Raw genomic sequence first — 61,074 nt, 5'->3', positions numbered from 1 at the left:
ATAGTATTTCCTTAGATAGGAGCTTCGTGCTCAACTCAATACAGTATTTGTTATATACTAGTAACGTGTTACTTGAAGCCTTTGTGTCTGATCCCCTGCCTCCTCTGATAAGTAAACCTTTACGCAAGAGAACCTCTGTGTCTTCTATCGTTTAGAAGTCAGCGTTACACTCTCACAGACAGAGCGCGGGTTAGGACAAGCCGTGAGCATGGAATATTAAGAATGCGTATTATATTTGTATATGGCATACGCCTATTCGTGCGAGATGAGGCTATAAACTCAATAACCTCTTGAACTTGCTCATCGGATAGGATAAGTGGCCTACCCGAACGCTTCTTCGGAGTTGGAGGGCCCTGGCAAGCATACCAAGCCTGCCGTTCCGTGCAGCCAATATAGGCTGCAATTTTTTGGAACTCCCAATCTAGGGAGCGTAGTAGTGCGCAACGAAGCCGCTCATCGCAAGTAAGATGAGGCATTGTAGTTATTGAAAGAGTATGAATTTCCTACATATAAAATACAATAGTAGGAATTTTGACGTGTTAAAAAGGTACAAACAAGCCTACGCGTACCCATGCTCCAACCCATGCCCAACCCCCGGTCATCTCATGACCCACTCACAAAACTTATGAACAACACCTCCGTAGTTGTAGCTTGTGTTCTGTTTGTGTTTGCGGCCGTAGGCGTGCTGTATAGGTGCTTGCGATGTGAGTTCTTCGCCCCCTATTTGGTGTACGCATTGCCATGCCTTCCGCGATCCCTCCCTATTTCGTACTAATCGGCTCAGAAGACGCTACAGGACATGTTCTACATGCGCATCTACCCGTACTTCTTGCCATACCTAACGGAGGGTTTCTGTTGAAGGAGGAGGTTGCTCAGACTGATTGGTTGGGCGTGTGGCTCGCCAACCGAATCGGGTTGCGGACCACCCACAAATAGTTCCGTAGATAGCTTCACTCAGAAAAACAATACAACACATATTACAGTGAACTGTTGTTCAACTCAACTTGATGACTTATACTACCGCTGCAAGTGATATCATACACTTCAACAGGTTATGAGCCCGGCTATCGCAAAGCCAAAAGTTATCATATTCAGAGAAGTGCTCATTACAGCACATACAATCTGAATTCGTGGACAAGCGCTAAACATACAGCACATACACTCCACGAAAACCTCAAGACGAACTTAGAGCCTCTAGCAGATGATCGATTCAACTCAGCAAGAAGAGGAAGAAGAAGATCAATTCTACAATCTAGGAAGCCCCAGATTGAATTCATCATCCATCATCCATCTCTCACAAACTCGAAATTCCTTACAAGACCTTTCACAATGGGTGAAGGCAATGGAGGTCGGAATAACCTCCCAGAGAACATGAAACTCCGAGGAGAGGAGAATTACATACAATGGAAAACTGCGATGGAGGACCTCGCGGATGCCAACGACCTTGTCCATTTCGTACATCCAAAAGGCAAAGCTCCTCCACAAGTAGATGAGTTCGATGAGAAGGTGGACATTGAGAAACTCGCCACATGGAAATCATGGAAAGCAGGAGACGCATCAATGAAACTCATCATCCAAACTAATGTGAAGAAAACACCATCACAGCTGCTTGCAGGTTGCAAGCCAGCACGCGAAATGTGGGTGATCTTACAGTCTCAATATGAAGGAACTGGCACAGTTCTCAACTTCAATGCAATTGAAACATACACCAAGATCAAGTACGAAGACTACGCAAACCTTGAACAATTCATCATTGGGTTCAAGAAAGCAATTGAGAAGCTCGCCAACCTCGAGATCTCTCCACCAGATGCGTGGCACCCAATCCTCTTCATCATGGCACTTTCAGATGCATGGCCAATCTGGGCAGAACGCCAGTGCTCGAATACACGCAGTGAAGCCACAAAACTCACACTGTCTGCACTCATTGAAGATATCACAGATGAGGCTCGCAAGAAGGACAAGAAAGCAGATGGAAGCGCACACTACAGTGGAAAGCCAAATCAGAAGGGCAAGCCAAATTCGAAACCCAAAGATAGTGCAAAGGGCAAAGGGGGCAAGATGTGCAAGAATTGTGATAATCCAAATGCGAGGCATGAACCTGAAAACTGCTTCATCACAAACAAGAAGCTCCGTCACGAATGGGAACAACGGACTGGAAAGAAGTTCATGCCATTTAAGCCGTCAAACTCAAGTAGCAAATCAAACAAGCTAAAGAAGGCAAAGAATGACAACTCATCAGATGAAGAAGATGAAGATCGTCAATTTGGCAAGAACGCCACCACATACATTTGTGTTCAACTCAACCACTCAAGGTCGCCAATTCAAAATGGCACATTATTTGACACTGGAGCAGAGACACATATCGCCAGCTCAATTGAGGAATTCAACAGTGGCACATACAAAACCTCATTGACTCTTCCATCCATTGACACAGCAAGTGGCATCACCGAGCCACTTGGCCAAGGCGAAAGAACATTGCAATGCGCAACAGATGATGGAGGCATTCACACCCTACACCTCACCAAAGTTCAATATCTTCCAAACTGCAGAATGAACATCTTTGGAGCTCGAAAGCTCTTAGGAAGGGGTGAATTGCATATTACGGACAAGAACTTGGTTGTAAACAAGAAAGGTATTCCAATGTTCCGTTTCGATGAGAATATGATGATAATTGTAGCATCACCTCGAGCCTATGCATTCACAGCAACTACTCACAAAAATGAGAAGAATCCTCCACACTCAATTCGACTCTGGCATCGCAGATTTGGACATCTTGGCCTCGCGAATGTACAGAAGACCTCAAAAATGGTAAGAGGCATGGCGATCTCTAATGAGGAAGACCTTACACCACAAGAACAAGAAGATGAAGATCTCCAATTGTGCGATCCATGCGAGAGAGGAAAGGCGAAGAAACACATTCGCAAACAAGCTGTAACTCAAAACTTGCAACCGTTCGATGAAGTTCACATTGATGTGGTCATGATCACGCCAGAAGGAATTGGAAAGAAGAAATATGCAACTATCTTTACAGAAAAGGCAACAACTGTTCGATGGGCATACTTTCATCGCTCGAAGAATGAGGCATATGATGCACTCATTAAATATCAGAAGATGGTTAACACACAATTTGGCAAGATCATCAAGAAATGAAGAATGGATGGAGGAAAGGAATACAGTCCAAAGAAGCTCACTGAACTTGCAGAAGAACTTGGGCAAATCGTCGAAATGACAACTCCTTACAACCCAGAGCAGGATGGCACATCAGAGCGGTCAATTGGCATTATCTGCGAGCGTACGCGGACTGCGATGATCGACATGGCTATTCCACAGTTCCTCTGGCCTCTCATACTTGAGTCAATTGTACTTATTACCAACCGCACAGCAACTTCAAAGTTGAAAGGCAAGACACCATACGAAGCTCTTACAGACAACCTTCATCCTGGACAAGACAACCACCCATCTGTAGCACATTTTCGAGTGCTTGGATGCAAGACTTATGTACAAATCCCAAAGGAAAAGAGGGTCACAAGTGCAAAGGTTACAGAACGGGCAGAAGTTGGAATTCTTGTTGGATATGAAGGCACACATATCTTTAAAATCTATGTGCCTACACGCAGAGGATCACTCGAAAATTGCATAGTGCGATCCTCAAATGTCCGATTCGACGAAGGAGGACTCATTACGAAGCCATTCCCAGATGAGGACGAAATTGAAAGCGATAACGAAGATGCATCTATCACACTGCCTCATAGAGCCAGGGGTGAGGCAAATTATGACAGAGATCTAATTCAACGAGTCTCTAAAACACAGCATGAAGAGCATCACTCAGAAATCGAAAATGAGAGCGAGATCTCAGAATCTGAAAACTCACCTCAGGAACTAGAACTTCATGAGTTGGATCAATACTCAGAAGTCGATGATGAGGATATAGAGCTGATGCCCACTATCACAGCGAGGAGAACTCGAAAGGTTTATATCCCAAAACCTGAGTTCAACAGGGTCACCCGCAACCAAGCGACCACAACAGCCACCGCAAGCTATGAAGCTCACTCGACAGTCACAGAACCAGAATTCGAGCTCAGCATTCATTGCAGCATTCACAGCTGGAGCACATACATCTATCTACGATGATCCAAATACAATTGAAGAAGCAAAGCAGCAAGCAGACTGGCCAGAATGGCAAGCCGCCATCCAAAAGGAATACCGAAACCTCAAACACAAGGGCACTTGGAAGCTTATGCAGCGAACTCAACTACCATCACATGCGAAAGTGCTACCTAATCCTCAAAACCAAGAGAGACAAGAATGGCTCTATCATGAAGCGCAAAGCGAGATGGGTTGCAAAAGGTTTTAGACAAAAACAGGGAACTGATTTTGATCAGACATATGCTGGAGTGTGCAAGACAACAACATGGAAACTCGCAATCGCAATCGCAGCATTTTTCGGACTTGAAATTGAGCAAGTGGATGTGGTTGGAGCCTTCCTCAATTCTGATACGGACACAGAAATCTTTATGGATGTTCCACCAGACTGGGAAGTCAATGGCAGCATACTGGAAAATGCGCCAAATTGGATGTGCCATCTACAGAAAGCACTTTACGGATTGAAGCAAGCGCCTCGACTTTGGCAAAGAGAGCTTGCAAAGGCACTTCATGGACTTGGATTCACTACATGCGCAAGCGATTACAGCGTTTATTGCAATCAGAAGACTGGAATCCTCATCGTCACATATGTGGATGATATGCTGATCATTGGCAAACAAATCACAACAATCCAAGGGCTGAAGAAGGAGCTGATGCAAAAATTCGAAATTGAAGACCTTGGGCCAGCATCATACTCTGTAGGGGTGAGGATCACACGCAACAGAGAGGCAGGAACAATTTCCCTCTGTCAAGATGCATACATCACAAAGATTCTGCACCGCTATGGCATGGAGAATTGCAAGGCAGTGGACACACCTGTGGCTACAGGAGCTGCAGAAGTCATGATCCCATTTGAAGGCAAGGCTTCACACGCAGAAATTAAACTCTATGGATCGAAGATTGGATCGCTCATGTACCTCGCTGTCCAGACTCGACCAGATATCTCATATGGAGTCTCTGTTCTGTCCAGATTCCTCACCAATCCTTCGCCAGCTCACATGAAAGCAGGAGATCGAATCCTTCACTACTTAAAAGGCAAAGATGCTTGGAATCGAATATGGCATGCAAGGCGATACGCATCTCTATGGATACTGTGACTCAGACTATGCAAGCGATAAAGCAAACCGTAAATCGGTCCTTGGAAATGCCTTCTTCTTCGCCGGAGGTGTGATTTCACACACTTCAAAGCGACAGCAGACCGTGGCACAATCGACCACAGAAGCAGAGTACTATGCACTCGCAAAGGCAGTGTCAGAAGCACTATGGCTACAACAGATCATGAAGCAGATGATGTACACAGGAAATGACATTCAAGCTACGAAGATCTATGGAGACAACCAAGGCTCATTGAGCTTGGCCGAAAACCCCAAATTCCACCAGAGAACCAAGCATATCGATGTCAAGCACCACTTCATTCGGGAGCACATTGAAAACGGGTCAATTGACCTCTGGTATGTGGAAACAGCCAACATGGCAGCAGATGGATTGACCAAGCCGCTACCCGCCACACAACATGAGAAGTTAATACAGCAGCTTCAGATGAAGGTGATCACAGCCTAGGAAATGGGAATGGCCTCAATTCAGTCATGCAAAGGGGTGTGTTGAAGGAGGAGGTTGCTCAGACTGATTGGTTGGGCGTGTGGCTCGCCAACCGAATCGGGTTGCAGACCACCCACAAATAATTCCATAGATAGCTTCACTCAGAAAAACAATACAACATATATTACAGTGAACTGTTGTTCAACTCAACTTGATGACTTATACTACCACTGCAAGTGATATCATACACTTCAACAGTTTCGCCACATGTTATAGCGCCTGTTATGGGTACTATACAGCCTCCTACGGACATTCTGTTACAGACGCTATTCAACCGCAACTACAAAGACGTTGCCGTAGTCGGCCTCTATGCAGCTACAACCTATATTACCACACCCTATGTAGTCTACGGTTATTAAGGACCCTGTTACAGTCTGTTACTCTTAAGCTGCCTAGCTTTCTCTCTTCCTTTATACAGGCAGCTCCACATGACCTTAGCCGGCCTAATCATGAGTGTGAATATTACGCTGCCCTACATTAGATAGAAGAGGCCACATAGGATAAGTGTATAGTTGAACCTAGATAAGGATATCCTTAGTATAAGGATGGGTAGTCTAGTCCTGTAGTTTTTTAGCTGTAAGATAAGGATTATCTCTGTATAAAGATGATCCTTAAATCCGTGGTCCTAAAATTATTTTTATACTAAACAATCTTATAACTCGTGTTCACCACCTCCACCATAGAGGCCAGGGTTAGAAAATCAATTATAATCATGATTATTTAATGTGGTTGTACACCGAGTCGATCATGGAGTCGATCACTTTTCCCCTCCCCACTAACTTCAAAATATAATTAAATAACCAGAATATGTATTAAAACTAAAACTACTCGGAATCTGATAAACCAAGTACTTCTACATCCTCCTGACAGGTTCTTGTATTATGACCAGCTTTTCCACAAGTGCCACAGTGCCGACCAGACAATTTCCCCTCCCTCCTACCACTCCCCTTCGCATGCAAGTCACATTGCACCTGCTTGTAAGGACACAGGGCACCCAGCTCACAGTAATAGCATATGAGAGTGCGAGTTGGAGGCTAAACGGATGCTATCCTATAAGGATACAAAAAAGATGAAGGGGAACCCCGTTAAGTCTGTTTCCTTAAATACCCGAAACGGGCCCGACTCTGTTATCTCAACCCTAGACCTGAACCTTCCACCGCAACAGGTCTGCATCAACCCCGAACCCTACACCCTTACTGTTCCCCACTGTAGTGTAACTCGCTATGTGCTCCTCAACTGGTCCGAAACAGCACGAAGTCAGTTTTCATGCCCGTGGTGACTGTAACAGCTCTGAGGCGGGTCCTTCGAGTATCTAGGTAAGGAGGCATCCTTACACTACCCCCGTCCTGAGAGAGTGCTTTGTCCTCAAAGTCGCTGAATGTTATCTTGTACGTGGAGGGTTTGCTGCGAGGTGAGTTGTGGTGGGTGGTCGTGTCCGGAACAGCTCCGCTTAGAATTGAAGTCTACATTTTGCTTTGTGATATCGGTTCGTTATTTTTGGGGGTCCGAATGGGTACCGGAAGGCATCCGTTAGGTAATTGTAGTCGAAATTTGTAGCATGAAAGGGGAAGTGGCTGCACTAACCCGATTCAGAGTTCATTGTTGTAAGCCAGTATGTGAGTACGCATCTTCGCCCACTTCCTCTTGTTTCAATTTCAACAACAACAACAACACCGCGAGCGACCACCATCCGAGGACTGTAAGTCCGCGGAAGCTTTTGCATTTTCAGGGGTAATTGACTGCTTGTATGCAGCGTGGAATGCTAGAAAGAACTCGGCCTTGGTAATGTGGTTTATACAGGCTTTGATAAAGGTTTCGATTTGCCGTCCGTTTAAGAACACTAAAACAGCCAACGTCAAGTGGCTGGGTTAAGTGAGAAGAGTGAGGGGGGAGACAGAGACTGATAATGTTGTTCTTCTTGCAATGGTCCTGGAATTTAGCTGATTCATGACTCCCATGCCCACCTAGTACTAGCATCTGATATGGCCCTTTTGCAGAGCCACGAGTATGTGTATCAAAGTGCTGTAGCCATTCTAGACCTGTCTCATTGTTGGTCCATCCATTGCTAATAGCTTTGATTGCCCAATTGTCAGGAAGGCCACCTTCAGTGTACCAACTTGCAAGGTAACACTTCCCTTGTACTACCAAAAATGGAGGGATACTCCTGCCTTCAGCATTTATGCAAACAATTGCTGTAGCCCATTCCCGATTGCCAGGCTGAACTGCCTTGCCTCTGCCACGTCGATTGGCGCGTGTAACAACCAAAGATGAGCTAATAACGCCCATCATAAAGCCTGTCTCGTCGAAGTTATAGAAATCACAGTCTTGGATGCTGTACTTTGCTCTCATGTTCTGGACAAGTTGAACCACGCTCCAATAAGCTCAGGATCTTCACACAAGGCTCTTTGGAAGTCATAAATGTGATTAAAACGCGTCTTTAGCTCTGGGCGGCGTTGTATGAATCGATATGCCCATCGTGTCCCAACACGCTTCCCCCCCGTGTTTCAAGGATATAATTTGCTATATCTTCTACACCAGCAGGCCGAGGCGCAAACCCTCTTGCATCCATATCCAATATATTTCGAATAATCACTTCCTCTTCTAACTCACTCAATTTATGACAATTGGCTTTGGTTTCAGCGCGAGGTGTTTGGCCGGCCATTCTATTGGATAGTGTCGCATACGGGACTTTGTAGATTTTGGCAGCAGAGCGACGACCAAGTTTTTTTGATGAACGAATAGCTTCCATAGCTAGAACGATTCGAGCTTCTTGGGTTTGAATTTCCATTTGTGGTTGTGGAGAAAACGCGTGTTAAAGTCAAAAGGTAGTGGGGTGGGAAAAGTGATCGATTCGGTGTCATGATCGACTCGGTGTCATGATCGACTCAGTGTACAACCACGTTATTATAAGTTACATTATTTATGTGGTAGTATTCTGTATGTACCCTATTTCTGTACTGTACATGAAGCACAGAGTCTAGTCGAGTAGAGAGCGGGTCTGCGGCGATACTAACGTAAGGAGGCTTTTGGGTATATCGCCGTTAACCAGTTCGCCATTATTCTGAAAAATACTTTGGTACAGACATGAGCGGATACACCTCTTGCGACTTCTAATAATTCATAATACCTCATAATTAATAGTCCGTTATGGCGGTCGGGGCTTGCAATGGGTTTGGGAAGAAACATGCCGTGCCAATATCAACACCTGTCAACCTGTAAGGATCTTCAATGAACAGGGCAGTACGAGGTCACGTTCTTCAATCGTATACGCGTATATAGATCCCTTGATTACGGAGACTGAACGCTGACCTTCCTCCGAAGGTCCGCGTTCCTATTATATACTACGGCTACACGTGTTCTTCGGCCTGACGATCCTCCGCCTTGGCACCGTAGCTCACGTGTTATGACTCCGCACGTGATGCGTTCGTGACACAACCACCACCACCTTCAGCCTTGCAGGTCACGTGCCCAAAATAATTTCCAGCCCACCTATAAGGATCTTCAAATGAACAGGGAGTACGAGGTCACGTTCTCAATCACGTACGCATAGTAGATCCTGTAGATTACGAAGGTCACGTTCTCAATCACATACGCATAGTAAATCCTGTAGATTACGAAGACTGAACTATATACTACAGCCTGACGTGTTCTTCGGCATGACGATTTTCCGTCTTGGCACCGTAGCTCACGTGCTATACCTCCGCATGTGATACGCTCGTGACACCAGCCCAGCCTCGTCAAAGATACGACCAATATTCAGAACCGTGGCGAACATCAGACAGAAACAGTATACGAGCACAACCTGCACTCCATTTCTAGTCTGATACTCACGGCCTGAACTGCAACACGAATCTATGCATCCCCGCCCACCGCGATGAATCTCTCTCTAATCGACCCTTTCGTCCTCTCCCTCGACTACCCGGACACTACCACCGCCTCACTCCGCAGCGGCCACAGCACGTGCGCGCGCTTCAACCGGGCAGGCGACCTACTTGCATCGGGGCGCGTAGATGGTGTGGTGACAGTTATCGATGTGGAGACGCAGGGCATAGCGCGCAAGCTGAGAGGGCACACAAGGCAGATCCAGAGTCTGAGCTGGAGTAAGGATGGGCGGTATTTGTTGAGCGCGGGGCAGGATTGGAAGGTTATACTGTGGGATTTGGAGACGGGGGGTGTGGAGGGGGAGTGGAGGTGTGGTGGGATGGTGTATTTGGCCGATTTGTCGTCGGCGGATGAGTACATGCTATCCTTCTGGTGGAGTGACGCGGGGGAGATGCTGTGGATGAAGCTAACAAGCAAATAGTCATCTGGCTGTACTGAGTCTATTCGACAACCAACCCCTATTAGTCGACCTACGCAACGATACCAGCTACAAGTTCTCATCGGTGCCCAAGCGCACACGCGAAGAAAGCGAGAAGCTGAGCGAGAAGCAGGTGGCGCAGGATGCGAAGCAGACGACAACTGTAGCTATCTTTACGGCGTCTGGCTCGCATATACTCGCGGGCACATCGAAAGGCTGGCTTAACATAATCGAAACCGCGACACGAAGGACAATCTACTCAACCAAGATCAGTGCTGGCGTGGTCATCTACCTGCGCCTCACCTCATCAGGGCGCGACATGGTAGTCAACGCACAGGACCGTGTGATCCGCACAATCCACCTCCCACCACTTGACAATGCGACTTTAGACGCTGACCAGATCCACCTTGAGGTCGAGCACAAGTTCCAGGACGTGGTCAACCGGCTCAGCTGGAACCACGTCGCGTTCAGCGGGTCGGGAGAGTACGTCATGGCGAGTACATACAACAACCACGACATCTACATCTGGGAGCGCAACCATGGTAGTCTGGTCAAGATCCTCGAGGGCCCCAAGGAGGAGCACGGCGTGGTGGAGTGGCACCCGAGCAGGCCGCTGATCGCGGCGTGCGGACTCGAGAGCGGGCGTATCCACATCTGGAGCATCATCAGTCCGCAACGATGGTCGGCGCTCGCACCGGACTTTGCGGAGGTGGAGGAGAATGTAGAGTATGAAGAGGCAGAGGATGAGTTCGATATCCACCCCGAGGAGGAGCGGCGGCAGCAGATGCTGGATGGGGAGAACGAAGCCGTGGATGTGCGGACGGTGGATAGGAAAGTGCTGGGCGAGGAGTGGTGGCGCATGCCTGTGTTGCTTGATCTGGGAGATGCGGAGAGCGAGGATGAGTTTGTGATGGTGGGGACGGGGACGATGAGGAGGAAGAGCCCGGGAGCTGGGGGCAAGAGGGAAGAGGCGCCGCTAACACCGAGGGAGGAAGAATTGCTAGAGAGAGAGAATCTGGCGCTGGCTAAGAAGGTCAAGACCGGGCGAGCAAAGAAGGTTGTGAAGGGTTCGGCTTAGAGGGATGATGGGTATATGGGGATATTATGGGTGATATTAGGGGAGTTAATGGCGTGTCAGGATGCACAATGGATAATGTAATAAAAGTCGATGGCATGTATATATTTCCGCCTTTTAAGTATTCATTCATCAACAGTGATAATCCTTTAGTGAAAGTGAAAAGTCGAGCCACGTGACAACCCATCACGTGCGAAGTTTGCCATCAGTGACTTCTCTTCCCTGCCGTTCACCAGCGATCGAAGGGAGCCCACAACGCAAAACATCAACCGTTGAATCTGCATACGGCCATCAAGGTATCCGTATACGACTACTTTTGCCAGAACCCTACTACCGTGCATACCGCACCAGAACCGCGCATCGCGCATTCCCCCCGAGGCAACGCCCGGCGTGGGCCCATAGAGGCAAAAATGGTGTACGATTGGGAGAACAAAGAGGAGCTCTGCTACCGCCTCTATATTGAGGAAAAGAAGAGCCTCGAGGAGATTATGGAGTTTATGAAGGAGCACCATAAGTTTGCGCCGAGGTGTGTACCTGCTCCCCCCCCATGGGCGTTACAGCTGCCATACCCCGAGGACAAGCTGTGTTGCCTGTTCTTGTGGTCTGAATGTACGGTGGACTGACTTTGTATGTGTGGCTACAGTAAACGGGCGTTCCAAACACAATTCAAGCGGTGGGAGTTCCCTTCGAAACAAAACCCAGCGCACAAAAACGTCGAGCTAGTGGCGCGGGTGAAGGAGCTCTGGGAGCGCAACGTATCGCAGCGCGAGATGCTGCGCGTGCTGAACGAGGAGGACGGCTTCGACATCAAAGAGCGCGAGCTGATGCGCGTGCGCGCCAAGAATCGCTGGCTGCTGCGCGTGCCGAACGGGATGAAGGCCAAGAAGCGCGAGTCGGAGGAGGATGTGATGGACCAGCTGCAGCAGGCGCTGTTTGATGACGGCTCGGGCAGCCAGCAGCAGATCGAGGGCGATGTAGAGGAGGGCGAGGGGGGGCCCGCGAAGAAGGATGGGGATAGGGCTGTTAGTCCGGAACTGAGCCCGGAGGTGCTGGCGAAGAGGATGGAGAGGCTGCAGAAGCTGCAGGCGGAGAGCGCCATTAGGTGGTTGAGCAGGAAGAGGAGGAGGAGGACGAGGGGTTGGGCGGGGCTACCTGCTGATCCGCCTGGGCCGCCAAGGTTCCCGTCGGAGACGACGATCGATGAGAGTAAGGCGTTCTTGAGCCTCGACAGCGCTCTGTACCGCGATGTTAGAGCGCGGTTCCAGAGAATCTGTGAGGAAGCGGATGTTATTAAGAAGACTCTGGCGGGACCGGAACGTTGGGAGGCTGTGAAGGCCCGGCTTGTACAGGAGAGCCCGCATCTGCAGCAAGTCTTCTGGCAGGAGACTGATAATCAAGAGCAGAAGAAGCTTGCTCTGGATGTCGTTTGCACAGACGTCACGAAGCGAATGCGTACGCTGGAGCGCAGGATGACGATCGCCGAAGCAAAGAATGCCCTCGGTATTAACCCCGAGGAATCGCGGCAAATACGCAACGCCTTCTACCAGACTCTCAAGGCAGACCATTTTACAAGCAAGTTGGAGGCAGGAGACCACCATTGGCGCGAACTCAAGCAACAATGGATTGACGAATCTGAGCTCCTAACGAACATTCTCGCACCTGGCGAAGCTGACCCGCAGCGCCAGGAAAAACTCAAGGCCATGGAAGTCCTTTGCAGAGATGTCATGAAGCGCCTCCGCGACGACCAAACCAAGCGTGACCCTACGAGGAAGAAGAAATTCGACTCGAACTTCACAGCTGGGGTTCCGCAAAACATGGAGAGCTTCACCAATGACCGCGAGGAAGATATCCCACAGTACCCAATGCCGGGTCCTCACGATGCCCTGGTACAGGCCGCTGCCCATGCCCAAGCGCAAGCTCAGGCTCAGGTACAAGCCCAGGCGCAAGCACAGGCACACCACATGCAAGCGCAGGCCCAGGCATTGGCCCGGCATAACCAGTCTCATCTTCTCATGCCAGACCACGATGACATGCGGATTGACCCCTCGCTACTGCTTGCCACTGCCAACGACCCATCGCTCATGGATTCCCACCACGACCACCACGGCTATGCTGAGCAACAGTACGCGGACCAGCAGTACACAGCGCAGGCGGCGCAAGCGGCTTTCCCGAACCCAGCGAACTCGATTGCTGTCTACTTCCGCCTTCACCCCGCTTCTGATATTCAGCCGAACTCGAGACTTTGGGTGAGCACGCTGAGCAGCGTGTCGGTGGATGAGCTGAGGCAGCTGGCGACGAGCAAATACCCCGGCACCATCCCGGTGCGCCTAGAGGGGATTGTTAAGGAGAGTAATGGGCAGGAGATGAACCTGCAGATCGACCATGACGAGGAGCTTGATGCGTACCTAGCGGCTATTAACGGGGTGAAACCCATTTTTACTGTGCAGTTGATGCAGGGCTGGAAGAACGAGTAAGGGATTGAGGGGACGGTGTTTGGGTCTTCGTGTTACACTTGAGCATAATAAGACAAACGATGGATATCTTTGTCATGGTGGGTTAATGAATCAAGGAGTTTGGTTTAAGAGCGCGGTTTTGATGACCAAGGTTAGATGTACAATTGCTCTCGTGTTAGCTTAGAGATGTTAGAGTGGGTTGGCGGCGGAGTTGGTTTTGTATTTGCTAACTGGGCCATGTCGGGGCAAGGAGTCGAGATCCTAGCTATATCATCGATTTGCCATATCTTTAACAATAGACACTTAGGGAGGAAATCCTTTCACAGCTAGGTCAAGGATGTACTGACTAAGGACTGATTCCTCTAGGTCGGTCAATTTCCGCAAATTGGCTTGAATATCGCGTTGTGGTTGCATACCATGCATACGGCGACTAAGCTTCTGGTGATCAACAGAATAGATTTTTCCAGCCGCTCGGGCGCTTAGCTTTGCGTTATTTTGCATATCTTGGAGGGCTAGAACAATATTTCTTTCATCATTTTTCTAGGATATCCTTTCTGGTTATGTGTTTCGTTGGTATTGTTGTAGTCGCGTCAGAGTGTATCATTCGCTTGGTTGCATCATTCTCTTGTGATACGTTATCTCAAGTTAAACGTGAAATCATATCTGTAATTACCTTAAAGGATTACAGCCAATTAAATAAGGGTAGCTCACCCGGCAAAAGGGGGTGGCTTACTAGTGGGCAAGAATGGTCATAGCGCCCCGGTTTCAAGAAAAACGGTTCAGGTGGAGTTTAACAGGCGCTCTTGAATAGCGGTTACAGTAAAGCACCGTTATAACGATGTATTTGCTGCCAGCAGAATATATCGTTATAATGATAATATCGCTATATTGATTCTTATGTAATCCAACTATCTAACGTACTCTGCACCCGTGACTCTTGATCTAATGCCTCAAGAGCGAATTCTAAATGCTCGAGGCCTCGTAAATAGTCTGATTGAAGAGCCTCTTGTTCTTCAGTAAACTCAATCAGAACCTGGAGTGCTTGACGAGCGCTCTTCACAGAATGTAAAGAGCGCTCTTGCAACTCTTCTTCATCATCATCTTGAGTTTGCTGAAGACCTAGATGCTCATCAATAACCTCTTGTAGAATCTCGTCCTCGCTTGGTGTCCCATCTTGTATATCCCTTTCTTCGTCGCTTGGGTTTAGAAAGTTAGAAATTGCCATAATGTCATGAATATTGCCAGCTCATGTAACTTGTTCATAGAGTTTGTTGATACCTGGAGGAGTAATTGGAATCGGAAGAGCAATCGGAATGCTGACAAGTGTAGATTTTCGAAAACACTTGTAGATTGTTGTATTTGTGACAAAATGATTCCAGCTCTGTAGAATCCATGGGACCGCAAAGTGTAGATTCATCGATTCGAGTGGGTTTCAATCTGAGGTAAAAGCATCAAGCATAAAAGAGAGCCACTGTCGTCGATAATGGCATTTGAATGATTGAATGATGCCTTGATCAAGGGGCTGGAATCGACTAGTACTGTTAGCAGGAAGCCAACAAATACGTATGTTTGTTGGAGGAGGACAAAGCTCAAGAGCAGTGTTATGAGCTGAGAAGTTATCCATTGTAAGAAGAACTTGTTGAGTCGTTCCAATATGTCGATAGAAAGCGTGAAGCCATTCGCTCATAATTGTTGTATTCATCCAAGCCTTCTGGCTCGCACGCCATTGCCCTCCCATTGATGGTATATCGATATTTCGAAGTGCGCACGGCTGTTTATATTGTCCAATCATCCACACAGGTAGGCGATCAGTTCCAGAAGCATTAACACAAAAGACGAGGCTCATTCGAGTTTTCTCCTTCTTTAATCCTGGAAGCGTTTGTGTTGCAAGCCCTCGAGACGGCATCATCTTCCAGTATAGGCCTGTCTTGTCCATATTATAAACGTCCTCCTCTTGAAATTCACCAGCGATAGTTCGTAGAGCCTTCATTTCCTCCTCTGCTGTTTCTGGACAAGAGCCTTCTTCGCCGTGTTTTGTATGGACCTTGATATGATATCGTGCTTTAAATCGATGGAGCCAGCCAGTTGAGAAGTCTGGGCATTGTAGATTATCGTCGTTCAGTAGTTGTTGCCAAATCTCTCGAGCCTTTTCTTGTAGTATATTACCGCTTGTAAAGCCTCCACGCGATTGAATTCGTTGCTGCCATATAATAAGGAGTCGCTCTACTTCTGGCCACTGCCCAACTTGTAGTCGTGATCCCGTAGGTTGTATAGCTTTGTCTAGATCTTCGAAATGTGAGCTTAAAGACTCAGAAACTGTCGACTGACTGAGTTTATGGCCGTAGTTCTGAGAGAACCATTCGATACATTGCTTTTGAGAAGGCTTCGGGTGTTGTTGACTTGCGTAGAGCCCGGCGTTGCTCAATAGTTATTGAAAATCGTTTCGTCATTTCAAGGTCTGAATAGGAACACCATAGCACGGATAAAGCGATATTCAGGAAGGGAGCTGCGTATCGTGATAATCGGTAATTGTATGGTGGTGTTGTCGGGACCAGGAAAAATATCGCAATAATGAAGTTATCGCTTAATCGATAATCGTTATAACGGTGCTTTACTGTACATAGATACAGTCAAATGCCGCTAAGACGATGTATTCAGTGCCAACAAATCATATCGTACTATAGGATATATCGCTATACTGAATTTTGCATAATCCACCCTGCTATCCTGATCTAAAGCATCAAGAATAGACTCTAGACGCTCCAACCCTCGTAAATGCAGCATCTTGACCAGGCTGCTCTAGCTGCTCCTCCTCTTCGTCATCATCTTGGGTACTGCCTTGGCTGAGATGCTCCTCTAAGACCTCATTTAAAACCTCTTCTGGTCCCAATTCCTCCATCCCATCTTGTATATCCTTTGTAATTGTGGGTGCACCAGATGTGAGAATCTAGCCACCCAAGGAAGGGATGATTTTACTAAGACAACACACTGCCTTATGTGGGTCGTAGCTTAGACTATTCCACAACGCAGCAATCAGGTGTATGATGTAGTGGAGTGGTTTAGACAAGTTGTAACAAATGTTGAGTCTGAGAACTCAGGGATAAGTCAGAGGTTAGCACCTCACTGACTTTTCAGAAACAAGGAGTAACACGACAGGGGTAAGGGGATCGCCAAACCAGACGTCGCATCAGGAACAAATGTCACATGGAACACATGGAACCAGCACAAAGTGAGGGAATATGACTTGTCTGACATCGTAGTCTCAATAAAAACCGAGTTTAAATGGTATAGCCTGTTTATTATCATGACGCGTTGCTACAATATGAGAAGAGCTAGAGCTATGTAGCCCAATTCAGACGGGGAACTCTCCAATCCCCGGTTCAATCCCCGATACCAAACAGAACTCACGCACGCACCAGCCGCCCTTTTGTTCAAAATATCAACTAACTTTTAAGCCACCTGTCCAACTAGCAGAGTGTCGAATACCAGGCCCTCAAAAGTTCCCTGCTCAACAACGGCGCCAAACCTAGATCGGAGTTAATTCAGTAACCAATCCTTCCTCTATCACCATTGCTAGAGTGGAGTACGATCAACTTACCCATGGCAGCTAACTTCCTTCAGCAGCTTCTCTGTCAGCGTCCGAAGCCTCTCCACCTCAAGGCCCTTGGGCCCTAGGCGCCGTCGGATGTAATTCCATGCTTGAACCGGCGTGACCTCGCCGTATAGTACTAAACCCTGGGATAGGCTCAAGAGCCGTTCAAGCCCAGAAGCGGGTGCCTCCCAGGGCGTGGTCGTGCAGATGTGGGGACCCGTAGCTATGCTGGGAGCTCGGTAGAGGAGCGGCGCAGAGACTGTAAGAACGTGTCCACTGGGAGCTTCTGGCTCATCGGGATTTCCTTGCATATGACCGAGACACGGACTCTCGAGGCTGTAGTCTAGTATATTAGATACACATACTGACCAAGGATCTCCACCTGAAGGGATTATGGGGGAACTCACGTTAATACAAATTCTACCCCGATGCTCTCCATGTCGAGGTCGGCCGTACTCTCGGGGCTTGTCACAGACTGTGCTGATTCGTAGGCATTGGGAGATGATAACACCTCTCCAGAGGCAGCTGAGTAGCAAAGTGAGTGAGAAGACGTAAACAGAGCGCCCTCTAACTTACGGGATTGAAGACTGCTAGTAACATCCGATGTCTGGCTATCTTCTTTATGAAAAATACGCTGAGCCCCGCCTGTATGAAGATTCGCGGATAAATGAAACCCGTCATTGCGGTGCCTTGTATCTGCTGCTGAATGACCCACGTGTATCTGTGGTCCTATGCTGCCTTGCCGAATACTCACCACCGAGTTGGAGGGAAATGCGGTAGATTCATACTCTGCCAGGCCCGATGCACCCAAGATTGGTAACTGGACACCAAGTTCTGTGAGGAGGTTTTTAAGTTGGCTAACCTCTGCATACAGGCTCCGCGTTTCTTGTAGCAAGTTGGCTTCGTTGGTGCGTAGCTGTAGTACCTCCGTTTCTAGCGACTTGATGTATTTTTCTTTGCGCTCGCGATGTGTCCTGTAATTGATCGGATTTCAGCTCTATTGGGCACCACAATAGTAACCCTCTCGATTACCGTCAAGCACGCGAATCACAATCCATGTGAAGCCCGGCCGCTACGGCCATGGAGTGATGACATGTGGGGACATACCGTTGAGCTTTACGAACTTGCTCTCTCCGCTTCGACGAAACAGCTTGCTTGTCACTTGATGATGACCCTTGCTCCCCTCCTGTATCTGAAGTGATATTCTCAGTATGTTTGCCGCCCGATGATACATATATTCCCCGTTCACACATAGGAGTTAGATTCTCGGATTAAACACCGAGAAGGTATTAAACCAGAAGGGGCTGAAAGGCAAGGAATTGAGGCAGCCACATATGGAATCCTCCCTCATGTCTGCCAAGACCGTGGTGTACGAAAGTGAGTAGCGTACCTTTTGACGGCCGAAACGAGCGGAATGAAAACTTCTTCATGTTGAATCTAGATTGCGGGCTATCAATTTGAAAACAAAAAGGTACCAATTCTTTCCTTGGCCTTTGTTACGAACGAAAGACAATGTGGCTGCTCTGCTTACGTTCTAGGAGGAGCCGAGTATGGAGGCTTAGTAAGCTTGAATAAGGGCGATTTAAGTCGCGGAGTTCACCGAAAGATCGCCTGTTGTAAATATAATCGACGAAAGAACTACTGGAAGAAGTTATTGGTGTTACCTTTGCGTAAATTAACGATTTAAACATTATTTATATTTTGCAGCGCGGCAGCGTTGCCCTGGCATCCGGGGCTGAAAGGGCTAAAGATTCCAAGAGCAGTGGATGTGGACCTGGCCAACGCCATATTGAATTATATCTCTGCCTACTATGAACGATATTTCCCCATGTCTTCCCTATCAAAAATCCCTCCGAAGTATATCATCTCTCGAGCCTATACCCCCGTTGGGGCCACCATGCACCTCGATCCTCTCGACCATATCAAACCGATTCACTTCATCCCCTACTCTCTTCACGCATAGCTCCTCGCAAAATCCGCCCCAATCCTCTCGACCTTATCAAACCGCTTCACTTCATCCCCTACTCTCTTCACGCATAGCTCCTCGCAGAATTCGCCCCATGCACCCTTCGTTCCTTCCCGCACAGCCTCTTGAAGCTCCTTGCCGTACCGGCTGCGGTATTCTCTCTTGATCGCTTCCATATGAGGGCGGTCCCAGTGGTATCGAACCAGACGCGAAATAAGGAGGTCGACACGCAAGCTATCAGACTTGGTGAGAGTAAGCGCATGGTGCAGTAGCAACGTGTCGCGGACAGGACGGTTGATGATGCCGTTCAGTATATGCGCCAGCATTTCGCCCTGGGTGAGTGTTAGCTTCCATATTCAATTAACAGCCAGCGGGGCTGTACATACCACCAAGTTTCCACTCTTCTTCAGCATCTCTCTCGCGAAATTCGAGCGATATGAAGCCTCATAAACGCGCAATATCTCACGGATGTGACTGTCAGACCTCTGAACGACAATCCCAATCATCAACGTCTCACCCCCTCGCTCCGACTTAATGGCACGGTACAAGTCTCTCACGTCCTGCCCTACTAAGGAGCGGTCGAGCGAGCGACCCGGGCGCTCATCCATTCGCTTCTCCTCCAACACCATCATGACGGCCTTCTTGAATTTGTCTTCCTTGAGCTCTTGCTTCATGCAGCGGGTCAGGCTGTCAGAGTACTTCTTATCGCGGAAAGCGTCTTTGATCTGCCGGATCTCATCATTGGTCCTCCCCATCAAACTCTCAATCAGTAGTTCTCTGCTGGTCTGCGAGCCCTGGTAGTACGAGTTCGCCCAGTACGCTTCAGATTCCCACCGACCCAGTGCAGTGGCGTAGCAAGCCTTGAGGAAGTACTTATCCTCCTTTAGGCGCACCTTGATGTGCTTTGCGATATTCACACCTTTCATGTCGGGTGTCTTTACCTGCTTCTTATACTCGGCGCGAAGATCAAAAATCTGCTCATGGGTGAGCGAAGGAAGAATCTCAATGAAGGGCTGCGGGTCGGGATATGTCTTTGACTTCGCCTCACGAAGCGCCTTTTTCAAGATCGAAGCTTCATTCTCGAGATCATGGAAGCGCGCATGTCTGCGCTTGGAGGTAGGTGAGGCAGGTGGTGCAATCTCTAGTATATCCACGTCTGCATTGTCGGCATATGGCTTGGACGTAATCGTGAGAGGCCCCATGGATTGGTAAGTTCCTTTGTATGCTTCCAACATGGGCGAACCCGGGGCGTTTGCTAGCGAGGCTCCAGCGGCAGCGGCGCCTGCGACACCAAGCATGGCAGCTCCTCCAGGCGCAAGTCCACCTGGTCCGAAACTGGATGACGTTCGGTTTCTTCTACCAGGCTCTACTGTAACGACCTGAGTCTGACCAGGACCAATTCCGGGAGCTCTCGGGTCAGGCTGGCGGCTTGATGACGGAGGTGCGTATGGCCTGTCATAAGCTGGCCTACCATAAGCATCAGGTCCGGGGTTTGCCGTATATGATTCAGTCTTGCTCGTGTAGGTAATCTTCTCTTCAGGATGAGCATACTCCCACCCCTTCGGCTCCGCATATCTCGATGAATCCGTCGTCGTCGTAACAAGAGCCACTTCGTTATACTTTGGCGACTCGTGGTGGTGCTTGTGCTTCTCGCGCTTCCTCACTGTTGTGTCGTAATGGTCATGCTTGATCTCAAAGTCAATATCTATCCTTCGGTCGCCAATTGGGCCATCCTGCTCGTCGCTATCGTCCCTATCATCGCTATCCGAGTCCGAGTTATTATCTTTGTCTTCCCAGTATTTCGGATTACCTCCTCTCTGACTGGGGTCTGCAGTTACGTATTTCGGCTTGGCGTCTCGCTCCGGAGCGGAGTACTTTGGCTGTTGGGGGGCAGCTGGCGCAACTGGCGCAACTGGCGCAGCATATTTTGGTTGTAGAGGAGAATCGGGAGTTGCATACTTGGGCCATCGCGGTGGGCTATCGTCGTCGTAGTATTTGCGCGGCTTGCTGTACGCTCCCGGCTCGTCGTATTTGGATTTCGATGGAGGGCTCTCATCCTTGTACCGCGACTTTGGCTTGCGCTCTGGCTCAGGTTCCGCATACCGCGGTTTGTACTCTGGCTCGGGTTCCGCATACCGCGGTTTGTACGGCAGGCTCACGTCCCTCTTGTAGCGACTCTCAGGTTCAGTGTCCGCATATCGTGGCTTATCGCGGGGCGGCGGGCTGTCATCTCGCCTGCTCAGGGACGAGCCCTTGTCGCCGTAGTAATCCTTCTCCTTTTTGCCATATTTGCTTATGTTGGGATCCTCCTCGTCGTCGCTGAACCCGCCGGGCATCGCAAAACTAGCTGTCTTTTTATGCGACGCGGGAGGGCGGCATGGAGCCTCGGCGTACTGCGGGCCGTCATCTCTGTCGCAGGGCTCCCGCGGTGCGCGCGCCGAGCTCCTATCGTCATAGTCATAGGGGTCTCCGCGCTTACGGTCTCGGTCATCGTCGTCGTCGTCGTAGTATCGCGAGCTTTTGGGCTCACCGTAGCGCGATGATCGAGGTGGAGAGTAGTCATCGGGTGGGGAGGATGCACGGCCCGGGGACTTGGAGATGCGACGCCGCCGCTCCTCTGGGTTTAGAGACATTGTCGGGGCCGAAACTCGATCGCTCACATCAGTGCCGTCAATTAAGGGCGCAATGAGAGAGTTTGCCCATCCGCGGAATTGAATATGGAGGTTGGTAAGGTTGAGTCAGCTTACTTACTGTCAGGGCAAGAATGGGTTCAGTATGGGGGGGTTGGGGTTTCATGCACAGACCTGATCCTTACACCCATATGTGGGATAGTGCCGTTTCTTGTTCTCAGCTTGCATGCAATGTAAACAATTGGTGTATTAATAGACAACTGCATTTGGATCTGGGCGCGAGCTGGAATATTTGTGACCACTACCTTACTTGTGACCACTACCTTACCGGGGTCCCAGCCAAATTTTTTTGAGTGGTGGCACCGTTCTGTGACCGTGAAATTGGGTAAACGGCGGCCTGAAAATAAAGGTTGAAGCACCGCTGGCACACGCACACGGCCACCCAAAGATCACGGTTTGGAGTTCCAATTGTTTAGGAAGGTTGAACGGGTAGATTGAATAGACGGTAATAAGGCTTCATATCGTAGATAAAATGAAGTTGTCGATGCAGTGATCCCTCGTAATTGGATATGTTCAGTAAATGGTGATGGATCATGTTACCAGCGTAATTTGGCCCTGGAATGGTTCAAACGGCCATACCAATAGCACCACTGTTCTTAGATAACCTCGGTGACAGCAGGTTAACATTCACGGCCTAGACAACAGTTATTCAGTGCATAAACAGTTGTATTCACTACCTATATCTGTCTACCCAGTGCCCTCCACCCTTCTGCCGCCCCTTTGTTACGATGGAACAAGAAGGCTGGCCAACTACAGGACAGGAAGGAGGGAGGTCGCATGAGACCGGCCCTGGTACCTGGAGGGGCAGCGGGGAATAGTAGTTCCGAAAGTATCACGTGACGGACTCGCAGGATGATGAGAAGAATCCTAAGAGTCCAGGACTCCGAGGACTCGAGTGAGTTCCCAGGAGTCCACTAGGCACGACGCCACTATATAAGTAGATAGTATTTCCTTAGATAGGAGCTTCGTGCTCAACTCAATACAGTATTTGTTATATACTAGTAACGTGTTACTTGAAGCCTTTGTGTCTGATCCCCTGCCTCCTATGATAAGTAAACCTTTACGCAAGAGAACCTCTGTGTCTACTATCATTTAGAAGTCAGCGTTACACTTTGAGCACCACTTCTACGAGGCACTGGCTCATACACAAAGCAACATGTCTGTCGTCAGTTCGAAGGGGAAAACCCCCACCACGCCAACTTCGTCTCAGAGGTCTAAGCCTGAGAATGAAGAGATGCCCGACGCACCCACCGTCAACGAACTCAAGGAAACTCTACGCGTCAAGTTGCCTGACACTTACTCCGGCAACCGAAAGGAACTTGAGGTCTTTTTGCTACAGGTCGAACTGTACCAGCACTTCAATGATGAGAAGTTTCCCACCCAGGAGAGCTATGCCCTGTGGACTGCGTCCTACCTTAGGGGGGAAGCCCTGCGATGGGTCGAACCATTCCTCAAGGATTATTTCAAATATGAAAGTACCAATGGAAGCATGGCAACTACCCAAGGCATGTTTGGCGGTTGGAAAGGATTCTGTAAGGAAATCCGTCGCATGTTCGGCGATATCGATGAGATCAAGACTGCGGAAGACCATCTGTATGCACTAAAACAGACTGGCAGCACTCTCACGTATGCCACGGAGTTCCAGAGATACGGCAATCAGACCGGCTGGGATACCAACGCACTCATCAGCCACTATCGCCGTGGGCTGAAGAGTAACGTCCGAATGGAACTTGCACGCATGAAAACTCAACCAACGGATATGGTGTCTCTCATCGAGCACACCGTCCGAATCGATAACCGGATGTATGAATTCCAGAAGGAACGTCGAACCTACGACAACCCAAAGAAGTACAACAAGTACCGAGGGAACGAAGGCCGAAGACGGGGCAACCACCCACGAGACAATCGTTGGTCAGACCCTATGGAACTTGATGCCACATTCAAAACCGGACGACCCCGTGACCCAAAGAAGGAGAGACAAGTTAAGGAACGACTCTGTTTCAACTGCGACAAACCTGGCCACATGGCCCGGGACTGCAGGCAGTCAAAGAAAGGGGACGGTGGAAGGAAGTTCGGCAAGCAACTTAACACCACCTGGACAGGACAGTTGAACACAACGTTTGTGAGCAAACAGGACTGGGGAATAAACGGCGAAAGCACCCCAGAAGACGAGAGCTCAGATGAAGGGTCGGAGGCGGAATCGTTCACCGTCTCGGAACAGGAGACCTTCGACGAACTCGCACCCACAGGTCCAATGAGTCCTCGGTGCAAGGATGTAGTAAAACGCATGGCCAGACACGCCCATGAGAAGATTAGGAACGCGAGAAACGAACCTAACTGTAAGGATGCTTCCGTACCTAGATACTGGAAGAACCTGTCTCAGAACTGTTACGGTCACTACAAGCATGGAATCCGACTCGGTGGGGTTTCGAACCAGTAGAGGATCATATAGTGAGTTACACTATAGTGGGGGACGGTAAGTGTATAGGGTTCAGAGCCGATGTAGACCTGTTGCGGTGGAAGGTTCAGGGCTAGGGTTGGGATAACCGAGTCGGGCCCGTTTCGGGAGTTAAGGAAACAGACTCAACGGGGTTCCCCCTTCATCTTTTTTGTATCCTTCGTAGTAGACCTATAGGATAGCATCCGTTTAGCCTCCGACTCGCACTCTCATATGCTATTACTGTGAGCTGGGTGCCCTGTGTCCTTACATTATACAAAAAAGATCACGCCTGCCGGGGACGGCCGTACTTAAATAATATCCCACAACGGAACGACTCAGGAGAACTACCGTTGCACCATCGACTGCGACTCGGTGATGTTTTGGAGGAGAGACCTGACGACTTCAAATAGCCGTGATTCCAGAGATCTCACGGACAACCAGTGGATCAGGGTTTGATTCTTCAGAACAAGCTGGTAAAGTCGCCGACGCGTTGGCGCCAAATAGGATACGAGATCCTTAAGAACCCCCTCATAGCACAGAGGAAATTGTGGACAAGAGCGTTGATAGCTACGAGCTACCGGAAGTCAAGCTCTTTCGTATCGGTACTGATACACACCCGAGGCAATATGTCGAAAAAGCTGACATCAAACATACCCCAAGACAACGACGGTCAACTGCCCAGAATGACTACCAGACAAACCACCGCTGCAGCTACGACGTCTGTGCCATCCGAAGACATCCCGAGTCGAATGGCCCACCTCGAAGCACAGATACAGGAGGTCAAGGATCTACTAGTTATCCTGTCGGCATCCCAGACCAGAATCCCGTCCACACCGCCGGTGGACGCCCCCATACCCACAGTCGAAGTTACGGAGCAACGAATGCCTCGTACACGAAACACACCTGAGACGGTTCAATTGCCGCCTCTTCGGAACACTCGTTCTCCCTCGACTCCAGGGTCATCACGAATGCACACCGAGAACCCTCCGAATCGCTATAAGAAATCAACCATCTCTGAGAAAATCCTTCCTCTCAGCGATGGGGTAGAACATACCTTCTTACAATGGAGCGCTTCGATTCGGGACCGACTCGTAGTTAATGAGGATCACTATCTTACCGACGTCTCGAGAAGAGCGTTGATATGGGGAACTACGACCGGCCTGGCGAAGACCTACCTAGAGCCCCAATACCTGTCCGCTACGCATGGGTTCCGCAGTGCTGAGGAGATGATGGATCTTCTAGGTTCATACTACCTCACAGGCAATGAGACGGAACAGGCCAGGAACCTCTTCGACGACCTGCAAATGGGAGAGAAAGGGCATGCTAGCGAAACCTTCCCAGAGTTCAAGGCTCGTTTCCAAAGTGCAGCTATCACAGGACAAGTCTCCGAGTCGGAATGGTTTCGGTACATGTGGAACAAGTTGACTCCTCAATTCCGCAGCCGCGTTGCGATCATCAAAAACCAATGGAAGGGAGAATACCAGACCATGGTACGAGAACTTACCGCCTTCGACCAGGAACGGCGCCGGAACAACGAATTGAATCCGCTACCCGCTCTCGCAAGGACGTCCACACGTACCACAGATACGGCAAAGGCGTCATCAGCGTCGAAGCCGACTCGAGCCACATCCGCTCTGTTCACCCGAACCGCGTTCCTCCCCAAGCCAGCCATACCGGAACGTCCGAGAACCGCAGTCCCTGCGCCCTCAGGAAACTGTTTCAAGTGTGGCAAGCCCGGCCATTTCCAGGACAAATGCCCCCTTAACGCTACTATCAAGGAAATGGACCGTAACGACCCCGAGGCAGCAGAACAATGGGAAGAAGCTGTGGAACTTCAATCGGATGCGTCCCTCGAGGAAAACGACGAGGCCTAGGACAAGTGTGACCTGCGAGGACTAGACTTACGAGAACTCCTGGGAGGCACCCAGTTCTTAGTCGACACGACCCTGAGTATGAATGGACTCGGTGTGCAAACAAAGTCCCTAGCAGACACAGGAGCAAACGGCTACCTCGTCATTAACAAGCCTTTCGCAATACGACTGTCGAAAGCGCTTCAGAGCCCTATACGGAAACTACCCTACTCTGTACCCATACGTGGATTTCAGCGCAAAATCCAAGGCCACGAATCGGAGTATATTCGGTTACACTTAACAGTCAAAGGACGCTGAATATATAACTGCCCCTTTGTACTCCTGGACCTCGGAGCACAAGATGTGATAATTGGGAAGAAGCTTTTCAGCCGCTTCTGAATACTACTCGACTCTGCAAAGAGCCGGTTAGTATGGCCAAAGGAGTACCCGCCGACTCCTAGCTAGAGCAAGGAGATCACCTTGCCCTACCACTCACGCGAAACGTCCATTAAACATCCTGCATACCAGTCGGATGCGAATCGCCGGGATTTCGCAATCCACCGCGAAGACAGACGCCGCGCAGGCGGACGTTCAATGGAAATGAAAGTGATAACTTCCGACTACGAAGAGATCACCGATACGCCATCGAACCCACCACGAAACCAGGAGGTTTCTCCCCCACCGCAGAAAACCCTAATACATAGGTTTACGCCCATGCATATATGCGAAATCAGTGCAAATGCTTTCCACCACGAGATGATGCGAAACGACTCCGAGTTTTTTCAAACTAGCATCTACGAAATCGATCAGATCATTCATGAAAAGGAGTTGGTAGAGGACGAAGAAACGCTCCGCCTCATCCAGCAGAAGCTTCCGCATATGCACCGGAGGTACACCGATGTCTTTTCGAAGTTGGAATCGGATCGAATCCCCCCCCACCGCATATATGACCACAAGATACAGCTCGAAGCCCCTTTACCAAATGCTTTCTCCCCGTTATATCGACAGGGCACCGAAGAGCTTAAGGCTACCAAGCAATACCTGCTGGAAAACCTGGAAAAGGGATTCATCGTCAACAGCAACAGCCCCTTTGCATCCCCTATCCTATTTGTAAAGAAAGCGGATGGCAAATTAAGATTTTGCATCGATTACTGGAAGTTAAATGGTCTCACCCGGAACGATCCCTACCCCATCCCGCGTATCGATGAACTACTAGGACGGGTGTCGAAAGCAAAAATCTTCACGAAGCTAGATATCAGACAAGCCTTCCATCGTATACGGATGCACCCCGACTCGGAAGAGTACACAACCTTTCGGACTCGCTATGGATCCTATAAGTGCAAAGTGCTGCCATTTGGACTGACGAACGGTCCCACAACCTATCAGCGGTATATGAATGACGTCCTAATGCAATACTTAGATGACTTCTGTACCGCATACTTAGACGACATCCTAATCTATTCAGAGGACCCTACGGAACACATAGACCATGTACATAAGGTCCTACAGCGTCTCCGAGAAGCTGGACTCCAAGCTGATTTGAACAAATGCGAGTTCAACGTCACCAGGACAAAATACTTGGGTTATGTTCTCACTACCTCCGGTGTCGAAGCGGACCCTGACAAAATCGAACCCCTTCGTAACTGGATCCGACCGACCACTGTTACGGGTGTGAAGTCCTACCTAGGATTCTGTGGCTTCTATAGACAATTCATTCATAATTTCGGCAAAATAGCAAAGCCCCTCACCACCATCACTAGTCTCTCGGAGCCGTTCCAGTGGACAGACGAATGTGAGGATGTGTTCGAGGAATTGCGACAACAACTTTTAGCGGTACAGGCACTTCACCACTTCAACCCCGAATTGCCTACGAAGCTGGAGACTGACTCCTCTGATGGAGTGGTAGCTGGTGTCCTGTTTCAAGAACACCCTGACAAGCGATGGTACCCAGTAAGCTTCTACAGTCACGTCCTATCCGGACATGAGATCAACTGGGAGATCCACGACAAGGAACTATTCGCAATCGTGAAAGCCTTTGGAAAATGGAGGCCCGAGTTGGCTTCGGTACGCCACCGAGTTGACGTCTACACTGATCACCGTTCGTTGGAATATTTCATGTCTACCAAGATTCTCACAGCGAAACAGGTTCGGTGGATGGAGCTACTCTCCGACTTCAATTTCTGCATCACGTACACCGCAGGCAAGAATAATCAGAAGGCTGATATTCTGAGCCGAAGAGACCAAGACCTGGTAATGCAGCAGAAAGTCAAACTTGATAGTAGGGCGAGGGTATTGTTAGGTCCAAGCCGCCTACACCCCCGAATCAGCACCAAACTCGCCGAGAGCTACATAGCATCCATTAATTCAATGGACACCGCCAAGCCCCAGGTGCCCTTCAATTTAATAGAGGCGCTATGTGCGGACAATCGGAAGTCGTTCACTGAGACTCGCGTGAAACAACCCCTACCGGACGGATTCGCGATGAACGACCAGCTCCTCCTATACAAAGGCCGCCTATGTGTGAATCGCCACACTGACCTATGTATGAAACTGATCCGGGAAGCGCATGATCAAGTGTCGTCAGCACACCCAAGTGGCAGGAAAACCTACCAATTGCTCGCCCCAAAGTATCATTGGGTCGGGATGGAAGCGGACTGTTTGCGGTATGTACGAAACTGCGTGAAATGCCGGCTTTCTCACACCAATGTCACTAAGCAACAAGGATTTCTACACCCACTACCCGTACCCGAGTACCCTATGCAACACCTCACCATGGACTTCAAGGAGTTCCCACGGGACAAGCATGGATACGATAGCATCTTAGTGTTTATGGACCGACTCGGAAAGAGTTCGGTGACAATACCTTGCTACAAGACCATAACTGCCCGCCAGATGGCGCAATTGTTCATCGAATGGATATACTGATTCGGACACACTCCGGAGTCGATTGTAAGCGACCGCGGACCCCAATTCGTATCATCCTTTTGGCAAGAGTTCTGTCGAATTATCGGCGTTAAGGTTAAGCTGTCAACGGCCTATCATAAGCAGACCGACGGGCAGACGGAAATCATGAACCGATACATTGATCAGAGACTGAGGCCCTTCGTATCCTATTATCAGGATAACTGGAGCGAGCTCATCCCCATAATGGACCGCATGCAAATGACACTCCCCCACGCATCCATTGGCATGACCCCCTACCGACTCAAGTACGGAACCGATCCGCGTACGAGTTGGGATTGGAACACTCTGAAAAGCACCAACCCCCGGGAGACCCTAAACCGAGAGGAAGCCAAGGGGGTGGCAGACCGAATGCATACCGCATGGGTCCACGCAAAGGAAAACATGGCAAAGGCACAAGAGGAAATGTCTAAGCACGCGAATCGACGCCGAAGGGCCATCTTGTTACGACGGAACAAGAAGGCTGGCCAACTACAGGACAGGAAGGAGGGAGGTCGCATGAGACCGGCCCTGGTACCTGGAGGGGCAGCGGGGAATAGTAGTTCCGAAAGTATCACGTGACGGACTCGCAGGATGATGAGAAGAGTCCTAAGAGTCCAGGACTCCGAGGACTCGAGTGAGTTCCCAGGAGTCCACTAGGCACGTGACGGACTCGCAGGATGATGAGAAGAATCCTAAGAGTCCAGGACTCCGAGGACTCGAGTGAGTTCCCAAGAGTCCACTAGGCACGACGCCACTATATAAGTAGATAGTATTTCCTTAGATAGGAGCTTCGTGCTCAACTCAATACAGTATTTGTTATATACTAGTAACGTGTTACTTGAAGCCTTTGTGTCCGATCCCCTGCCTCCTCTGATAAGTAAACCTTTACGCAAGAGAACCTCTGTGTCTTCTATCGTTTAGAAGTCAGCGTTACAGACGTGTAATGAATCATAGAGGGTTGTAGAAGCTTCTAGAGCTATTGTTCATGTTCCTAGGCCTCTAGTTGGTAGAGATATGCCATGTGGTAGTATTGGCCCACCCCCTTAAGGAGGAGATTTTCTTAATAACTTGTTCAATGAGTGTCCAAATGATATGCCGTGATGTATGTAGCATAAACAGATGTAGTAGAAGAGTTTGCAGCAATCGTTGAGTAGTATTGCTTCTGTTGTTGGTGTGATAAGCCAAGATATGTATGGTGACTTGTAGGTTTGAGGAGGAGATTTCCAAGTTTGCTCTTGAGTTTGATAGCAAACTGAGTGCAACGAATGTCAGTATGACAATCTGCCATACGGACAACTCAAGTCGACACCAGTACCAAAAGGAGCGTGGAAATCAATAGCTTTGGACTTCATCGTCAAGCTTCCACCCTCCAAGGACCCGTTAACAGGAATAGAATACGACTCTATCCTCGTCATCACGGAAAGACTCACGAAATATGGGAAGTTTATACCATATCTAGAAGATAGCGACGCCGAGGCGCTCGCATATACCTTCATTCGAGTCATATTAGCCGATCATGGGATGCCAGAAGAAATCATCTCAGATAGAGACAAGCTCTTTACTTCGAAATTCTGGAAATCATTGATGGCGCTACTGGGAACAAATCATAAGCTGTCAACAGCTTTTCATCCCCAGACAGACGGCCAAACAGAAAGATTAAATCAGACCCTTGAACAGTACCTGCGAAGCTATGTCAATCATCAACAGGATAACTGGGTTCAGATCTTACCCATCGCACAGTTTGCATATAACAGCGCGATGACAGAAGCAACGAAAGTCTCACCGTTCTTTGCCAATTACGGCTACCAGCCAGAAGCATATAGGCAACCAAGACCAGATGAATCACGAGCTGAACAAGCCCTGATCGTGGTGGAACAACTGAAATCGTTCCACGAACAACTTGCGACGGACATCCAATTCTTAAATAAACGATCCGCCGCATACGCAAACAAGAAGCGCAGTATGGAACCTGCCTTCAAGGAGGGGGATAAAGTATACCTACTCCGGAAACATATCAAAACGAAACGACCAAGTACAAAGTTGGACTTCAAGAAATTGGGACCATTCAAAATATTGAACAAAGTCAGCTCAGTTAATTACAGACTGCAGCTACCCAAGAAGTCTAGACTACACCTGGTATTTCATGTCTCACTACTGGAACCAGCAAGAGGAAATACCCCAATTGCGACCGATACAGAACTTCAACCAGAGAATGAGATTGTTGAATACGAAGTCGAAGCGATCCTAGACAGAAGGTTAGTAGGACGCAAAGAAGAGTTTTTGATAAAATGGAAAGGTTACGAACCTACGGACAATTCATGGGAAACGGTCAGAAACCTTAGCTGTCCAGAGCTACTGGAGGCGTTTCGCCGTCGACACCCAAGCGATCAAAGAAGCCAGGAGACAGGGCCACGAAAAGGTCCTGGTCAGGGGCAGCACCCTCAGAAACGGCAGTAGAAGGGCTGTGCAAGAGAGTCCCTTTGACCTCTGCCTCCCTACACTCCTTCTCCTCTGCTTCATCCAATTCCTCCAAAGATTTCAGACCACGACGCAGCATCTCAACACCGCGGGTTTTGAGAGCCTTCTGCTGTTTGTGAAGACGCATGCGACGGGCATATGCTTCTTGAGTGCAGAGGTGAGCCTCTCGCTCCTGAGATGCCGCCGCTTCCTCTTCTACCTCAAGACGCTCTTCTTCTTTTCGAAGCTTCTCCCAATCAGTTGGAGAAGGGGCGCAAGCGTTGCATTTGGAATTGCGACGAGTACATTCACTACAACGATGACTACCAGCAACAACGATACAGAATCGATTGTTGTGAAGACAGCTGGAACATGGCTGTAATGGTGGGTGCACCAGATGTGAGAATCTAGCCACCCAAGGAAGGGATGAATTTACTAAGACAACACACTGTCTTAGAAAACAGAGCCAAAGGGTCGTAGCTTAGACTATTCCACAACGCAGCAATCAGGTGTGTGATGTAGTGAAGTGGTTCAGACAAGTTGCAACAAATGTTGAGTCTGGGAACTCAGGGGTAAGTCAGAGGTTAACACCTCACTGACTTTTCAGAAACAAGGAGTAACAAGATGAATGCTTGGAAGCTTGGAAAAGACGTGGAAGTATGTGATAGTCAATTTACTGTATTGTCTGCTTGCCCTTTCTTAAGGAAAGGGCAATCCTATTTATGCTAAAGGAGTGTAGTTCTCTCATTTTCCAAGACTTTCCATGATTACCAGGCTTGGTAACTGTAGTCGACATAAGAGAATCCCATAGAACCATCTCTTAGGTTCGTAGCCTATAGGAAGTAAAAGGAGGTCCAAGGTCAGAGTACCCCTATAGACAAATTATGTCATAGACAAATTATGTCATAGACAAATTATGTCATAACTTAACCAATCTTGTGGGTAACTAAAGAGCGATGACATGTAATGAATCATAGAGGTTCGTAGGAGCTTTTAGAGCTATCGTTCATGCTCCTAGGCCTCTAGTTGGTAGAGATATGTCATGTGGTAGTATGAGTGATGTCATGTAATGAATCATAGAGGGTTGTAGAGATATGCTATGTGGTAATATCGGCCCAGTAACTAAGGAGCGATGACGTGTAATGAATCATAGATGGTTGTAGCAATCGTTGAGTAGTATTGCTCTTGTTGTTGGTGTGATAAGCCAAAATATGTATAGTGACTTGTAGGTTTGAGGAGGAGATTTCCAAGTTTGCTCTTGAGTTTGATAGCAAACTGAGTGCAACGAATGTCAGTATGACAATGGCGACATTAGGTTGCCGTTCTTTTCAATACGGTCTGCAAGAAGATGACGTTCTTTGATTTTTATGTGTCTACTAGAAGACATGGTAAGCAGCGCAACCTGCTCGACAATTAAGTGGGCATCACCCTACTTAAGTAAGCGATTCCTTAATCAGCAAGACCTAAGGGACTAGGCCTTTTGGAGGAGGACCTAGTGTTACGGCTATAGTAACATGATGTCATGGTTACAGGGCCAGGGCCTAGTAACGTGATGTGTGAGTCACATAACGTGACGTGTGAGTCACAGTGGGAAGCGGGGTAGGCTGCCATGTGATGGGGCTAATGGATAGTTGCAGAAACTAGTGGATATTGGATAGTTGAGCTATCCACGAACTATCCTGAATATCTAGCTATCCGCCAACTATCCAGATTACCCATGAGGCACGACGCCACTATATAAGTAGATAGTATTTCCTTAGATAGGAGCTTCGTGCTCAACTCAATACAGTATTTGTTATATACTAGTAACGTGTTACTTGAAGCCTTTGTGTCTGATCCCCTGCCTCCTCTGATAAGTAAACCTTTACGCAAGAGAACCTCTGTGTCTTCTATCGTTTAGAAGTCAGCGTTACACGCCCTTCCCATCCTCCACTCTTCGCCCTAGCCCTTAATCACCCCAAGTTATATTACAAGCTCTTTCTACCTGCGGCCAGGCCTCATCTTTCCTTGTCCATATTCGAATGTGCCACCGCTTTAGGGTGTTGAGTGGGGTGTCAAGTGTTGAAGTTGGTCGCTTCCAAATATTTGGTTCACCGATCGTTTGGTGGGTGCAGCTGTCCCATGTCGACGTGTAGCTCCTGTGTATATTGAATGAGTTAGATAGTCCATAGTTGTAAAAGAGAAGGGGGAGGGGTGTAAGGACACAGGGCACCCAGCTCACAGTAATAGCATATGAGAGTGCGAGTCGGAGGCTAAACGGATGCTATCCTATAGGTCTACTATGAAGGATACAAAAAAGATGATGAGGAACCCTGTGGGGTCAATCCCCTTAAGTACCTGAAACGGGTCCAACTCGGCTAACCTGCCCTAACTCTCCCCACGTGACTGTAACCTGCCCGACTCTGATGCTTTCCGTCACTGAGGGCGGAGGCATCCTTACATTCGGCAGGGAGGAAATCTTCATTCGGTGGCTCAAAATTGGCCTCATCCTCAGATTCATAGTCATCTGATATCTCCAACTCATCGAGATTTAATATCTCCTGATTAACTTGCTCAGTGAGCTCGTGCATTGTTGTGGGAATAGGAACTTCACTCGAACACCAGAATTGGAGTCAGTCTTGTCGTCCCAGTCCCCATCATCCCCGTTAATTGCATCGCCATAATCAACATCACTTGGAACAGAAATGTGTTGTATCGAATCATCATGTATTCTTCTATCTACTGGCTGTGACATGTGCTGGGAACCAGGAATCGGAATGGGATTCCGATAGAGCCGTTGCATCAACTCCCCATGTTTGACCTGCTTGCGTGGATGCCAGGGGCCCATTTGAAAATGGTTCCGAAATGAGAGCTATGAGCGGCAGTGTTAGCGAAGCTCTAAATCTGGTTTTTGGCTCGAGCTCAAGATCCGTATATCTCAAGCTGTATCGCTGAAACTTTTTAGGGTCGGCAGACAACTCCAAATAAATCAACCGTTTCACACCTCTCAGGGAAATACAGTTTTCGCCCTAATTAAAATTAATTTAATTTGGGCAGTAGCATGCAGGTCTGTCGCACCCAGATAGTAGATGTGTATCCTGTGGTAGCTGGCTCAGGGAATCTGAGAGGGGATCGTGGCCACGCCGGGGTGAAGATTGCGAGGAGAGCTGTACCAGCCTGGTGCATCTTGAATTCGGAGACGGGGAAGAGATCACAGTTGTCGAGCTTGAGGATCTGTCGAAGACCCATATGTTAGCTTTTTCATTCGTTATGAGGGGGGAGATTCTGAGAGCCTGGACTTACGTCGGAGATGGTTTCTGGGCTGAGGGCCAGCAATAGATACATGTAAGGATGCCTCCACCCTCAGTGACGGAAAGCATCAGAGTCGGGCAGGTTACAGTCACGTGGGGAGAGTTAGGGCAGGTTAGCCGAGTCGGACCCGTTTCGGGTACTTAAGGGGATTGACCCAACGGGGTTCCTCATCATCTCTTTTGTATCCTTTATAGTAGACCTATAGGATAGCATCCGTTTAGCCTCCGACTTGCACTCTCATATGCTATTACTGTGAGCTGGGTGCCCTGTGTCCTTACACTAACTCTTGGATGTTATTGGCGTAGTGAGCATACCTCGAACATACCTGGAACAAACCTCGAACATACCTCAAACCATGGCGAACATATGAAAACATATTGGAATACTGGGATATACTTGTGGCTTGGCTTGGCTTGGGTTTTCACAATTGGCTGGCAAGAGTCATGTTCTTGTCGTGATGGCTGTGATATTTGATCACCTTCTGGCATGGTTATATTTGCTGTATACTACTTTTAGCTAATATTAAATGAACAGTCTTTGGAATCAACTTCGGAATCCCTCTGTTTTGTGTCGGTGATATGTTTCTGTTATACCTCTTGTCACAGGTTCGTTTTCATTCCCCATCTTGATCTGGGTGCTCATCGAAACTGCCTATTGTCCCATGCACTTCCTATTGTTCTGTTGCCAGCGTTATCCTGTAATTGCTTCTTCTCCTTCTCGTTGCTTCCTTCTACTGTTGGTATTATCATGCCGCCAGGTGTTTTGTTTGCTGATCGTTTGCTGGTGACATATCTATGCTGGGAGTTTCCGCTCGTGGCTTGGGGCTGTCAAACCCTTGATCCCTAGAAGTAATTCGCGCTTTTCTGGCTTCTTACTTTCTGTGGTATGGCTCTTTCCATCTTCTTGCCACCACAATGCAAATGTCACTGCATATTCTCGTTGCCGCAGTGTATTGTCACCGTTGTGCTCTTGTTACTGCCCTAATTCCACCACTACATGGCTCTGATAGCAATACTGTCACAAGTAGCCTCACGTGCAGGACCTGTCACGTGCGCTATAGTGCCAAGGCGGAGGGTCTTCCCTCTGAACCCCGCACGAGAACATATATAGTAGGAACGCAGCCCTTAATCGGAAGGGCAGCGTTCAGTCTTCGTATCAATAGAGAGCTTGACCACGTAACTATCTACAACGTGACTTCCCACTGCCCTATTCAGCCAAGGCTCTCTTCCAAATACTCACCGTCGATGAGTGGGCTTCTGCGAGACTGAGCATTCGCACCGTTGGGCTGGTTAGCTGCGGGCGACCACCACCACCACCTTGTCTATCAGATTGATCAGAGCTGATCTGGATAGATATATAGGCAACCCTTCCCCGAGCACTGACGACCTCATACTGCTCCTGGCGCCCCTTTCGGCGATTATTCTGAGGGGCTGCGGAGCGACCGCCATACAACCGGGCGGACCCCCTTCCGACTGCCCTACGACCAGCGTTGGCCACTTTGCCGTTGATGGCGGCACCAGCGGCGGAACAATTGTCATGGTTTTTACGACAATTTGGGTGGATTGGCCACCACCGAGCTCAATATGGACAGCGGTAAGTCAATTAAACCGTCATATTACTATATACTTATTATCTACAGCGTATTTCCAGTCCACCGTGGAGCTGGTTGGCCGTTGAGCTCGAGAACGGCCGTTCCACCGAAGCTCGGGCCACTCCACCGTCGGGGAACCGTATAGGTTTTGCCCACTTTCCCACCACCGTCGTACCACCCTTATCAAAATAGGTGGTGCGCCAGTAAGGTATTCGAGGACAATAATGCATTGATGTATACGTATAACTGGCCGATGCTGCCGTGCTCGTTTTCTTATCCTAAAAATACAATAAATACATATCATATGGTATTTAATAGTCCTCCCAGTGCCGGCGTATGATCGGCCTCGCCGGGTCCCATGGTCCATGTATCTCATTCTTATACCTCTGGAGCCCAATTAACCACCAACTGCACCCTCCCATAGCCAGGCCTGCAATGAGGTTCCCTAGCGTCATCCCGACAACAGCCGCCTTCCATCCCCCGCGAGTAACCACCATCCCAACTCCCCCGCCGGCCCCCATTACAAGGAGTGCCGTAAGAACGACGTGCCAGCGCCAAGACACGTGGCGCAAGTGTCTGCGAAAGACGGGGAACAGCCCAAAGACTTCGATCGAGAAGAGCGTGAGAGAGAAGACGTGCTGGGTGGATGGGAGGCGCGAGGCAAGCACAGTCGATGCCATGAGGGCCGCATTTGTGGAGAGGGAGGCCTGAAACTTGACGCCGACATTGCCGCCGTAGTCGAAAAAGAAAACATTAATGATCATCAACCACGTGCTGAGCGCCCAAATCGAATCGCTCGACGTCGACCTTGTTAGGGATTTGAGGATAGGGCTGAGCCCGAGGAGTGCGCAGTAGATAAGGACCGCGGATTTCGCTGTTGCAAGCCGCTGTTGATTTCGCGGGGAGAAGGATGACCTTGAGCCATAGGGGGCAACAGCGCTGTAAGTCGCAAAAGTAGATGAGCCGTTGGGTTGGCCAACTATAGGGGATGGGATAGAGGTCTGAGAGTGGAGGGATGAGGCACTGGCACTGTGCGAATGTCGTGGGCTGTGTGGCAGCGCTGCAAGGTTAGGTCCAGCCGCTTGTGGTTTGGTATCGCTCTTGACAGCGCCCGAAACTGAGCTCACCATGGGCGGCCCATCAACAGGACCCGGTGGATTGTCGGGGCGAGAGAAAGATTGCTGTTCTTGCCCAACCCATCTGTCCCACGCTACCCAGCCGAGAACTGTGCTGAGTGTGCCTGTCCCGACGACGGTAACAGGGGAAACTCTCTCTTGGAATATCCCCACAAAGCAGACAATGAAGATTATCACGGAACAGACCTGCTGGACGATGACGGTCGAGTCTGCGACAAGTGGCCAGAAGTCGTATGGTTGAAGCCGTGGGTTTCGCTGAAGGTGCTCGAGGAATGTTTCTTGGTCGGTGTAATTATCGGGATCTATGAGGGTAAGCGCATGACCTGGCAATAGTCCCAGTTGAGAGACAAACAGGATTGCTTCACCCAGAGCAGCTTCTTCCAAATAACCTTCCGCCTCCTGCTGCTGCTCATCCTCTCCTTATTCATCCCCCGCCGGTGACCCCTCAAACTGTCTTCTCCTATCGTGTCGACGTTGCACATGCGCGGATTCGCCTTGTCCGCTGCCCCCCTCCTATGCGGTGGTGCCCCGAGATATATCGCATCTTCAGGCGCGAGAAGCGTTCTGTCGGTGGGAGCGGACCATGTGCGTGGGGGTATGGGAATGGTAGCGCTGCGCGTTGGAGGAGGGAATTTGGTGGGCGTAGTTGGGGAGATGGGGGATGGTTCGTGAGGCATCATATTGATGCAGATAGTACTATCGATATCTCATATTCGTGGTCACGTAGGTCGTTGTCGATGGTAGACGAATGATATGATGCGGGTTGATGGATTGAGCTGCGAAGCGCCAAGCCATATTAATCTCTGTTTCGCCAGCTCCCCTACGTAGCTGCCTCAGCCTCGCCACCTCTTTGTTCAGCCTTGCCAATTCACAACCCAGAATAGCACGCGTTTAAGCCACGAACAGCCAAGGTCCGAGCCGAGGTGAGCCGCCCTGTCGTCCTACCTTGGTATGATATTGATCGCTCTAATATTCTTTGCTTTAGGAGAGAACTGCGGCTCTTCCACAGATCGCCTTCCGGTAGCTACTGTAACATATCAAACTGAGTAAGCTACCGGGGAATAAAGGACGAAAGGAGCGAAAGAACATCGTTGATCCCCAGCCTCGGACTGACTTAATGAGGTCGACATATTTATGCATTTTATGGAAATTATGAGGGGTTTTGCCTCGGGTGCGGCGGCAAGCATGGGCAAGAGACGGCGAACTATGGGGAACGACGACCCCAAGCGACCTCTATTTGCCTCGGGTAGAGAGCTCTGTCAGTGCATCTACCCCGCAAAACAGCGTCAGTGTAAAATACTCGCCGACGCTCCAGCCAATAACCCAACCCCAAAGCTCTCCTCAAATGGATCTAGTCGAATGGGAAGCTCCTATTCATATGATCCTCGGCACGTGCAGGGGGGTTACTATACATAACCAAGCCCAAGCAGTAGTATCAAGAAGACGAAAGGACTCTACTGCCACTCTGTCCCACGCTTCTCAAAACCAAAACCTCACTTCTCAAACTTCACCCTCGAGGCTTGCTGCTGTCAACTGCTCCTTATTACCTCTGCGGGCGTTATTACTTGCGCGCGCAAAGGAAAGGACGAGCGACGTGACAATACAGACACCCCGAGTGTTCTCACATTAACCGCCATAATGGACAAGAAGCTACTCAAGGCGTTCATCGCGCAACAGGAGCGCGCATCTATTGCGGTCTCGACCCCCGATTATGACAAAAGTGATCACACAGCTTCGCGGAAGAGTCATACGAATGCGGCTGTCGTAATCATCGGCGCGGGTATCTCAGGTACGTTGCGGGGTGTACAAATGGACCTGAGGCAAGACAGGCACTGACTGCTCTCAAGGAATGTGCATGGCCATCGATATGATCCGAAAGAACAAATCGAGAGATTTCATAATTCTCGAGAGGGGAAGCCAGGTTGGGGGAACTTGGAGTGATAATAAATACCCTGGAGCTTGTTGCGATGGTAAGGACCTTGAATAGAGTGCTGACAAGGCGCATTGCTGACAACTGCCCAGTGTGGAGCCACTTATATTCTTACTCGTTTGAGCCCAACCCAAACTGGTCGCGCCAGTACCCTGGCCAGGAAGAGATCTATGCCTACCTCGTTGGTGTCGCAGAGAAATGGGGCCTGTTCAAGCATATCCGATTCAACACGTCTGTTGAGGAGGCAGTCTGGTCGGACAAGGGGAATAAATGGACGGTTAAAGTCAGCGTCTCCGGCGAGAAGTCGGCACAATACGGCGCCGAGTACTCGATTACGAGCGATTTCCTCGCCTCTGGTGTAGGCCAGCTGAACACCCCGCAATACCCTGACATCGAAGGGCTGGATACCTTTGAGGGCAAGATGTTACATTCTGCGAGATGGGACTGGAGTATCGACCTTGAAGGCAAGAAGATCGGGATTATTGGCAACGGCGCTACTGCCGCACAGATCATCCCGGAGGTGTCCAAGGTGTGCAAGAACTTAACAATATTCCAGAGGACGCCAAACTGGGTCGTCCCTCGTTCCGACGAGGTTTTCGGCCCAATTATGCGCTCAGCGTTTAACTACGTACCCGGCGCACGAGCGCGATACAGGGCTATACTCATGGATATCAGAGAAGACTTCTTTAACTCGAATATGCGAAAGAATACGGAAGAGAACGACCATGTGCGCGAGTGGGCCATTTCTCTGTTGAAGAAACAGATTCCTGGCCGGCCCGATCTATGGGAGAAGCTTACGCCAAATTACTCCCCTGGCTGCAAGAGAATCCTCGTGACCGATAATTTACTTCCTTCTTTGGCTCAGCCTCAAGTCTTCATTGAGACAACGCCCATCCAGCGCATCACACCCGCGGGTGTTGAGGTGGAGGGTAAGGAGCACGAATTTGACATTCTCATCCTCGCGACCGGTTTCCGCGCAACTGAATTCATGTACCCAATCAAGATCCGCGGTGCCGACGGCCGTTCACTGGAAGACATCTGGAGGGGCGGTGCACGCGCCTTCCGCGGCGTGACGGTCGAGTCTCTACCTAACTTCGGCATGATGTACGGACCAAACACGAATCTCGGACACTCGTCCATTATCCTGATGATCGAGGCACAGTCGCGGTACATCAGCAATTTGATTGGGAAGGTGCTCAAGGCCAAGAGCCTCGGACAGCAACTGGCCATTAAGCCGCGACCGGAGGTGGTGAAGGCTTACAACGACATGATCCAGGAGAGGATGAAGGACTTGACCTTCTCCGACTCGAGCTGCCAAAGTTGGTACAAGACTGAGGACGGCCTGATCACTAACAACTGGTGCGGAACTGTCATCGAGTACCAGAAGAGGCTGTCGCAAATCGACTGGGTCGGCGAGTACGACATCTCTGGATCGGGTAGCAACGTGGCTGTGAAGCGTGGCAAGGAGAACATCGGAAGAGTCGTGGAGGAGACCGTGGTTCCTGTGATCGCGATTACGACCTATGTGACTCTGGCAGCAGCACTTACGCTGGGCTACAAGGCGGCATCGAAGTCGCCGGCTGTGCAGAAGTTTGTTTCGAACTTGTTTTAATCATGGGTGATGGTGTTTTTCCAACTTCCTGAGATTTGTAGACTATTTTTGTGTTATTCGCTGTGTGCTTTGACACTTCGACGAGGGAAGCAATTGATAGACTTTAAGACACTAAGGCAAGCTTTATTTGTGGCTTGTGACTGCCGATACCCTGCATATGCTTCTGATCCCCTTAACTAGGCCACTATCTCAAGAACTGGCCGTATCTCTGGCGCAAATTGGGAATCCCCACGCAAATGATCCCTGTCACGCAGGCGCGCATGGGCCATTCCTTCGCAAATATTCCTTCGCAAATTGGGGAAACCCCCCCCCCCTTTCCGGTCCCCATGCGCGCGCGCGCACCTCTGTATTTCTTTAGTAGAGTAATTCTGTTACCCAGCCAAAGTCCCAGCATCGGACGTACGTGATGGCAGCTACTGCCAGGTTCCCTTACCTCCGGGCGCACGGCGTGCTGCTCTGCGCCAAGTGCCAGACCGGCCTCCCGCCCACGCGCGCTAGCCAGGAGAGGCACCTCAGGCAGCCACCACACCTACTGAAGGGTTCTCAGTTGCGAGCGCAGCTCGACCTCTTCGCGACATATGAGCTCCGGCTGCCGGGCGAGGTCGAGCTGCCGCATCAGCCCTGCGCACCCATTCCAGGACTGCGGTGCCACGCGGCATTCGTGTGCGCCATCTGCGATGTCGACGGCCAGAGCCTGAGCCTTACGCGGTCGGAGCCAGCTATCAGGGCGCACGTGTCCAAGGAGCACGGGCAGAAGCCGGCCAGGCAGGCCGAGGGCAGGTCGTGGCGAAGGTGCACTGTCCAGACCTTCTTCGCTGAGACCCAGCACGTCCGGTACTTCGCGGTTACAGACGACGGCAGGGCGGAAGGGGACGCAGCTACTGCTGCCATTGCCCTCGAGCCGCAGGAGCAGGACTTCTTCGAGCTGGCCGAGGAGGACGCGAACATGGTCGCAGAGGACATCAAGACGGAGGCCAGCAGGGTGCACGGCTTCGACAGCCACCGCTCGGCCGTGGTCCCATGGCTGGGGCGGACGGGCATCGCAAACCACGTGCGGGGCCTGCAGAAGGACGAGATGCATGCCTCCTACACGCTGCCAAAGAGCGCAGATGAGGGAGAGCCCGAGCTGTTGCTGATGCTCGAGGTCATGGACGAGATCCTCGCCGAGGCACACGGCTGGTGCTTCGACGGGCCGGACTGCATGCTGACATGGCCGAGGCAGCTCGCACTGAGCCGCTTCCGCGAAGCGCCTGCATCATCATCATCGGCGTCAGCCAGCTACAGGGCAGGCAGGGCACGTGGCTTCGACCCCAAGAAGGAGCCCTCCACACTGCGCACGAACTTTGGGTACTGGAAGCAGTTCATGACGTACTGCTACCGCGTGGCATACTGCGGCAGCCACTTCACGCCACCTACGCCTGCTGCAACGGGAGACGGGAGTGCGGACCAGGGCAGGTGCCCCGAGGACTGGATCCGGCTGACGGACGAGCAGACAGCGGCTTGGGAGGCAGCCCTGCAGTGCACCGCTGATGGAGACCGCCCAGCCCTGAACGACGCCCTCCGGTCCCTCTGCATGGCCCTCGTCTGCCACGAGTTCGGCGGCGACCGCTTCAGCTCGCCTCTCCTCAGCTTCTGCGCGATGCTCAGCGTCAAGCCGCGCACCAACTCGTGGAAGGAGCCGGGCAACTTCAACAGCTGCCTGTCCGGCCTGATCTGGGCCGTGCAGCTGCTCGTCTTCAGCACAGCCGCATACCTCGAGAGGTCGGGCGCCGGCAGCACGCTCGAGCACATCAACACCATCTGCGAGCAGTACCTGCGGCCAGACACGGAGACGCCCATGGGCGAGATACTGGGCTGGCGCCTGCTGCTGTTCGCAGTGTCGAAGGAGGGCGTGGGCTCGCACCAGGCACATTGGGACGAGGACGAGCAGATCCTCACCTACAGGGACGTCGACCTGAACATGGACGAGGTGCAGCAGCTGCTGCTGTCAGAGTTCAGGCAGGCGCAGCAGCTGCTGCACGATGAGCTCATGTTTGGCGCAACACTGCCACGGATGCACGCTTGGGCGCTTAAGGACAACCTCGATGCCGACAACTTCGGCTGGTACTTTGGCGAGCACCGGGAGAACGTGGCACTGCTGAAGCCGTTCGCGGGCTCACTGCGCAACGTTATACAGGAGCCGCAGTCACTCCGAGCATCACTCCTCGACACCACTGATGAGGATGGAGGGGCTGATGCGAGAGTCGTGTGGCGACAGAAGGCCATCGACCAGTACGAGGCCGTCGCTGACGAGTTCCTCAAGCGGCTCCTCGTCCTCATCCACATGGCCTCGGGCCAGCCGCTGCGCGAGAGCGAGCTGTTCTCCCTCACCTGGCGCAACACGCAGCAGAGGCGCAGCGTCTACCTCAAGCACGGGCTCGTGATGCTGCACACGACCTACCACAAGGGCCAGCAGCAGACGGGCAAGTTCAAGGACAACATCCGCTTCCTGCCGGCCACCATCGGAGACCTCCTGCTGGACTACCTGGTCTATGTCGTGCCGCTCCGCCAGGCCTTCCTGCGCCAGTCCTCCCCATGCGCAATCATGTCCGCGTACCTGTGGTGGAAGGACGGGGCCGTGTGGGCCGACAACCGGCTGACGCGGTGCATGGAGCGGGCGTGCGTGCGGGCCAAGGTGCCACGGCTGCATATCGCCAACTGGCGCCAGATGACGGTCAACATTGTAGAGACCAAGTTTGCGGGCAAAGACCTTGCGTGCTTCGAAGGCGTCGGGGCCAACGACGACGAGGAGGACGCAGAGGATATTGACGACGACATCCGGACCATGACGAGGCAGCGGAACCACAGCACGCGGGTGATGAACCGCAGCTACGCGAACCAGCTGAACGCGAACTTTGGGAACGTGTGGGACGGCCTCATCCGTCGGAACCTGCGCGCGTCGTCCCTGTGGAGGGAGCTGTGGGATCTCGACACAGTGCTTGGGGATGCAGTCGCGGCAGCAGGGAAGAGGAAGCACGAGGCGGCAGAGGAGGCAGAGCCAGACAGGCCACGGATGCTGAAGAGGATTGCCGTGGGCGTGCACCGGCCGCGCAAGAGGTGGTCCGCTGCAGCCCTGCTGAAGGGCGTGAGGGGGCTGTACAATGACGACAAGCTGCAGTGGAAGTCGGCCGCACAGGAGCGGGCGATGACGACCGTCATGTCGTGGACGGAGCAGGTCGTCGTCATCCTAGGCACCGGCAAGGGGAAGAGCCTGCTGTTCATGCTGCCCTGCGTCCTGCCTGATGCAGGCGTGACAATCCTCGTGCTTCCGCTCGTGTCTCTGCGTGGTGACCTGCTGCGGCGTGTGCAGGAGCTCGGGATAGACCACCTCGTGTGGGCCCCTGGCGAGGAGCGAGACGCATCGCTGGTGTTTGTCACGGTCGAGGCTGCAAGCACGTCTCAGTTCCGGGCGTATGCACACAGGCTGGCCGCGACACAGCAGCTCGGCCGCATCGTGATAGACGAGGCGCACCTCACAATCACGGCGTCCGAGTACCGTCAGGCCATGGCCGACCTCGCCCTCATCCGCAGCGTGCGCACGCAGTTCGTCTACCTGACGGCCACACTGCCGCCAACGCTGCAGGCCGCGTTCGAGAGGCAGAACAACCTCGTGAAGCCAAAGGTCGTGCGGGCCTCGACGAACAGGCGGAACCTCTCGTACCTCGTGCAGCGGGCCACAGGGCGGGGGAGCCTGCTGGAGGAGGGTGCGCGGAGAGCCAGGGACGCGTGGCAGGCGAGCGGGCTGCTCGACCAGACCCGAGACAAGATCATTCTCTACGTGCAGACACGGGAGGATGCGCAGGACCTGGGCAGCCTGCTCCGCTGCCCAGTCTACACCGCGATGGCCGGCACGGCAGAGGAGAAGCGGGAGCTGCTCAGGACGTGGCTCATGACCCCAGAGCTGCCATACATCGTGGCGACATCAGCCCTCAGTGCTGGCTTCGACTACTCGCACGTCCGGCTCGTCATGCACCTGGATGAGCCACGCTCCCGCGACTTTGCGCAGGAGTCTGGCCGGGCCGGGCGCGATGGGACAGAGGCATACTCAGCCGTGCTCCTGCCGCACAAGTGGCAGTCGCAGGCGGGCAATGCCGGTATGGATGTCGAGACGAGGGCACTCCACCGCTACCTCGAAGGCCGGGAGTGCAGGCGCACGTGTCTGAGTGCGCACCTCGACGAGGCGTCTGAGCTTCGGGAGTGCGATGGGGTGAGAGATGATGTGGCGTGCGATGTCTGCAGCAGTGGCCCCAGCCCATCACACGTGCCCCGTGACGATGCCACAGAGGCGATGCCGCACACTGGGAGTGCAGCCATTCACGAGAAGCGGCGTTTGGCGTACCTCGAGCTCAGCCGTTACAAGGAGGACCTCCTCGCCGTGAAGGGGACGTGCCTGCTCTGTCGGGGGCTCGGGGAGCCTTGGGACCACCAGTTCACCAAGTGCCACCAGCGGTTCGACTTCTTCAGGGCGCGCGACCAGGCCAGAAGAAAGGGGCAGGGCTGCAGACCATGGATCTCAGCGTTCGCGGCATGCTACTGGTGCTACAACCCACAGTCGGTCTGTCAACGTGCAGACCCAGCCAGCGGCCTCGAGCAGTGCAAGTATGCAGACATCGTGATGCCGCTCTGCTATGGTGTGTTCCACAAGACCGGGGGCGAACAGTGGCTGCAGGAGAGGTTCGGTGAGCAGGCGGCGAGGGCAGGGGTGGCAGGGGCGTTCAACGACGTGGACGTGTTCCTTTCATGGTGTGGGCAGATGGCCGAGTTCGCAGGTGGGAAGGGCATCTGGGGGGTAAAGATCGCAGCAGCAGCACTGCTCGAGTTCGAGGCATATTAAACTAGTGAATGGGCGTTCGACTGATAGCGCCATGTATGTATAATATAGACTGTAGCATAGAGCCATATTAATTATGTCATGAGTTGAGAAATATTATTCTCTGAAATTTAAATAAATTGGAACGGATTATAATAATCACACTCTTCGACGAGCTGTGAACTGCATCAAATTACTGATCAGTGTGCGGCACAGATACCTGATTACCTGTGGTGTTTCAGGTAATTACCTGGGTAATTACCTACCTGGGCTGATTCTCAAAATACCTGAGTATCCCGGTATTTTCAGATACTTACCCAGATACATGCCAAGTATTGCCAAGTGTAGCCAAGCCGCACAAATGCTAACATTGAAATACTCGTCTTCATGCTTGATATGGTGATAATTGCCGTGAAAATGAGTGACTCTCCGTTGTCAGACGTGCCGACGGACCTTGATGGCTATAATCCTCACGATGAGCCAGCCCTACCAGGGCTTTTTACCCCTTTTCAGCAATCAAATCCTCGGAGACCAGCGACCCATGAATCAAGACCAACAAACAATCCAGCCAAATATAGAGAGTTAGTGCTATCGTTTATAGTATCTAATAACCTGTCTTTACGCATTATCGAAAGCTATTCATATCGTCAATTAGTACAGTTCTTAAGTCCATCTGTGTTATCACTTTCGTCAAGAACATTGCACCGAGAACTACAACGCCAATTCTCATATCACCGAGGCATACTACAGCTTGAACTCCATTCTCATATTATACATGGAGGCCGGATATCCATAACGACAGATGCATGGTCTGCACGGAACTATACAGAGTATGCTGCTGTTACCGCTCATTGGATTAATGATAAATGGCAGCAGAAATCAAAATTGCTTGATGTGATACATCTTCAAGAGCCTATTCATAGCGGTGAATACTTAGCTCAGCAATTAGCAGCTGTAACAGATAGTATAGCTATTACAGGCGCTATCTTTACATGCACCCGAGACAACGCATCATCAAATACTGTGATGCTCTCAGAATATGAGAAATTGGCTAGCAACGCCCAAACATCAACTCAACAACCTTGGACATTTACTGTCAAAGAAGGCGATGTCCAGTGTATTGCACATATCATAAATCTCGCAGTTCAAGCCGCTCTTACGAGTTTAAAAGCAGAACCAGATGTAGAGACAGAGACATACCGGTGTGAGCAAGGTGCAGCTCGGATTCCATTTAGTAGAGATAGTCATGTGGAAGTCATGAATGCTCTTGCAAAGCTACGAAGACATATCTATGTCTTTCGTAATCGACGAGCATGGAAGGATGCTTTACAACGACAAGTCAAAGCTATAGGTTTAAAACCACAGCAACTATCACTTGATATGCCAGTACGATGGAATTCAACACATCGTATGCTTGATACAGCATTAAAACTCCAAATACCAATCACAGCAGTATGCATAACACAACAGCTTGATATTAGTATGAAAGATATTGCATTAACTACAGGAGATTGGGCTGTTATTAAAGATCTTGAACGACTGTTCTTAATATTTCTCAAACCATCAAGACGGCTACAAAGTGATACATATCCGTCACTTAACTTTGCTATTCCACTTTAACGTACATGTATAGCGAAAGCGCCAAACAAGCGAAAGCGCCAAAATTATCTACCCTCACGACAAACATTGCGATAAATCTACCACAACATTAGAAATCAATTGAAACTACTCGGAGTCCTCTTCCTCAGAGGTGTCTATTACAATCTGACACGTGCGCGCATTGTGCCCAGTCTCACCACACTTGCCACAGCGACGGGCACGGGTTTCTTCCCTTGGCTTCCGACCACGGCTTGCCCTTATTTCCTGCTCTACCTGCTGCACAACATCCCTCTCATCCTGTAGCTCTTGCGCCCCTTGTTGACTAAGTGATCCTCCTTGCTGTAGTCGTGTTTTCCTAGCTCTCCGGCGCTTGCTTAGTACTTCATTTGCCTGTCGTAGGTTTTGGTTCTCTCCCTTTAGCAGTGCTAATTGATGCATTATTTGCGATGCACCCTTTGTAAACTGGTCAACAGCTGCATAGATTGAGGTTGGAGAGCTATTTTGATGGCGTGAAATCCGAGTTTTAATAAATGTAGACTGTGACATAGCTTCAATTGGGTTGTTTGGTGTCTGAGAAACCCAAGGTTGAGCAGTACCTGGGCGGGAGCTTGGAGGCGTTGGTGTCCTTAACTTAAGATCAAGTGTAGATATCACTCTCTCAGGGTCAAATGGAAGAAGCCCTGCCCCTCGGAACCCGCCTCGAATGTTACTTTCCGTCATTGTAGTGTTAAATGCAGCGTGGAAGGCAGGAAAGAAGTCATCCTTTGTAATATGAGAAATATGAGCCTGCATCATATCTTCAATTTGCCGACCATAGGCCTGCTTTAACGGGCCGAAACAGCCAACATCAAGTGGCTGGAGTAGATGAGAAGAGTGAGCAGGCATACAAAGCGTAATAATGTTGTGTTCCTTGCAGTACTCCTCAAACTCATCTGAGTGGTGGCTCTCATGACCATCAAGGACTAACAAGCGATAACCACCAACACTCCGGGCCTTTGTATGCTTCTCAAAGTGCTGAATCCAATCCATGCCTCTCTCGTTTGTAGTCCAGCCATTTTCAGTAACAGAAATCACCCAATCGCTTGAAAATCCACTATTCTCATACCAAGATGTAAGGTGGTTTTTGCCTGCAACAATGATAAATGGTGGTACTGCCCAACCTTGAGAACTAACGCCTTGGATTACTGTAACCCATTCCCGATTACCAGGCTGTACCTTCTTTGCTTTTGCCCGCCCGTCTGAGCTTGTTACAACCATAGCAGTTGAGATAACGCCCATCATAAACCCAGTCTCATCAAAGTTGTAGATATCTGCTTCATCGATACCATATTTCGCAATTGTGTTACGCACAAGCTCAAACCAGCCATTAATAACTTCTGGATCTTCGCACTTAGCCCTCTGGTAGTCGTATTTGCGCTGAAAGCGTGTCTGGAGCTCTACACGCCGCTTAACAAAGTTTGAAGCCCAACGCGACCCAACGCGTGACGAGTCGCGTGTTGCAAGTAGTCGACTTGCCATATCTTCAACAACAGACAGCCGAGGAGGAAACCCTTTGGCAGCTAGGTCGAGTATATACTGAACAAGGACAGACTCCTCTAGGTTAGTTAATTTCCGTGAGTTGGCTTGGATATCGCGTCGTGAAGGTACACCTTCTAGACGACGACCTAGCTTGCGGTGGTCCACAGAATAGATCCTAGCAGCAACTCGAAGGCGTAACTTTGGGTCACTTTGCATAGCCTGGATAGCTAGCACTAATTGGCTTTCATCGTTTTTATGGGGCATGTTTTGTTGTTGAGGAATTTAACATTTAGTTGGGGGGTTTGGTCACCGCATCATTTTGGCGCTTTCGCTTGTTTGGCGCTTTCGCTATACATGTACGTTATCTTAAAATGATAAATAAAGTTAAGAAGATGCAACAAGAAGTTGGCGAGCACTCAGCAATTGGTATTGCATGCACAGTAGCTTATCAAAAGCTTCACGCGTATTATACTCTTGCAACAAATCAGCAATGTAAGCACTCAGCTGTAGCTACAATTTGCGATCCACGGATGAACCATACAGTGTTTAAAAAGATATATCCAGATAGTACAGATCATGTACGAATCACACGGGCAAGAGCACAGTTTGAAGATGTTTGTAGAACATATAAGACACGGCAATATCATCTTGATACAGAGCGTATTGAACGTGAAACAGCTCTTGCAGGTGAGCATACTGATATTCTCAAATATTGGTCTGCAAAGCAATATCAATATCCAATAATTGCTCAAGTTGCTCGAGACCATCTTGCAATTCCTGCGACATCAGCACCATCAGAACGGGTATTTAGCAATGGTAGCGATATCATTACTAAGAAAAGGAATAGATTGTCGCCATCGACAATTAGATATCTGCTTTGCTTACGGAATTGGGGTTATTTACCAGATGCCGACAGCGACGGTGATGATGCAGATGATGAGGCAGAAGAATAGGAATAGGGGCTGTCTATTTTATTATTATATTTGTCACGAGTTTCACTTTTCTAGTTACATATTCTAGTTACATATCATTATCTATTTCAAATATCAAAATCGTCATTTTTGTATACGGAATTGAGGCTCAACTACCTGCTAAAGTATCTGTAAATACCTACCTTACCTGAGCAAAGTCGCTCAGATACTTACCTTACCTGGCGAGGACCCAGATACTACCTGGGTAGTATCTGCCGAACACTGTTACTGATGATCACACATGCCACTAATACGGATAATCTAATTACAGCAATATAAGCTGTATATTAAACGTCGAACTCGAGATGTAGGGTTGACATCTTTTTAAGGTTTTCGCCTAACAGCGTTTGGTTGTGACACTCCCGAACATGGATCGTTGCTATGTTTAGGACATGGGCTGCCCCCCGCACCACCCCCAGTTGATCGGGAGCGTTTATAGACCCTCCTAGCTCGAATGCCAGACTAGCCTTTGGAATATTTCGAGGCAACACTCTCGCTCTGATACTCAGACGATTATCTTATAATTACGTACCCAGGTGAGACTGGCAAGGACGAAGCCCAACAGGCAGCTCCCATGTCCACACGACTGCCGTGGCCTCTCCGGCCAGGGTTCGAAGATGGGGTGTTTTTTAACCGAGATCACCATTTCCTTACCGAGATTCCATCAAATCCATCCCCTTTTCCATGTAACTGCGTAGCCCTCGCCCAGACGAACGCAGCCATGCTCCTCCCGGCCTCAGATCTCGACGTTTTTTTTTCAACCCAATTTTGATGGGGTGGTCAGTCATGTGAGTTGCCACGCAGCTAGCGAGCGTGGCTCGTCTCAGTCTATATCAGAACTTCTACCGTCAAGTCCAAACTTAGTCCTCTACACATTTTTCCTTCTCGCGCGGCAACCACCCAACATTTCTTCACACTTTCTTCACACCAGCACACAGCTCAGTTTCGAGTGGCAGAGGGGCACACCATCTTGTGTCATCTGTCTTTGGGGATCCTAGACTATACCATCTTATAGTGAGGTACCATCAAAACTTGAGCTCGCGCAACAACCACCCAACATTCTTCCACACTTTCTTCACGCCAGCACACAGCTCAGTCTCGAGTGTCAGAGGGGCGCACCATCCTGTGTCATCTGCCTTTGGGGATCCTAGACTATACCATCTTATAGTGAGGTACCATCAAGACCTGAGCTCGCGACACCATGCCACCGATACCCTCCATCCAGAAGCGCCACCAGCACCACACAGCCCACTCGCCATATGAGTGGAAGGAGAGGAGGGAGTTCTCCCATAACTGGAAGGCCAAGTTCCGCGGCAATGCCCAGGTCATCACCACAGATCTCGCCTGGACCAACCTCATCACGCCACCCAACCCCAGGGTCACCACCACACTGGAGGAGGGCCTCGAGCTCAGCAAGCACCTCACGCTGCTCCAGGGCATCCCCAAGGATGGTGGGAAGGATGGCCTCGACGTCCAGCCTGTCACCGTCTTCCACTCTGCAGACGAGGACCCAGAGCAGCTCCTCGTCTACATGAGGGGGGGGCTGAGCCTCCCAGACAGGAACAAGGACCTCTGCCGCCTCATGGTTGATGCCATTGAGAAGTACACGACACTCGCGCCACCCCCAAAGCCCAGCAGTGACGAGAGGCACGAGATGGAGCAGGCCAGGAAGGCTGAGCACGAGGGGAAGAAGTGGGGAGTCTACCACCTTGGGCTGTGGCATGCCACAGGACAGCCACACACGCCTCCCACCCTCTGCTCAGACATGCGCAGGACTGGAGCGGGCTTCGGGGCCACGCTGGCCCTCTACAAGACCATGGCCCCCCTCGCGCAGACCATAGGCAGGCTCTTCCAGGAGATCGATCCCAGGGCCTACCAGCAGTACAGGCAGAACTACCTTTGCGAGTGTGCAGCCACGCCTGAGCTGGAGGTCTTCAAGTTCAGCAACAGGAGCTGCTGGCACTGCCTCGCGATCCTGATAAACGCCCAGGTTGGGCCTCACAAGGACAACCATGATGTGCTTGATGGCTGGGTCGCGATGGCCTGCTTTGGAGAGTTTGAGGGAGGGGAGCTGTGCCTGCCAGCCCTTGGCTATAGGATTCCCTTCCAGCCAGGGGATGTTGTCCTGTTCCGCTCTGCAGTCCTCGAGCACTGGATCGCGCCCTTCGAGGGCACGCGGTACTCGTGCGTCTTCTTCACGAAGCAGAGCAACTGGCAGCCAGGTGAGGAGGAGTAGAGGGCTTGTCTCCTGGTCCATTTCCGGACTCACGTTCTTGCAGGGACGGTAGGTTGACGGTCTCGCAATCGAGTGGAACGTTCGCTGACGTTTCCTGTGCAGCTTTGCAAGGGGAACAAATTGACGTACTCCGATTGTTGATCAGACTTTAGATGGTGGAGATATTCCGGTTTTGGTCGGGCGATGCATGGGAGGGGTGATTGGGGGAGCATGTTATAGGATGGATTGTAATATCCTGACGCGGCATGCAGATGGTGCGTTCGATAGCGTTAATAAAAGTGATTTGCAAGACGAATCAAATGGCGTACTCCGATTTGTGATACGAGTTGAGACGGGTGAGATATTGCAGATTTCGCTGGGGGGACAGTAGGGGTGGTGGAGCACCTACTCTGAGGGATTATAACCTTTGCAGCTACGGCGGAAACTTAACGTTCGATATCGTCATTGGAAGAGATTTGCAAGAGAAATCGAATGGCCTCTTACGATTTTTGATACGACTTGAAACGAGTGAGTTATTTCGAATTTGTTGGGCCGGGCCCAGGAAATGGGGCCCCATGGTAACATGTGAGAAGGATTCCAACTTTTGCAGCGACGTCTGAAACTTAACGTTCGGTATCGTCAATGGAAGATATTTACAAGGGGAATCGAATGGCGTATCCCAAGTTTTGATCCGAGTTCAACTGGTGAAGATATTCCGGATTTAGACGGGTGGCAGTGGGTAGGAAGGCCAAGGGGGGTGGTTACATATGAGACGTGGTATAACTTGTGCAGCAGTGCGCTGAACTTAACGTTCGATAGCGTTATTGAAAGAGGATTGCAAGGGAAACAAAATGGCGTACTCCTTTTTTTGATACGAGAAAAAATGGGTTAGTTATTTCGGATTTCGTCAGGTGCTTGGTGGCTGAGGGACTGGCTGAGTATAGTTTATGAAGGCTAATAACGCCTCCAGCGATGGATCAAATCTATCGTTCGATAGGGGAAATTGGACAACGTTGCAAGACGAACAAAATGGCATACTCTGATTGTTGATATGAGTTGAAACGAACAAGTTATGGCGGATCTTGTCAGGCGGTAAGTGGCAGGGGGGGGCTGAGCATAGTTTTCAGAGGCTAATAACTTTTACAACAACAGACGAAACCAAACGTTCAGTATCGTTATTAAGGGAGATTTGCAAGCGGAATCGAATGGCGTCCTCCGATTTTTCATACGACTTGAAATGATCGTGTTATAATGGATTTCGATGGGTGGCAAGAAGAAGAGGGCATAGAACGGGAAGTGGTATAAATGCAGAGCTGAGAGGCAAGATCAAACGTTCAATATCGTAATTGAAAGAAATTTACAAGGGGAACAAAATGGCGTCTTCCGAGGCGAATTTCGAGTTGGTGTGAGTAGGGGGATAGAATATGTCAGGGAATAATTATAATAACTGAGAATTTATTTTTGGGCATAAGGTAGGGAAATAAAAGGTTTGATATTGTTAACAGGGTAGTTTTACGAGACGAACAGAATGGCATATTCAGAATTTTGATAGGGTTTTAAATAAGGGAGATAACTTGATTCCGGTCGAGTTAGGGGGGGGGGTAGTGGTTTGAGTTGGGGTGACGGGAGGTGAAGGGATGTTCTAGAGTGTGGGTTTGACATCGTTATAGGGGTAATTATTGGAGAGGAAAAGAATGGCTTCTTCAGATTTTTGATACGAGATAAAATGAAAGACAAATTCGAATTTGGGTGATGGAAAGGGGGGGTTATATAAAAGCAGTAAATATAATGGACGGGATATATTTTTTGGAATAAGATGGGTTAATAAAAGGTTTAATATTGTTAGTAGGGTAGTTATAGAAGACGAACGTAATGGGGTGTTTCGAATTTTGATATGGTTTTATATAAGGGAAACGGGAAGTGAAATGGGAAGTGAGAGTTAGGGAAACGAGAGTTAGGGAAAGGAGAAGTAAAATGGGAAAGAGGGAGAGGGAGTTAAACGGGGAGTGGTAGGGTTTAAACGGAGAGTGGGAGGAAGGAAAGGGGAAGTGTTATAGGAAGTGAGAGAGGGTTGAAGAGGAAGTGTTATAGGAAGTGAGAGAGGGTTGAAGAGGAAGTGTTATAGGAAGTGAGAGAGGGTTGAAGAGGAAGTGTTATAGGAAGTGAGAGAGGGTTGAAGAGGAAGTGTTATAGGAAGTGAGAGAGGGTTGAAGAGGAAGTGAGAGTTAGGGAAATGGGAAGGGAAAAGATAGTATGGGAAAGATTTAGGGGAAGTGAGAGGGTGGTAACAGGGAGTGAATGGAGAATGAATAAGGAGGGGAAGTGAGAGGGTGGTAACTACCCCTAGAAGCGGCCGTATCTGTAGTGCAAATTGGGAATCCCCACGCGAGCGACCCCTGTCGCTCGCGCGCGCACGGGCCATTGTGGAGCGATTATTGTGCAGCAAATTGGGAGACCCCCGGGACGGCGCAGGCGCATCAAGCACGCATACAGAGCATGCAACGAAGGGCGAATAGCGCACACACACCGCTCGCGCAAGGGAAGGATGGCGGCCAGCTTCTCCTACCTCGCAACTCACGGGGTGCTGCTCTGCCGCGACTGCGGGACCTGCCTCATGCCCGCGCGCGCCAGCCAGGAGTGGCACCTGAGGCACCCACCCCACGACCTCAAGGGGCCGGAGCTGCGCACCCTGCTCGACCTCTTCGCGACGCATGAGCTGCGGCCCCCGGGACAGGTCGCCCTGCCAGACCAGCCCTGCATCGCCATCGAGGGACTGCGCCGCCATCCGGCATTCTCCTGCATCCTCTGCGACGACGGCCGGCCGACCCTGACCCGGTCCGGGCCGGCCATCAGGGCGCACGTGTCCCGGGAGCACGGGCCGAAGCCGTCGCAGCAGAGTGAGGGTGGCGCGTGGCAGAGATGCACGGTGCAGACCTTCTTCGCAAAGACCGAGCATGTCCGGTACTTTGTGGTTACAGACGACGACAGGGCGGAAGGGGACGCAGCTACTGCGCCATCGCCCTCGAGCCACAGGAGCAGGCCTTCTTCGACCTGGCCGACGCGGACGCGACCATGGTAGCGGACGACATCAAGACGGAGGGCAACAAGGTGCACGGCTTCGACAGCCACCCTCGGCTGCGGTCCCGTGGCTGAGGCGGACTGGCATCGAGAACCACGTGCGGGGCCTAGAGAAGGACGAGATGCACGCCTCCTTTGCGCTGCCGAAGAGCGCAGATGAGGGAGAGCCCGAGCTGTTCCTGATGCTCGAGGTCATGGACGAGATCCTCGCTGAGGTGCACGGCTGGTGCTTCGACGGGCCGGACTGCATGCTGACGTGGCCGAGGCAGCTCGCGCTGAGCCGCTTCCATGGCGCCCTACCTCATCGGCACCAGCCAGTTGCAGGGCAGGCAGGGTGCGCGGCTTCGACCCCAAGAAGGAGCCATCCACACTGCGCACAAACTTTGGGTACTGGAAGCAGTTCATGGCGTACTGCTACCGCGTCGCCTACTGCGGCAGCCACTTCACGCCACCTCTGAGCGCGGACCAGGGCAGGCGCCCCGAGGACGGATCCGGCTGACGGACGAGCAGACGACAGCTTGGGAGGCCGCCCTGGAGTGCGCTGCCGACGGAGACCGCTTAGCGCTGAATGACGCCCTCCGATCCCTCTGCATGGCCCTCGTCTGCCACGAGTTCGGCGGCGACCGCTTCAGCTCGCCGCTCCTCAGCTTCTGCGCGATGCTGAGCGTCAAGCCACGCACCAAGTCGTGGAAGGAGCCGGGCAACTTCAACAGCTGCCTGTCCGGCCTGATCTGGGCTGTGCAGCTGCTCATCTTCAGCACGGCCGCATACCTCGAGAGGTCGGGCGCCGGCAGCACGCTCGAGCACATCAACAGCATCTGCGAGCAGTACCTGCGGCCGGACACGGAGACGCCCATGGGCGAGATACTGGGCTGGCGCCTGCTGCTGTTCGCGGTGTCGAAGGACGGAGTGGGCTCGCACCAGGCGCACTGGGACGAGGACGAGCAGATCCTCACCTACAGGGACGTCGACCTGAACATGGACGAGGTGCAGCAGCTGCTGCTGTCGGAGTTCAGGCAGGCGCAGCATCTGCTGCACGGCGAGCTCATGTTTGGCGCAGCGGGCCTGCCACGGATGCGCGCGTGGGCACTCAAGGACAACCTCGACGCCGACAACTTTAGCTGGCACTTTGGCGAGCACCGGGAGAACGCGGCACTGCTGAAGCCGCTCGCGGGCTCACTGCGCAATGTCATACGGGAGTCGCAGTCACTCCGAGCGTCATTCCTCGACACCACTGCTGCACCTACTGCTGAGGATGGAGAGGATGGAGAGGCTGATGCAGGGGTCACGAGGGTCATGTGGCGACAGAAGGCCATCGACCAGTACGAGGCCGTCGCTGACGAGTTCCTCAAGCGGCTCCTCGTCCTCATCCACATGGCCTCGGGCCAGCCGCTGCGCGAGAGCGAGCTGTTCTCCCTCACCTGGCGCAACACGCAGCGGAGGCGTAGCGTCTACCTCAAGCACGGGCTCGTGATGCTGCACACCACCTACCACAAGGGCCAGCAGCAGACGGGCAGGTTCAAGGACAACATCCGCTTCCTGCCAGCCGCCATCGGAGACCTCCTGCTGGACTACCTCGTCTACGTCGTGCCGCTCCGCCAGGCCTTCCTGCGCCAGTCCTCCCCACGCGCAATCATGTCCGCGTACCTGTGGTGGAAGGACGGGGCCGTGTGGGCCGACAACCGGCTGACGCGGTGCATGGAGCAGGCGTGCGTGCGGGCCAAGGTGCCACGGCTGCACATCGCCAACTGGCGCCAGATGACGGTCAACATTGTGAAGACCAAGTTTGCGGGCGACCTTGCGTGCTTCGAGGGCATCGGGGCCGACGACGACGATGAGGATGCAGAGGAGATGGAGGATGACATCCGGACCATGACGAGGCAGCGGAACCACAGCACGCGGGTGGTGAACCGCAGCTACGCGAACCAGCTGAACGCGAACTTTGGGAATGTGTGGGATGGCCTCATCCGTCGGAACCTGCGCGCGTCATCCCTGTGGAGGGGGCTGTGGGATCTCGACACGGTGCTCGGGGATGCGGTCGCAGCAGCAGGGAAGAGGAAGCGCGAGGCGGCAGAGGTGGCAGGGTCCGACAGGCCGCGGATGCTGAAGAGGATTGCCGTGGGCGTGCACCGGCCGCGGAAGAGGTGGTCTGCTGCAGCCCTGCTGAAGTGCGCGAGGGGGCTCTACCACGACGACAAGCTGCAGTGGAAGTCGGCCGCACAGAGCGGGCGATGACGGTCGTCATGTCATGGACGGAGCAGGTCGTCGTCATCCTGGCACCGGCGAGGGGAAGAGCCTGCTGTTCATGCTGCCCTGTGTCCTGCCTGATGCGGGCGTGACGATCCTCGTGCTGCCGCTCGTGTCCCTGCGTGGCGACCTGCTGCGGCGTGTGCAGGAGCTCGGGATAGACCACCTCGTGTGGGCCCGGGCGAGGAGCGGGACGCACCGCTGGTGTTCGTCACGGTCGAGGCCGCGAGCACGTCTCAGTTCCGGGCGTATGCGCACAGGCTGGCCGCGACGCAGCAGCTCGGCCGCGTCGTGATAGACGAGGCGCACCTCACAATCACGGCGTCCGAGTACCGTCACGCCATGGCCGACCTCGCCCTCATCCGCAGCGTGCGCACGCAGTTCGTCTACCTGACGGCCACCCTGCCGCCAATGCTACAGGCCGCGTTCGAGAGGCAGAACAACCTCGTGAAGCCAAAGGTCGTGCGGGCCTCAACGAACAGGCGGAACCTCTCGTACCTCGTGCAGCGGGCCACAGGGCAGGGGAGCCTGCTAGAAGAGGGCGCGCGGAGGGCCAGGGACGCGTGGCGGGCGAGCGGGCTGCTCGACCAGACCCGAGACAAGATCATACTCTACGTGCGGACACGGGAGGAGGCACAGGACCTGGGCAGCCTGCTCCGCTGCCCGTCTACACCGCGATGGCCGGCACGGCAGAGGAGAAGCAGGAGCTGCTCAGGACGTGGCTCACACACCCGAGCTGCCATACATTGTGGCGACGTCGGCCCTTAGCGCCGGCTTCGACTACCCACATGTCCGGCTCGTCATGCACCTGGACGAGCCACGCTCCCTCGTCGACTTTGCGCAGGAGTCCGGTCGGGCTGGGCGCGATGGGAGGGAGGCATACTCAGCCGTGCTCCTGCCGCACAAGTGGCAGTCGCAGGCGGGCAACGCCGGTATGGATGTCGAGACGAGGGCACTCTACCGCTACCTCGAAGGCCGGGAGTGCAGGCGCACGTGTCTGAGTGCGCACCTCGATGAGGCATCAGAGCTTCGGCAGTGCGATGGCACCAGGGATGATGTGGCGTGCGATGTCTGCAGCAGTGGCCCCAGCCCATCACACGTGCCCCGTGACGATGCCACAGAGGCAATGCCGCACACAGGGAGTGCAGCCATCCACGAGAAGCGGCGTTTGGCATACCTCGAGCTCAGCCGCTACAAGGAGGACCTCCTCACCGTGAAGGGGACGTGCCTGCTCTGTCGAGGGCTCGGGGAGCAGTGGGACCACCAGTTCACCAAGTGCCACCAGCGGTTCGACTTCTTCAGGGCGCGCGACCAGGCCAGAAGGAGGGGGCAGGGCCGCGGGCCATGGATCTCAGCTTTCGCGGCGTGCTACTGGTGCTACAACCCACAGTCGGTCTGTCAACGTGCAGACCCGGCCAGTGGCCTCGAGCAGTGCAGGTACGCAGACATCGTGATGCCGCTCTGCTACGGCGTGTTCCACAAGACTGGGGGCGAACAGTGGCTGCAGGAGAGGTTCGGTGAGCAGGCAGTGAGGGCAGGGGCAGCAGGGGCGTTCAATGACGTGGATGTGTTCCTGTCATGGTGTGGGCAGGTGGCCGAGTTTGCAGGTGGGAAGGGCATCTGGGGGGTAAAGATCGCAGCAGCAGCGCTGCTCGAGTTCGAGGCATATTAAACTAGCGAATGGGTGTTCGACTGGTAGCGCCATGTATTTATAATATAGACTGTAGCCATAGAGCCATATTAATTATGTCGTGAGTTGAGAAATATTATTCTCTGCAATTTAAATAAATTGGAACGGATTATAATAATCACACTCCTCGACGAGATATGAACTGCATTAAATTACTGACGATGACACATACCGCCAATACATATGATCTTATTACAGCAATATAAGCTGTATATTAAACGTCGAACTCGAGATGTAGGGTTGACATCTTTTTAAGGTTTTCGCCTAACCGCGTTTGGTTGTGACACTCCCGAACATTGATCGTTGCTATGTTTAGGGCATGGGCTGCCCCCTCCCCATCACCCCCAATTAATCGGAAGCGTTTATAGACCCCCATAGCTCGAATACCAGACTAGCCCTTGGGATATTTCGAGGCAATACTCTAGTTCTGATACTCGTACGATTATCTTATAATTACATACCCAGGTGAGACTGGCAAGGACGAATCCCAACATGCAACTCCCATGTCCACACCACTGCCATGGCCTCTCCCGACCAGGGTTAGAAGATGGGGCATTTTTTAACCGAGATCGCCATTTTCTTAGCGAGATGCCATCAAATCCATCCCCCTTTTCATGTAACTGCGTAGCCCTCGCCCAGACGAACGCAGCCATGCTCCTCCCGGCCTCGGATCTCGACGTTTTTTTTTTTCAACCCAATTTTGATGGGGTGGTCAGTCATGTGAGTTGCCACGCAGCTAGCGGGCGTGGCTCGTCTCAGTCTATATCAGAACTTCTACCGTCAAGTCCAAACTTAGTCCTTTACACATTTTTTCCTTCTCGCGCGGCAACCACCCGGCATTTCTTCACACTTTCTTCACGCCAGCACACAGCTCAGTCTCGAGTGGCAGAGGGGCACACCATCTTGTGTCATCTGTCTTTGGGGATCCTAGACTATACCATCTTATAGTGAGGTACCATCAAAACCTGAGCTCGCGCAACAACCACCCAACATTTCTTCACACTTTCTTCACGCCAGCACACAGCTCAGTCTCGAGTGGCAGAGGGGCACACCATCTTGTGTCATCTGTCTTTGGGGATCCTAGACTATACCATCTTATAGTGAGGTACCATCAAAACCTGAGCTCGCGCAACAACCACCCAACATTTTTCCACGCTTTCTTCACGCCAGCACACAGCTCAGTCTCGAGTGTCAAGAGGGGCACACCATCTTGTGTCATCTGTCTTTGGGGATCCTAGACTATACCATCTTATAGTGAGGTACCATCAAAACCTGAGCTCGCGCAACAACCACCCAACATTTCTTCACACTTTCTTCACGCCAGCACACAGCTCAGTCTCGAGTGGCAGAGGGGCACACCATCTTGTGTCATCTGTCTTTGGGGATCCTAGACTATACCATCTTATAGTGAGGTACCATCAAAACCTGAGCTCGCGCAACAACCACCCAACATTTCTTCACACTTTCTTCACGCCAGCACACAGCTCAGTCTCGAGTGGCAGAGGGGCACACCATCTTGTGTCATCTGTCTTTGGGGATCCTAGACTATACCATCTTATAGTGAGGTACCATCAAAACCTGAGCTCGCGCAACAACCACCCAACATTTTTCCACGCTTTCTTCACGCCAGCACACAGCTCAGTCTCGAGTGTCAAGAGGGGCACACCATCCTGTGTCATCTGCCTTTGGGGATCCTAGACTATACCATCTTATAGTGAGGTACCATCAAGACCTGAGCTCGCGACACCATGCCACCAGTACCCTCCATCCAGAAGCGCCACCAGCACCACACAGCCCACTCGCCATATGAGTGGAAGGAGAGGAGGGAGTTCTCCCATA

General features: G+C 51.2%; 8 protein-coding genes across 8 annotated transcripts; 3 read left to right on the top strand and 5 right to left on the bottom strand.

The window, feature by feature from the left end:
* Positions 1-9,510: 9,510 nt before the first annotated feature.
* Positions 9,511-11,218, top strand: SWD1 (chromatin binding protein). Its single transcript, XM_024466879.1, has 2 exons — positions 9,511-9,978; positions 10,046-11,218. The coding sequence occupies exons 1-2, from the start codon at positions 9,617-9,619 to the stop codon at positions 11,118-11,120; spliced, it is 1,437 nt and encodes a 478-aa protein (XP_024325891.1). The 5' UTR covers positions 9,511-9,616; the 3' UTR covers positions 11,121-11,218.
* Positions 11,219-14,273, top strand: VC83_03230 (uncharacterized protein). Its single transcript, XM_024466878.1, has 2 exons — positions 11,219-11,643; positions 11,761-14,273. The coding sequence occupies exons 1-2, from the start codon at positions 11,528-11,530 to the stop codon at positions 13,589-13,591; spliced, it is 1,947 nt and encodes a 648-aa protein (XP_024325933.1). The 5' UTR covers positions 11,219-11,527; the 3' UTR covers positions 13,592-14,273.
* Positions 14,274-16,831: 2,558 nt separating this feature from the next.
* VC83_03229 (uncharacterized protein) lies at positions 16,832-18,681 on the bottom strand. The gene is made up of 6 exons (XM_024466877.1): positions 18,553-18,681; positions 18,270-18,354; positions 17,739-18,136; positions 17,570-17,687; positions 17,169-17,498; positions 16,832-17,096 (listed from the first exon to the last, which is right to left on the bottom strand). Exons 1-6 carry the CDS (start codon positions 18,590-18,592, stop codon positions 17,021-17,023), a joined length of 1,047 nt encoding a protein of 348 aa, XP_024325696.1. The 5' UTR covers positions 18,593-18,681; the 3' UTR covers positions 16,832-17,020.
* Positions 18,682-18,870: 189 nt separating this feature from the next.
* Positions 18,871-22,068, bottom strand: VC83_03228 (uncharacterized protein). Its single transcript, XM_024466876.1, has 2 exons — positions 19,515-22,068; positions 18,871-19,460 (listed from the first exon to the last, which is right to left on the bottom strand). The coding sequence occupies exons 1-2, from the start codon at positions 21,759-21,761 to the stop codon at positions 19,116-19,118; spliced, it is 2,592 nt and encodes an 863-aa protein (XP_024325842.1). The 5' UTR covers positions 21,762-22,068; the 3' UTR covers positions 18,871-19,115.
* A 9,321-nt stretch (positions 22,069-31,389) lies between these two features.
* VC83_03227 (uncharacterized protein) lies at positions 31,390-34,078 on the bottom strand (the record flags this gene model as incomplete). Its single annotated transcript, XM_024466875.1, has 2 exons — positions 31,390-31,755; positions 33,881-34,078. 2 exons carry the CDS (start codon positions 34,076-34,078, stop codon positions 31,390-31,392), a joined length of 564 nt encoding a protein of 187 aa, XP_024325695.1.
* Positions 34,079-34,526: 448 nt separating this feature from the next.
* VC83_03226 (uncharacterized protein) lies at positions 34,527-34,832 on the bottom strand (the record flags this gene model as incomplete). The annotated part of the gene is made up of 2 exons (XM_024466874.1): positions 34,527-34,721; positions 34,791-34,832. 2 exons carry the CDS (start codon positions 34,830-34,832, stop codon positions 34,527-34,529), a joined length of 237 nt encoding a protein of 78 aa, XP_024325694.1.
* A 1,869-nt stretch (positions 34,833-36,701) lies between these two features.
* On the bottom strand, positions 36,702-38,206 carry VC83_03225 (uncharacterized protein; the record flags this gene model as incomplete). The annotated part of the gene is made up of 2 exons (XM_024466873.1): positions 36,702-37,828; positions 37,879-38,206. The coding sequence occupies 2 exons, from the start codon at positions 38,204-38,206 to the stop codon at positions 36,702-36,704; spliced, it is 1,455 nt and encodes a 484-aa protein (XP_024325693.1).
* A 527-nt stretch (positions 38,207-38,733) lies between these two features.
* VC83_03224 (uncharacterized protein) lies at positions 38,734-41,186 on the top strand. The gene is made up of 3 exons (XM_024466872.1): positions 38,734-39,315; positions 39,374-39,496; positions 39,549-41,186. The coding sequence occupies exons 1-3, from the start codon at positions 39,165-39,167 to the stop codon at positions 41,066-41,068; spliced, it is 1,794 nt and encodes a 597-aa protein (XP_024325692.1). The 5' UTR covers positions 38,734-39,164; the 3' UTR covers positions 41,069-41,186.
* Positions 41,187-61,074: the final 19,888 nt, after the last annotated feature.

Source organism: Pseudogymnoascus destructans (assembly GCF_001641265.1).
Source record: "Pseudogymnoascus destructans isolate 20631-21 unplaced genomic scaffold scaffold_6, whole genome shotgun sequence".
In the NCBI taxonomy this organism is placed as follows: Eukaryota; Fungi; Ascomycota; class Leotiomycetes; order Thelebolales; family Thelebolaceae; genus Pseudogymnoascus; species Pseudogymnoascus destructans.
This window is presented reverse-complemented; position numbering and strand designations above follow the sequence as displayed.

Coding starts and splice junctions, on each gene's coding strand:
- VC83_03229 (XM_024466877.1), bottom strand. CDS start 18,592: ATGAAGAAGTTTTCATTCCGCTCGTTTCGGCCGTCAAAAG. Junction 17,688..17,738: donor TACTAGCAGTCTTCAATCCC/GTAAGTTAGAGG, acceptor TTTGCTACTCAG/CTGCCTCTGGAGAGGTGTTA. Junction 17,499..17,569: donor GGGGTAGAATTTGTATTAAC/GTGAGTTCCCCC, acceptor ACTAGACTACAG/CCTCGAGAGTCCGTGTCTCG.
- VC83_03230 (XM_024466878.1), top strand. CDS start 11,528: ATGGTGTACGATTGGGAGAACAAAGAGGAGCTCTGCTACCGCCTCTAT. Junction 11,644..11,760: donor CACCATAAGTTTGCGCCGAG/GTGTGTACCTGC, acceptor GTGTGGCTACAG/TAAACGGGCGTTCCAAACAC.
- SWD1 (XM_024466879.1), top strand. CDS start 9,617: ATGAATCTCTCTCTAATCGACCCTTTCGTCCTCTCCCTCGACTACCCG. Junction 9,979..10,045: donor GATTTGTCGTCGGCGGATGA/GTACATGCTATC, acceptor ACAAGCAAATAG/TCATCTGGCTGTACTGAGTC.
- VC83_03228 (XM_024466876.1), bottom strand. CDS start 21,761: ATGTCTCTAAACCCAGAGGAGCGGCGGCGTCGCATCTCCAAGTCCCCG. Junction 19,461..19,514: donor AGAAGAGTGGAAACTTGGTG/GTATGTACAGCC, acceptor ACACTCACCCAG/GGCGAAATGCTGGCGCATAT.
- VC83_03224 (XM_024466872.1), top strand. CDS start 39,165: ATGGACAAGAAGCTACTCAAGGCGTTCATCGCGCAACAGGAGCGCGCA. Junction 39,316..39,373: donor CATCGGCGCGGGTATCTCAG/GTACGTTGCGGG, acceptor ACTGCTCTCAAG/GAATGTGCATGGCCATCGAT. Junction 39,497..39,548: donor CCCTGGAGCTTGTTGCGATG/GTAAGGACCTTG, acceptor ACAACTGCCCAG/TGTGGAGCCACTTATATTCT.